Source organism: Labeo rohita, chromosome 25 (genome assembly GCF_022985175.1).
Source record: "Labeo rohita strain BAU-BD-2019 chromosome 25, IGBB_LRoh.1.0, whole genome shotgun sequence".
Taxonomy (NCBI): Eukaryota; Metazoa; Chordata; class Actinopteri; order Cypriniformes; family Cyprinidae; genus Labeo; species Labeo rohita.
Genome location: NC_066893.1, coordinates 23934580 through 23995416, shown reverse-complemented (window position 1 = coordinate 23995416; position 60837 = coordinate 23934580). Strand labels below are relative to the sequence as shown.

Genomic DNA, 60837 nt, shown 5'->3' with positions numbered 1-60837 from the left:
AGATTTGTACATACACTGCCAACACACATTAATGTTCAAACAGCATGTAAAAGTGAACTTGGCATCCGATGACCCCTTTAACATTTTAACATTTTTAAATATTATTACTTGTTTTTAGAACATTCAAAAGTAATGTTTGTATAATGTTTGTGGAATATTAAAATAGAGCATTCTCAGGCTGACGGGGAAACTTTTTTGAGCAATGTTGCTTGAGCATTTTTCCATTGAGAATAGGTAACAAATATCTATTTGGATAATTAGATCGGTCATGAGCCCTGTGTCTGGCCTGGTTGCCTGTTGACCGCAACATTGCTCGTAAAATTGCCCTGTGTATCATCAGCCTTGATGTTCACATAACCAGAAACATTTGAAAACTGTACATTTGGACATTTTACTTTACAAATCCTCGTTTTTAATTTCTAATTCGTGGCCGTTGTTATGTTTTGATCTCTCCACGGCGCATTCGCGTTCGTCACTTCTGCGCGGCGCAACACCAACATAGTACGTCATCCGGCTGGAGCTGCTTCTGGGTACAACCAGCTGGCACAAGCTAGATTAAAGTGATTCTTACGTTATAAATATGGATATTTTTCTTACAAAAATGCATCGATTCGCTATATTTACCGCCTTTATTTACCCCCAGAGCCATGTGAGGCACTTTTTTATTATGAATGGATGCACTTTATTGGACTTGTTTTGGACTGGTGAGGAGAAACACCCGTCTATGCAATGATAAAACTTGGACATGCCAGGATGATTATTAATATAACTAAGATTCGTCTGGAAGAAGGAAGTCATGTACACCTAGGATGCATGGAGGGTGAGCAAATTATGGGCTAATTTTCATTTTTGGGTGACTACTAACCCTTCAGTGGGAACGTTAGCAAAGTGTTCTTAGAATGTACTTTGTTAGCTAGTACGTGAACAAGTGAAATGAAAACAAGTGTTGCAGTTCACGTAAATCACCTGCAGTTTAGTTTACATTGTTAAGGAAGAAAAAGATCTAACTGTATTTTAAATAGCAGTTAATGTTAGCCTTCATATTATTTACGTATTTATATGAGCGTCAGATTTGTATTTTTATTGCTTAATATCTACAGGACTGCAAGTCACAGTTGACACCAAAAATTCAAAGTGTCATCAGTCCTGCGTTTCTATTTACTTGATCACTGTTGTTACTTTTATAAACTACACTGTTGTGCCAATAAGGAGTCCATGCTTTGTCATTTTATTTTTTGAGAAAATTATATACCTATCTATTAGTATTCTTGAACAGAAAGTAGTCAGCTTATGTAATAATGCCTTCATCGCGATATGATTGGATATGACTGGTTACGTTTAGCTGTGATTGTTTATTAAATCCCAAGTATAGGTCTCTGAAGGAAAGTAATAGAAGTTACCAGATTGGGGCTTTCTTAGACCATGCTGCCTGATTGGCTGACGTCATAGTGATGGTAGGGTTAGGGTTGTAGGGGTGGGGGGTAGGTAAAGAGGATCATTTTGATTGCATGATTTAGAAACACCCAGCAGTTTGAAAACACCCACAGATTAAGAAACTCCCACTTTTGCTCTGCAAAGAATCTCATAAATCCCGCCTCTTGTAGTCATGCGCATTCCGCATTTGGCGCAAATCAGTCTGAATACAATATGTACATCTACATCTACAATATGGCGTTAATGGGACAACTAATTAAAAAGTAAACAACTCACACACTTAGATATAACCACTTTGTTACGTCAAAATAAGACTTAAAAGGGCATGAAAACATGATCTGTGAGGTGAGTAATCAGCTTGGTGAAATTTAAAGTAAATCTCTGTGACCAATATTTACGGAGTTTTGATGACTGATGTTGTTTTGGAATAAATGTAAAATGCTTTTAATCATTATAATCAGCCATTATTAAATCACTCATCAGTGTTTCAGTCAGGGAATACATTCTTCTTGTTTGACTTCAGAAATATAAAATGATGTCTTGTATTAATTTTGTCTAATGTCATGTGTTTGCTCTATCTTTTGTCAAGTAAAATTTCAACTGGCCTTTGCTGCCGCGTCTGCTCTGGCGTTTCCTGTGGATATCCTGTGGATACAGGCTATCTTATCAGCCAGCAAAATGGCTTCTAGTAAAGCTGCCACAAGGGTCGCATGTAATATTGGGCGCCCATCTGACTTTAAAAATTTTCTGTGTTTCCACAGTGCTCCAAAATCATGCAAAACCCCAAATGCATAATGTGAGTCTGTGTAAATTGTGACACATTTTCCTGTCATAAGTTTACACACTTCTGTTGTAAGGCCACAAGCTCTGCTGCTTGTGCTAAATAGTTTTATGGCAGTGAGACAGAGGCCACAATTTCAAATTCTGTCGTCACAGCATAGCCCACTTTATTTTGGCCTGTTTGTGGATCTCTGAACGCTAAACCATCCACAAAGAGGATGTTTTCGCAATTTTCACGTGGTGTGTCCAAAAAAATCTGGACGTGGCGTACACACTTGATCGAGTGCGGTCAAACAACAGTGATGCTCCTCCCCATCCTCCTCCATCAGAAGGATTCAAGGTTGTGCAACGTTTAACAGTAACGTTCGGCATATCGAGCAAGATAGTGTGGTATCGTAACCAACGAGCCGTCAATAAGTGCGATGTTTTTTGTTCTTACAGAATCATGGACACTGCGTGTGGCACCATCAATGTCAGGTCAGAGTTCCTGACTCAGCAGACGCCACCACCCTCAGACAGCTTTGCAGACCTGCTGCTACTGGATCTAACTTGCTTGAAAAATAGGCCACAGGTCGCAGTCTGTCTCATGATGCTGCAAGAGAACAGAAGTCATAAACCCATTTTTCTCATCCACCATCTGAACAAAAGGCTTGGTTTGTACCGGTAGAACTAAAGTTGGCACCAGATACAATTGAACTTTCATGTTTAAAAATGCCTGCCCTGTCTCCTCTGTCCACTCAATTTTGTCACATGACTTCAACCCCTTCCCTAATGTTAGGGCTCTCAGAGGATGCTCGAGAATTGCATAATTGGTAATAAATGTCCTGCAATATGAACACATTCCTAAAAATGACAACGTCTGTTTCTTTGTAATTGGTTTTGGTACATCTTTTATGGCCTGAACTCTTTTGTCAGATAGGGACTTGCTGTTGGGTGTTATGACATGACCCAAAAATGTAACTTGTTGTTTTACAAACTGTAACTTGCCCCAAATGCTTCAAGAGAGAGACAGTGTCAGCCACACGTGTATTCATCTCTACTAATAAAAAAACTAATAAACCCTTCAACATATTGTAGCAAAGCAGTTCCAGCTGTCAGAGTCAAAGGTTCTAAGTTTCTTTGAAGCGCTTCGTTATCTATCGTAGGAGGTGTTTGAAAATCCCTGTCTCAAACCCATAAATTTATGTCCTTTTGCCGTTGATTTCAAATGCAAACTAGTAGCCACTGTCTTTGTCCAGTGGCATGCTAAAAAAATGCATTAGTCAAGTCTACCACTGAAAAGAATGTTGCATCTTACGGAATTTGTGACAAGATTGTGTATGCTTTTGGCCCTTTGTCTGACAGCTGCATTCACTGCTTGTAATCGTGGATAACACACCATTCTGTAGGTTGGCCCTTATCCCTTATCTTTTTCACATTAAATATTGGAGTGCGCACTGGAGAATCATTACATGGCACCATTATGCCGCAAATACTGGTTTTCTACCCAGTATTGCCTCTGTCTTTAGATGATACTGCTGTTGACACGGCCTGTAATCAGATTTTGGAGTGAATACAACTGGTTCCCATCCCTTGATCAAACCCACATCATATTTAGGAGTGTTGTGGCAAAATAAAATCGACTCTCACCAGAGTAAGAGACAAACTCAGTCAAATGTCTTTTATGATTTATTCTTTGCAAAGAAGGTCAGACAGTCATACAGAAACACAGGTTGCTGCAGAATGCGACCCAGAAGGGAGGGCTCACTCCAACTTATATCTCTTCCCTAGCCTTCAAGGTTACATCTCCTAACTGGTAACTTTCCACACATAGTAAGAGTCAGACAAATACATTCTGCTACGTCATACTCCCAAGATTCAAATCTTTATATTTAATGCCCTAACACCCTTCCTCTTATGTCATTCTTATAGCAGGTTTAAATAAAGCGGACCCTTACACAATATTCCATAAGCACATAGATGAGTAAAATGAATTTTTCTTTCACAGAGGAACCTCTGCCAAAGCATGGTGTATGTCTGAGGTGCAAATATTTGCCATGCAATGATTCTCTTTTGTGCTTTCATCAATAGGGGTCACATTTTTTTTTCTACTTTAATGTCATACCTGCATTTTGACATAAAAGCTCCTAACCTCTCTGCTTCACGCCAACACCTGTCTCACACCAGTCTGTTGCGTCAACAAATTTCTTTACAAATCTCCCTACTTCACACCATGACTGATCCCTGGCCTTGGAAACAGGTAAGTGAGACAGAATCTCCTGTCACTAGATAAAACGGAAGCTGTTTTCCTGTCAGGCTGACTGAAACCGCACACACATTTTCTGTCCAACACATTTGATCACAGCTCAAAGTTTCACTTTTTTTTTTTTTTTCCCTACGACATGTGACGTGCAATGTAAATTGTCAGGCAGCATAATTTCTGTGTTGAATGGCTTTGTTTGATTCTTACCCAATTCACACATTATCTGAGCCCAATCATTGTTTTATATGCGCCATTCATAAGCCCACTGAGGCTCAGCTCGCAGACAGCACAACTTCTCCTCCTGCTCTGTCACTCTGACACCGCAGCAGTCTGCGACCAGCACCAAATTTAGTTTACACATCAAATCTCGACCCATAAAGGGTACAGGGCATGCTGGTGAACACGTGAATGCATATTTCAGCACCCGGCCTTCCTCTGTTTCACAATTTAAGGGCACGGTGAACTTTTCAAAAATCTTATGACCTAATGCAAAAGTGGACTCATTTATTTCATTAGTTACTGACGGTTAACATGGCAAGTCTCATGGTCATAAACAAGATCTTATTACCCCAGAATCTGCTAGAAATTCAACTAATACCCCCTCCCCCATTAAAAGATGTTCACTTCTCTGCACTGTAGCTGACTGCTCCTCTCTGCTCTCCGTCTTTCTTGCTTCAGTCTGCTTGATTTTTTTTTTTTTTGTTTTCTGGTTCTCTGGACATTCTCGGGCCCAGTGACCATCGTTCTTGCACAGTCTGCACTTTCTGGTTACATGATCATCAGTCCCACAGATCGCACAGCCCCGTTGTTCTGGGTTTCTTTCAGTCCAGCTTAAGGGTCTTCCACCCTGTCCTTTTCTTCTCCCCCCTCTCATCTGTTGATATCCGGAAGCCGAATAATCCCTGAGTCTCGACACAGCCTGCACTAAGGCCAGCTGTAATTCTTTGCTTTAACCCTTTCCTTCTTCATCGTTTGTTGTTTTTTTTCAGTGTGCAGAACATGCGCTAAAATAGCGGTCAGCTGTCCATTCTTCCATTCGCTGTAGTTGCATCTCACTGCTTGCGCAATTTCTGGTCTCAGTCCATTTAGAAACTAGCTTCACAGAGGACACTCCCAGGTACCAGGTTGGTCTCCTCTGTCGTCGGGCTCTTCCAAGCCGCTGTGTTTGTTGAAGGTGTCATACAGTCGATGACAATAGTCCTGAATGGACCTCTTTCTGATCTGGCAGCAATTGCCAATCTTTGATGTGTCCACACACATGCTGGGAAAGCTTCTTTTATAGCCTCAGCCAGCTCCGCAACAGGTGTACAGTAGTTTGTGTTGGTTTCATCAGTCCAGCTACTGCTTACTCTACGATAATCTTCCCCTTGCAGTTTCCCATTCACAGTCCATTCACACCATCATCACCCCATCAGGCCCTGAAACTTTGACCATCGGGGCTGTTATGCTCACATTTTCTTCCTTTACGGTGTTTCTTGTCTTTCTTTTCCTTGATGGGGGAAGTCTGCGAGTCCTTTCCTCGTCGGCCTCTTCGTTGGGGGTTTCGGGAATCATTTCGGGGTCTTTTTCTTCTTCTTGCCCTCCAGCTGCCACTGCCTGTGGTTGCAGTGCTGTCAGTATTGCTCGCTGGCAGTGCTGGTGGTCTTGCCGGTGGTGCTGTTGGTCTTCTTGGTGGAGAGCAGTTGAGATCAGGGTCCACTTTTAGGGCTTGCAGCTCAGCCACGGGATAGTGATGATACGACGGTGGTACATATGGGAAAATAAACACATCAAAGGAGTTAGTCGATCTATGTGTTGCAGTTACTTTTTCTTCACATTCCTCATTTTTTCTTCCCTTCTCATTTCTACATGCCAGTTCTTTCTGCATCGCCCTCCTTTCTCTCTTATCCACCTCCCTTATTCAACAATCCACTGTCTGCTCACATTCCTCACACATATGCTTCACACAACTCTCTTTCTGCCTTCTGCTTCCTTCCTCAACTGACTCCTTTACTACCCTCGGTCTTGTAACACTCAGTGTACCTTCTTCCGTAAAATCATGATACTTGGTCTACTTTCCTATATCTTGCATGCATTTTTGGCCATATACTTTTTTCATTTCATTTCAAATACTGGTGCATCATTTTTGCAAGCTTGCTGTGGGATTTCCCCATAATGGCCCTCTCTCCCTGTGGGCTGTCTTGTTGGCGCCTACGTTCTCTGCCGGACGTCTCCAACAGAGCCGACCTATTATTCTAAAGTCATCAGGCTGGGTTTCCTCACACCCCGATTAATTACCCGCACAGCTTTTACTTCTTTCGAAATGTACTTCTTGTGTCCTACTTGCTCACGTAATCTCAATTTCTTGAAATATCCCAATCGCTCTGATTTCAATTTCTTTTCTAAATATTTTAACCACGCTTGCTTTCCTCACACAATTTTCTCTCTTTCTCAGAACGAATTGGCTGTGCTTTATTCCTGTGATTCTAATTTCCTTCCGAAATTATCTCTAATCACGTTGCCCAGCCACTATGGTTCGTCCCCTTTTTTGTTAATTCAAATTCTAATAATACCAATTCTAATTTTAAACCCAAATTCTAATTTCAAAAATCAAATTCTTTTATAATATCTTGATCTGTCTCTTACCGGAGAGTTCTGATGACACCTGGGTTCGTTTACTGATTCCAGTGGTGTCCCTCCTGGGCCCTGGCGATCGGTCCCTCATCCCTTAATCTAGTTGGGGTAGGGCTGTGATTTCTAAGTCCAGGATGATCAATCACCGTCCGCTCTCGGGTCCAAAAGGCACATCCAAGGAATCCCAACTTCTGATACCAAATTGCTGTGGCAAAATCAAACCGACTCTCACCAAAGTAAGAGACAAACTCGGACAAATGTCTTTATAAATTTATTCTTTGCAAAGAAGGTCAGACAGTCATACAGAAACACAGGTTGCTGCAGAGTGCGACCAAGAAGGGAGGGCTCACTCCAACTTATATCTCTTCCCCAGCTTTCAAGGTTACATCTCCTAACTGGTAGCTTTCCACACATAGTAAGAGTTAGATAAATACATTCTGCGACGTCATACACCCAAGAATAAAACCTTTATATTTAGGGCCCTGATACCCTTCTCTTACGTCATCCTCTTAGCAGGTTTAAATAAAGCAGACACTTACAAAATATGCCATAAGCACATAAAATAAGTAAAATTAATTTTTCTTCCACACCTGGTAAGGAATATAGCAGCTGCATTTTGGACTACCTGTAGCTTGTTAACTGAAGATGCAGGACAACCACCTAGTAGTGCATTACAAAAGTCCAGTCTAGAGGTCATGAATGCATGAACTAGCTTTTCTGCATCAGAAACAGGTAACATATTTCGTAGCTTGGCAATGTTTCTAAGATGGAAGAATGCTGTTTTGGTAACATGAGAAATATGGTTTTCATAAGACAAGTTGTAGAGGAAGTAACTGTATATCCGTCTAATTGCAAATTGTAATCAAAGAGATTCTGTGTACTGTACTGTGTACTGTCTCTGAATTTAAAAGGAGAAAATTATTAGTCATCCAATCTTTTACATTAACACACTCTGTTAATTTCGATATTTTAGAAGTTTCATCTGGTCTTGAGATATATAGTTGAGTATCATCAGCATAACAATGGAAACTAATCCTGTATTTTCTAATAATATTACCAAGGGGCAGCATGTATATTGAAAATAGCAGAGGACTTAGGACAGATCCTTGTGGCACTCCGTACTTTACTGGTAATAACTGAGATTGCGACTCCCTGTTTAAATAAGCAAAGTGGTTGCGATCGGATAGGTAGGATCTAAACCATCTTAAAACCTGTCCTTGAATACCCACATAGTTTTGTAGTCGATCTATGAGTATGTCATGATCTATAGTGTGGAACGCAGCACTAAGATCAAGTAAAACTAGCAATGAGATGCATTGGTCTGACGCAAGAAGCGAGTCGTTCGTAATTTTAACAAGTGCAGTTTCTGTGCTGTGATGGGGCCTAAAACCTGAAATTCCACATAGAGATCTTTTTTTGCAAGAAGGAGCACAATTGAGCAGACACAACTTTTTCTAAAATTTTCGACATAAACGGAAGATCAGAAATGGGTCTGTAATTTGCCAGTAGGGTGTGTCACTAGGGTGTAGTTGTGGTTTCTTAAGAAGACGCTTAATAACCTCCAGCTTGAATGGTTTTGGAACGTGACCTAAACAGTTGTAGCATCTACATTTGTTGTTGTATTTCTGATGTTATCTGTTTTATCAGTGAAGAAATTCATAAAGTCATTACTATTAAACTGTAAGGGAATATTTAGACCAGGTGATGTCTGATTATTTGTTAATCTAGTCACTGTCCTGAATAAGAACCTTGGATTGTTTTGGTTATTTTCTATGAGTTTGCATATATGCTCGGCCCTGTCTATATCTAGACATACTGTTTTTCCACGTAGTTCTAAAAACTATTAGTTAATCTCCATTTGCGCTCAAGATTATGAGTTTCTTTCTTAAGAGAATGGGTATTACTGTTGTACCATGGCGCAGTAGGTTTTTCTCTACCCTTTTTCAATTTGATGGGGGCAACAGCTTCTAATGTATTAGAGAAGATAGTGACCACGTTGCTAGTCATTTTGTCTAGTTCGTGTGTAGTTACGGGTACACCAAGGGGAGGGGCGACAGTGGTAGCGCCTGTAGCGTCTTCCTTACGTTTCATTAAGCAAACACCTGTGCTGCATTTCTGCATGTGGGGGATTTTTGTATGTGAGAGCTGCTGAGCTTCTTGCTGAGGCTACCATGCCGGGACGTGGGCTGGATGTTTTTCTGCGACATGTGCGACACAATTTAGTGGGGTTTCCCTAACTAAAGTTTGGCGGCCGCCGGTTGTTCTCTTGAACGCTGTACCCTATGTCTGGTAGTGGGTAAGAGGGCCAACAGTCCATTATCTGCCTCTATGGTTACTGACTCCTGTACTGTATCTATTAAGTGTTTTCTAATTAATGACTAATTATTATCGGTCCCCGGTGCTTGTATTTGTAAGTGCAGGGGGCATTAGGGCAGGTTATAATCATTCATGTGTCATTTTCATATTGTTTTATATTGACGATGGCTAAGTAGTTAGCCAGAGTGGTCTTGGCATATATTGAGTGATCTTCTGTGGTGTGTATAGATGTGTGTAATGTAACTGATGTACTTATAGATTTTTGTACCTCTGGTGTTTGCTGTGTAATGAAATTGGGTATAATTGGTGGGCACATGAACTAATTTAAAACTAAAGATGTTAAAGCCCTCTGCTGAATACCTTCCTGCTCGTTGATTGCATACTGGTTCTAGGTAATTTGTGATTTTACATTAGTAATTGAACTGTTCTTGTGACAACCACATTAACCTGCTGCTCTGCCCTCTTGAGGTTTTAATATCTGTATTATTGTATAAGAATAAAAGTGTCATAGCTGTATTTATTAAGGTTGTGTGATTGAGCCTCCCCAGCAATTAATGCCCAAATAAATGTATCTTGTCCAGTTAAGAACGTTTTGGTTTCTTTACTTTATTTCTTATTTTGGAGTGTTACAGCTTTTAGGTACATTATCTATATCAGTAAGGTCAATTCTATGCAGTATAATTAAATCTAAAGTATGATTAAATCAATGAGTGGGCCCGCTGAGATTTTGCTTGACTCTTGCTTTATTAAGTCAGTAAATGCAAGTCCTAATGCATCATTTGTATTATCAATGTGAATGTTAAAATCTCTGACAACTAGCGCTTTATCAAAATTAATCAATTGGACTGAAAGGAAATCTGGTGGTCTATACACTTTTAAGATGTTTATGATTTAATATGTACATAAAACTGACATCTGAAAGACGCCTGTCAGTCGTTTATACACAGCAGATACTTTCCAGATCAAGAGATCTTTAACAGACATCTTGCAAACGTACGTGTGGTATCTAGGTATATTTTGTCTTGTGGTGGATACTAGATAGCAGCCAATCACTATTATTTGTCACTTAGATTTTTTTTCTTTTCACAAAACCAATAAAACACCAAACTTGCGATGTATTTTACAGTCAAAGCTGTAAATGCTTGTAGTTTCGGAAGCAAACTAAGTGAAGACAGATCTGACAGGTTATTGATAGGTGTGGCTTTCTGGCAGAGTGAGATAAATCTTGGACTTATTCATGCTTATTCAAAATATAAACTGGTGGCTTCTGTTTACAGCTGTATGAATGAATCCAGTCATGACGTTACCACATGAAGCAACAGATGCTATTTACACTTTTGAGAGTATTTCAGGCCAGAATCGGCAGTTTATTTATAGAGACAGCGCCTATTTGAAAGTGTGCTTTGCCGACTTAGTAGATGTGAGCCCCAGGCGATCAACCATGGCAGCTTTTATACATAGTTCTGGGTTTTTTTTGTTGTTGTTGTTTTTTTTCTTTAGGTCATAAAAATATCCAGGTACAACAAAAACACAAACAACACCACAGTCCTATTTAGCTTTACTAGCCTCTCAGAATGATTTTCTCAGAATATTCTCCTACTGATGTAATTTCTAATGTGTTTATTTTGACATTTTAACACACTAAATCTTTCTTTAGCTTATCTTTCAAATTCTGTTTTTACGTTTGTGGTCCCAGATAATTATTTTAATATAATCATATATGTAGGCTATAATGTATGGACGCGGCAGACCAGCTGACAAGGTTTGATCCCTCCTGAAGGATATCAAAACAAGGTGTTGGGTGGACATAGGAGCAGCCTACTCGTAAAAGCTTTAGCTGTAATGTAAATATGAAGATATGAGACATTTTAAGCTCTGAAATGGGTCATACCATTAACATACCTGAGCAGTTTGATTAAATACGCTATAAAACTGCGCTCATTCAGAGCTAGACCTGGACGGAGAAAGAACATAATGTAGGTGCTTAAAATGCATACACGATAGACTTCTTTAATAATGGAACTGCTTGTCATTTGAGTAACACATCGCATAATTACAGTATATGGTGAAAAATCTCTTCCAAAAAAAAAAAAAAAAAAAAAAAAATACGCAGGGTGTTTTGGGTACTTCCAAACAGCCACATCCCTTTTCTAAAGTCGATCACTCCCTTCATTCACCTGCTGCTCTTGAACAGGTAACATTCTATGCAGTATTTTTAAGCATGGCTTTATTCTTATAAGCGTAATTTGAGTTTCAAAGCCTCATTTTGATGTAGATATAGACCGCCTAGGCTATTTAAAAAAATACACTGCATTTTTTTTTTTTAATCGCGACAGATTTAACCATGTACGGATACAGCAGAACTTCGTTGATCGTCATTCTTTTCGTGGGCTTCCTTTTCGCTTTATTTTATATTGACGGGAATTTTTGGAGTAAAACTACACCACGGATAATGAGGTAAGTGCCTCGTACATCAGTTAAAATGACTTTTGTTGTCGTGACCAAATTTATTTCGACTGATTCAGTCAAATAACATCGTATTTCTGACTTTGATGAATCCAGTGATGTTAACACATGAAGTACATTTTTAAATCATATTTTTTCATCGTCATTATCAGAATACTCATTGTCAATAATTTTAAAATAATGTTTTACATACAGTTTAACATTTCATATTCCTATAAAGCTAAAACGCAAATAAGACGTTATGTACAATGAAGGAAGTTTGATTATACAGACAATGGCAAAAAATTATTATCCGTTCCCTTGACAAGATTAAAAAATAACATATTTACATTTTTTAAAAAATATACATGCGTATTTGGCTTTTAATTCTTCCCAAACTGGAAATACCTGTTTTGCCTGCTTTTCCACATGAATGAACTACAGCCACCTTGTTAAAATGCTGTGTTATTTTTCAACCGCTGGGTTGAGCCCGTAGGGTAATTTTTGGTGTTATGTTTGTCAGTGTTGGGTTGTTTATGTGTTAGTTAGATGCTTGATCAGTCTCGTTGACAGCTGAAACCCTCTGACGTAATCCAGCCGTAATGAGGAGAGTAGCACTTAGCACCGTCAGTCTGGTGTTTTTTTTTTTTTTTGTTTTGTTTGTTTGTTTGTTTTGTTTTTTTCATGGGCAGGTTACGATGTCAATCACAGCATCTGTTGGGTTTTTAAGTAAACCCAAGCGGCAACCTTCCGGTTTCTCTCGAAACCAACACGGAAGTGACTCAAACTGCAATTCATCGACTGGCCGCTAGAGACTGGCTCCAAAAGGGAGTCATTCCCAATACACCCCATGTTAAAATTCCCAACTTTACAGCAGAAAAAAAATGTTTACAGGCTGGTACAAAAAGTGGTTTTGGTCTATATAGCTATTTTTGCCCTTCATGACAACTGTGAGGGGGTACATTTTTTTTATAACTCATCTGTTTAAATGATATTAAGCCTTAAAGTTCAGTATAAATAAGTGTGGCCACTAGAGTGACAGGTGGATTGCTGCCACTGTCACCACCGTCGAGCTAGACGGGCATTGTTTCAGCAATTAACTCCCCCCAAATCCTGCATTTTTGCCCATTTTCGATTATCTGGGAATGACGTGCTGCTAAGATGGCGATAGCCAGTTTCACTTACTTTGTGCTCCAATAATGCTTCTCAGAAACCTACGGCTTCGGACAAGCATAATGTGGAGTTACCTTATGTTAAACTTTAAAATATTAGACATTAAGTTTAAAAAATGACAGCTTAATTTTAGCTTTTCTGTGCCGGTTTGTGTATGTCTTTGTATATGTAAACTTTTTGGGTTAGCCCAACATGCATTCTGTATCACATTAACCCAGCCCTGTGGACTAAAAACAACCCAAATTGGGCAGTTTAAGGATTTTTAGGCTTTAGTATCCACCTTATTCTTCAGCATGAAAGTAAGCTATGGGCGAGATTTCCGGTTCATTAGCCACTATAGAGAAATAAAGAGAAGAATGATAATTCATTAAAATAATATAGTAAGACACCAATTTGCAATTTCAAGCTGTTTTGTACAACTGAAAATAGCTGGAGGTGGATGACACTGGAAGCCACACCCATAAATTTTTTGTTATGGAATATGCTTGTTGTTTCGCACTGAGTTCACAGTTTTAACACATTTTTGCTTTAATATAGTTTTAAGATCTGAGGTAAACAGTAATCTGTTGTTGCTTTCAGTATGGCTATTAGGCAGTGTTGGGGAGTAACTAGTTATATTTAACAAAATTACATAATTTAATTACAAAATAAATGTAATTGTAATTAGTTACAGTTACTGAGAAAAAATGTGTATGCTTTATTTCTTTAAGATTAATTTTTTTTTTCCAAGGCATTGTTAGATGCCAGTGTTTCCTGTCATGACTATACAAACATTTGATTTCAAAACCAGTATCATAGCTATTAAACTGTTTCTTATTATTTTAAATCTGTATTTAAATGATCTCAAAGTAAACAAGTCTGAATTTGTGGTGGCTGTTATTTATTTTTAATTATTACACAGCTCTGTGGAATGCTTGATTCTGATTGGTCAATCATGACATTCCAATGTCTGTTATTCCCCGATAACAACTGGTAAAAGCTAATAACACGGACTCATCCAGGCAACTTAAGTCGACGATATATGCTTGATAGTTTTTTTTGGTGGAAGCTTTGCGTTTGGTTAGTTAATGCAGTATTAAAACTCAATTCAATATTATGTGTACAGTTTCTTAATTCTGTCATCCTGGTATCATGGACTTGCTCTATTGTTTCATACAAACGCAGCTGCTGCCATTTTGTTTTGTACACTGTAATGGATTATAAAATAACTAACAGACTAGTACTGTAAGTACTAGTAGTTAATTATTTATGTGGTGAAATGTGCAATAAAAGTGGTATGACTGCACTGTATCCCTTAAATGTCTGTCTAGTTTGAACTTGCCACTTGCTAGCAACTGATTTCTTCATGGAAGCTTTGCGTTCAATTATTTCAACTCAGATCAGTGTTTCGTTTCTAATTATTTACTTTTATGGCAAGCAGCTGTGTAATAAGGGAGATAATGTACATCCAGCCAGTTGTTATCGCAAAATAAAGATGTATATTATCCCTTACTTATTATAATCTTAAATCAAGTGATAAAGGATTCTGAATGTCTGACAGCTATCAGTGTTGAGTGCTACTGTAAGGTTAACTCTGCCTGGTTTAAATGTTTCAAAATGATTAACAGTTAAAAATATTTGAAATTTTAAAAAGTATTCAAAAAGTAATTAAAAGTTGATTGGTGGAGAAAAGATGGCGGCGTGAGAAGTTGTAAAGTTTTCTGCTCTGCATACTTCTTATTACTTACGGCTTATTTAGCACTTTTCTGTTTGTTTCTGCAAGTTCTGTTTGCGAACTTTAGTAAAACAAGAGCTGATATTAGGATGCTGGCGATATGCAGAGCATGGACGGCGCCGTCTCGGACCAGGGAGATATCAGAGAACTCCTTGGCGGAATTAGATCTGAGGTAGCCGCGCTCAAAGTGGAGATGAACTTAAATCATCTATCTCTGTGGTAAAAAACTAAAAAATTGTTAGCGCAAGAACAGAAACTGAAAGATGTGCAAGAATCCCTTACCGACGTAGATTGCCATGTTACTGCCCTAGAGTATACATGCTTGGCACTGCCGAAAGACAACGAAAAACTGAAGGCCAAACTCGACGATTTGGAAAATCGGTCCAGGAGGAACAACATCCGTGTGATTGACATCCCCAAAGGCTCCAAGGGATCTCACCTTTCTGCATTTATTGAAACACTGTTACTCACTGTTACTTACAAAAAGCCTGACGTGGACAGGGCTCACCGCTCCCTAGCACCCCTGCCGAAACCTAATCAAGCCTCCAGAACCTTCATCGTGTGAATGCATCACTACCAGACGAGGAAACTGATTTTCCGTCTGGCAAGGGAAAAGGGACAGGTGTTATACAAAGGAGTGCGTATACACTTCTACCCGGATGTCAGCGCCGAGGTGACAAAGCAGAGAGCGGCTTTTTACCAGGTTAAGGCCCAACTCAGAGGAGCGGGCATTGAATTCGACTGGCTTTTCCCTGCACGCCTACAGATTAATCATTTTGGAACAAGACATTTTTTTGACTGTCTGCAACGGGCTCTGGAATTTGTGAAGGGAATTGCCCCCCCTTCAGCGAGTGAGTAGATGCACATCACAGCAGAGAATGTGTCTTTATTCTTGCTTTTTCTCTCTGCTGAGGTCGGGTGACCTTATGGTTCGAGAGGATGAAGAACTGAAGAGACTAATTTAGGTTTGGTCTAATCCATATTCTTCAATTTAAATCAATTTAAATGTCACTTGCTTCTGTTGGCAGTATTTAGTTCCAATGGAGCAGAAACACAAGCTGGTGAGTTATGGTTTGTTGTTTGACGTTATTAATGTCGTTTGTGACAAGGGTGGGGGAGTTGGGTACAATTACATGGCTTTTTTTCTTTCTTTCTTTTTTCTCTCTTTTCAGTTTTTATTATATATTGATCTGTTGATCGGATTCGGTCAAGGTGCTCATGTGGTTTGTCAGAGCGGAACAATTTTCGCTCATTTACGGCAATTAAACGCAGACAGTATTTTTCTGCAAGAAACCCACATTCTTACTCAGATGTAACTAAACTTAGGCGGAGTTGCAGGACAGGTTTTTCATTCGAGTTTCAATGCAAAAGGCTTGTCTCATCAGAAAAAAACATTTCTTTCAGTGACTCCTATGGTCGCTATGTGATTGTTGCCTGTTGGAACAAGTCCAGTCATGAAATTTCCTCGCTCCTAAATATTCCACAGTCAACTGTCAGCTGTATTATAAGAACGTGGAAGCGTCTATGAACGACAGCAACTCAGCCACGAAGTGGTAGGCCACGTAAACTGACGGAGCGGGGTCAGCGGATGCTGAGGCGTGTAGTGCGAAGAGGTCACCAATTTTCTGCAGAGTCAATCACTATAGGCCTCCAAACTTCATGTGGCCTTCAGATTAGCTCAAGAACAGTGCACAGAGAGCTTCATGGAATGGGTTTCCATGGCCGAGCAGCTGCATCCAAGCCATACATCACCAAGTGCAATGACGCCTTTTCTGGAGTGATGAATCGTGCTTCTCCATCTGGCAATCTGAGGGCAGTTGCCAGGAGAACGGTACTTGTCTGACTGCATTGTGTGTGACCTCACAAATGTGCTTCTGGAAGAATGGTCAAAAATTCCCATAAACACACTCCTAAACCTTGTGGACAGCCTTCCCAGAAGAGTTGAAGCTGTTATAGCTGCAAAAGGTGGACCAACGTCATATTGAACCCTATGGATTAGAAATGGGATGTCACTTAAGTTCATATGCGAGTCAAGGCAGGTGAGCGAATATTTTTGTCAATATAGTGTGTGTGTGTATATATATATATATATATATAGCCTATGCAGTCTATATCTACATCAGAATGAAGCTTTGAAGCTCAGATTACGCTTATAAGTGTCAGAATAAAGCCATGTGTAAGGATGCTACCTGTTGAAGAGCAGCAGGTGAATGAAGAGAGTGACTGTAATACTTGATATGTTTAATTTGCCATGTAGCATCTTCCCAATATCCTCGTGATATTTTGTTTTCCTCAGGAAGCAAGAACACGCAGGTCATTTTGACATTTTATCATGTCAGGCCTTTTAGGTTGGCTCTCAGAGAAACATTGGAAATATCAGAAGAATCACCTTTGCAGTGGAATTCACAATATATGCGAATAAACCACTTTATATGAATATATTATTATATACTGTTACTGATAATTAATAATAGTATGATAAGACCCCTTCATTGTCACTTTAGTTATGGAGAATAGTTATGGAGAGTATAATCATTAATCTTTTATCATGGTGTCAGTGATGATGGCATCTTTTTCCAGATCAACCGTGATTTTCTTTCCAACTAGTTTGAAGATGTTCTCTGGACTCACACCATGTGGTTCAGCCGCCTTTATCGTCATCATGTCTAGAGCAGCAATTTAGCATATTAGAATGATTTCTGAAGGATCGAGTGACACTAAAGACTGAAAATAATCCTGAAAATTCAGCTTTGCGGCACAGAAATAAATTACATTTATAAATATATTTGAATAAAAAACAGTTATTTTAAATTGCAATAATATTTAAATATCTTGCTGCTTTTACTGTATTTTTGACTAAATAAACGCAGCTTTGGTGAGAATAAGTGACTGCATTCAAAAACATGAAAAACTGGGTGTCTCTCTGTAACCTTCTAGAGATGCATTTGAGAAACCTGAGAACAATAGAAATCAAATAAAGGATCAACAGCTATCAAACTCACCAGGAATTAGCGTTTTATTCATGGGAGTCACTCTGAATCCACTCATTGGATACTAAAGCTGAAGAGCATAAGAGAATAAGAACATTTTCTTTCCCTGATCTAGAAAAAAGACACAAGCCATTTTTTTAAATCATTCATTCAGAGGTATAACTGAGTTTGTGCCACGCTGAAGTGATCAGAGGAATTGTGAGCAACCTGATCTGGTGTTGTCTGAACTTTTCTGCCTGGCGTTTCTGCAGGTCGTCCAGCTTATCTTTTGACACGTACATGTTTGCTGGCTTAGTGTTTTGGCAGGTACAGTGTGTTGGATTCTCATTGAAAAGACCCAATACTGAGACATGTAACAAACAACAAATGAAAATCAGAAACAAGGATGTTACCACTTCATGGCTGCTCATAAAAAAAAATTAACCTAGCTTGATTTGAATGGATTTCTGGGTCATGGTAGTAATTTGAGAATCTTGAGGAACTTGTGTGACTGGGGGGGAAAAAACTAATTTGACTACAGTTTTCATGGACTTGATTGTATGGTGTTGTTCCAGCCGCAATGTCTCAGAAATAAAACCTATTTCTAAAATAGAAATTTCGCCTGTTACCTTTTATTGCATGTCATGGCGTCACGTGTAGTTAGAACACAATGTAACACGTAAGGCTTCTTTAACTTATTACCACTAATGTGATTTAATTCAGGTGTGAGAAGATATTTCATACAATTCACTCCTGCTTCAACTTTATTTGGTTACAGACAATAAGTCCATGCAAATTGTATTCAAATTATTTTTTTTTTCCCACTCACACAAGTTATTCAAGATCCTCAAATTGCTACCGTGACCCAGAAATTCCAGATTTTCCCAAAACGTAGTAGGTTCATTTCTTTTTGATGAGCAACCATGATGTGGTAACATCCTTGTTTCTGATTTTCATCTATTGTTTGTTACACGTCTCAGTATCGGGTCTTTTCGCAATGAGAATCCAGCACCCTGTACCTGCCAAAACACTAAGCCAACAAACCTGTTTGTGTCAAAAGATGAGCTGGACGACCTGCAGAAACTCATTCATATGTCTGACTGAACTATTTAAAAAAATGTCTTTTTTCTAGATCAGGGAAAGAAAATTATGTTCTTATTCTTGTCCCCGCCAACAACCCCCTTCAATATCCGATGAGAGCTGGTTAAAAGTTTGGAATAATTAAGAATTTTTAATTAGGTTTGTTGGCTTAGTGTTTTGGCAGGTACAGGGTGATGGATTCTCATCGTGAAAGACCTGATACTGAGACGTTCCAGGTTTTGGGAAAATCTGGAATTTCTGGGTCACGGTAGCAATTTGAGGATCTTGAGAAACTTGTGTGAGTGGGAAAAAAATAATAATAATTTCAGTACAATTTGCATGGACTTATTGTCTGTAACCAAATAAAGTTGAAGCAGGAGTGAATTGTATCAAATATCTTCTCACACCTGAAATAAATCACATTTGTTGTGACACGCAATAAAAGGTAACAGGCGAAATTTCTATTTTAGAAATGGGTTTTATTTCCGTGACATTGCGGCTGGAATAACACCATACAGACAATAAGTCCATGCAAACTGTAGTCAGAGTTTTTAATGTTTTTGAATGCAGTCACTTATTCTCACCAAAGCTGTGTTTATTTAGTGAAAAATACAGTAAATGCTTAAAAATGTAATTTATTTCTGTGCCGCAAAGCTGAATTTTCAGGATCATTTTCAATCTTTAGTGTCACACGATCCTTCAGAAATCATTCTAATATGCTAAATTGCTGCTCTAGACATGCTGACGGTAAAAGTGGCTGAACCACATGGTGTGAGTCCAGAGAACATCTTCAAACTAGTTGGAAAGAAAATCACGGTTGATCTGGAAAAAGATGCCACCATCATTGACACCATGATAAAACGCTGATGATCATACTCTCCATAACTATTCTCCATAACTAAAGTGACAATGAAGCGGTCTTATCATACTATTATTGATTATCAGTAACAGTATATAATAATACATTCATATAAAGAGTTTTATTCGCATATATTGTGAGTTCCACTGCAGAGGTGCTTCTTCTGATGTTACTGATGGTTTCCAAAGTTTCTCTGAGAGCCTACCTAAAAGGCCTGACATGATAAAATGTCAAAACGTGTTCTTGCCTGTTGAGGAAAACAAGATATCACGAGGATATATACATATATATACACTGTGTGCAGAATTATTAGGCATGTTGATATTCTGGTCATATTTTTTTTCCAAACACATTTTACCAATTCCAAACCACATCAGTCTTAGTAACTACTGTTAATTTTGTATTTAATCATTTATATGTGATGTATAATTGTCCGTGAAGGCTGGAAGTGAAAAACTCCTTATATTCAGGTGTGCAGGATTATTAGGCATGTTTTCGTTTACAGCTAAAATGAGCCAAAAAAGATATTTAACCCAGACTGAAAAGTCCAAATTATTAAATGCCCATGAGAAGAATGCAATACTAATGCATTACAAGAATTTGCAAAGTTAAGGCTTGACCATTGGACAGAGAAATGCTTGTTGAGTCTGCATGGTCAGAAAAAACAGGTGGAGAAGAAAAGATGCATGTTAACTGCAAAAGAATTAGGAATTAAGGTGAAGAATTAGGTGTGACACCATCAGGAACCGTTTAGTCTCCAGCGCCACCATTTTCCAGAACTGCAACCTACCTGGAGTCTTCAGAAGTGCAATGTGTCAGGTTCTCAGAGACTTTGCTTGGTAAAAAATCCTAAAAAATGCCCCTTACTTAATAAGAATAACAAGCTGACGTGTTGTGAAATACATGAAGACAGTTTTTTTATATGCTTTAGAGACAGATAAGTTGAGAGTGACTCTTGAAGGACAAGCATCACATCCTCTTGTGCCTCTGATTCAAGAATTTATCTTCCAAAATCTGGCAGTAAGTTTTGGGAGTTCATGTTTAGTCTCTTATCCTGAAAAGTCTGACTTGCAGAGATGGACTAAAATGAACTCCCAAAACTTACTGCCAGATTTTAGAAGATAAATTCTTGAATCAGAGGTACAAGAGGATGTGATGCTTGTCCTTCAAGAGTCACTCTCAACTTATCTGTCTCTAAAGCATATAAAAAAACTGTCTTCATGTATTTCACAAGACGTCAGCTTGTTATTCTTATTAAGTCAGGGGCATTTTTTAGATTTTTTACCAAGCAAAGTCTCTGAGAACCTGACACATTGTACTTCTGAAGACTCCAGGTAGGTTGCAGTTCTGGAAAATGGTGGCGCTGGAGAACTGGAAACGGTTCCTGATGGTGTCACACCTAATTCTTCACCTTAATTCCTAATTCTTTTGCAGTTAACATGCATCTTTTCTTCTCCACCTGTTTTTTCTGACCATGCAGACTCAACAAGCATTTCACTGTCCAATGGTCAAGCCTTAACTTTGCAAATTCTTGTAATGCATTAGTATTGCATTCTTCTCATGGGCATTTAATAATTTGGACTTTTCAGTCTGGGTTAAATATCTTTTTTGGCTCATTTTAGCTGTAAACGAAAACATGCCTAATAATTCTGCACACCTGAATATAAGGAGTTTTTCACTTCCAGCCTTCACGGACAATTATATATCACATATAAATGATTAAACACAAAATTAACAGTAGTTATTAAGACTGATGTGGTTTGGAATTGGTAAAATGTGTTTGGAAAAAAAATATGACCAGAATATCAACATGCCTAATAATTCTGCACACAGTGTATATAACAAAATACATCCGTACATCATGTACGGATGCCGCAGAACTTTGTTCATCGTCATTCTTTTCATGGGCTTCCTTTGCGTGTTATTTTATATTGACGGCGATTTTTAATCGATTTATAATCAATGTAATATAGATTTCTGCATGGTGGAATTGAGTCTGAAACTAATTAATGGAAAGACCATTTTCTGTAAGCCCAAGGCTCAACAGAGAGACAGAGGAGACAAAATTTTAGTTAAAAAATAACATATACATAGCCCCTGCCCCTTTGAGGTCCGACGCTAAAGTGCCCTTGCGGTCCGGTCTACGTGACCCCGATCCACGATTGTGCCCTCGTAAAGCCGTTTCGCCCCTGACCCTTCGGAGGTCTGTGCACGCCACTGGCTGAAACAATCCTCAGACGTAATCCAGCGGTTGCCGGTTGAGCGCGGGTATATCCTTTCCAGGAAAGACCAGCACTTAGCACCGTCAGTTTGGTGTTTTTAGTTTGTTTGTTTGTTTGTTTGTTTTTTTTTTTGTTTTTTATGGGCAGGTTACGGTCACAGCATCTTTTAGTTTTGAGTAAAACCCAAGCAGCAACCTTCCGGTTTCTCTTGAAACTAACACAGAAGTGACTCAAACTGCAATTCATCGACGGGCCGCTAGAGACTGGCTCGAAAACGGAGTCAATCCCATAGACACCCCATGTTAAAAATCCCAACGTTACAGCAGAAAAACATGTTTACAGTCTGGTCCAAAAAGTGGTTTTGGTCTATATAGCTAATTTTGACCTTCGTGACAGCTGTGAGGGGATTGAATTTTTTTTCTATAACTCTTTTGTTTAAATGATATTAAGCCTTAAAGTTCAGTATAAATAAGAGTGTGGCCACTTGACTGACAGGTCGATTGCCGCCACTGTCACCACCGTCAAGCTAGATGGGTGTGGTTTCAGCAATTAACTCTCCCCCAGTTCCCCCTCTTTGCCCAATTTCGATTATCCAGGAATGACGCGCTGCTAAGATGGCAACGACCGGCTTCGGTCACTTTGGGCTTCAATAATGCTCTTCAGAAACCTATGGGTGAAGCCACAGACACTGTTTTTACAGTCTACACTGAAACCAAATGCCTTTTCTAGAAAAGTCTGTTTACTTGATAGCCATATTTGCAAAGCCTCAGTTAAGCCAACGCGCATGTGCAGTCCTTACCGCGTGTTCCAGAAACTCGAAATTAGGATTTTTCCCACCTCCTACTTGGAAATAACGTCTGGAACATCACTTTAAATTGGATGTCCAATCTGTGAACTCAGGGCAGATCGATCAACCCCAACTTCAGCGTGATACGTCATTTGACGTCACTGCTTCCAACGAGCATATGTGGAGTTACCCTATTTCAAACTTAAACATTTTAGATGTTACGTTTATAAAATGACACCTTAATTTGAGCTTTTTGGGCAGCAGTTTTCAAAATGAAAGGGAGCATTTTATTTTTTTCTTCTGTTTTTGTCATAACTGACAAAAATATGTTATGGTTATGTGTGAATGACTGGAACTCACTTAAGTTGGAAGTGGGACATTTCAACTCAGATGTTTCCTCTTCCGACCTTGTTCCGACATACTGCGCATTGCACTTTCTCCTATTCTTAGTAATATTTGTGTACCATCTTTGTATATGTAAACTCTTTAGATTAGCCCAACATGCGTTCTGTACAGGGGCGGATCTACCGGGGTGGCATGGGGTGGCAACTGCCACCCTAAGAAAAAGCTGTGCCACCCCAGGTGCCACCCCAGAATTATGACCAAATAAAAAATAAATGTAAGCAGTGTTTCATGTGCTATTTTTCAGCCGCAGCGATGACAGCGTAACGCAAAATAATGGGAAAAAGCACGTCTTTCAATAAACTGTTCACAATGGTTGCACGCGCACGCAGCGCGCCCAGTGTATTCGACTTCATTAACAAATTACTCTTATGACTCTTTCTTTCTGAGTCAAAAACACAAAGCGCGGCCCAGTTCACTAACTAATTATCAGTGTTGGGGAGTAACTAATTACATGTAATGGAATTACGTAATTTAATTACAAAATAAACGTAATTGTAATTAGTTACAGTTACTGAGAAAAAAAATATGTAATTAAATTACAGTTACTTTTGAAAAATGCCAGTGATCACGAAGGGGATTACTGAATTTATCTGAATTTTTTGACACCCCCACCCCCACTTACAGATTTAATTGACTTCTTTCTAAAATGAGACATCAATGTTTCAGGAGTTTAGGACACGTGCTTATTCGATAACTGTTTTATTTCCTATTTGGGTTTATGCATAAACTTATTTTTTAAGATTGTTTTTTTCCAAGGCATTGTTAGATGCTAGTGTTTTCTGTCATAACTATGCAAACATTTGATTTTGAACCCAGTATCACAGCTATTAAACTGTTTCTTGTTATGATGTTATTATCTTGTTATGACATATAGTGCGGTGACCCGAGTTCGATTCCCGTCTCGAGGTCCTTTGCCGGTCCCGCTCCCCTCTCTCCTCCCAGCTCTTTCTGGTCATCTCTCTACTGTCCTATCACAATAAAAGGCATAAAAAGCCCAAATAAGTAAAAAAAAAAAAAAAAAGTCTGAATTTGTGGTGGCTGTGCTTTAAATTAAATTAATACACAGCTCAGACTCATTAGGGGGGGACTTAAGTCAGTGCTATACACTGTAAAAAATAAAAAACACAATTTGTTGAGTCAGCTTAAAATAATTTGTTACACTGCTGCCTTAAAATCTTAAGTTCAGTCAACTAAAATAAGTTTATTCAACTTGAAATGTTAAGTTGTACTAAGTAACAACTTAGATATTTGTGTTTGCTAAACTTAACAGATGGGTAAGTAACTCAGCTGCCTTAAAATTTTAAGTTGATTCAACTCAAGTATCTAAGTTGTCACTTAGTATAATTTAACATTTCAAGTTGAATAAACTTTTTTTGAGTTGACTGAACTTAAAATTTTAAGGCAGCCAGGTTACAAATTATTTTAAGTTGACTCAACAAATTGTTTTTTACAGTGTATGCTTGATAATTTTTCTTGGCGGAAGCTTTGAGTTTGGTTAGCTAATAAAATATTAAAGCTTAATTCAATATTATGTGGACAATTTCTTAATTCTGTCATCCCGGTATTGTGGACTTGCTCTATTGTTTCATACAAACGCAGCTGCTGCCTTTTGTTTTTGTACACTGTAATTGATTATGAGAGAACTAACAAACTAGTACTGCTACTTAATTATTTATGTGGTGAAATGTTGTGTAAGAAAACTGGTATGACTGAAATGTCTAGTTTGAACTTGCCGTTTGCTAGCAACTGATTTCTTTGTGGAAGCTTTGCGTTTTCAAATATTTCAACTCAGATCAGTGTTTCGTGTCTAATAATTTTGACACGAAACATCTAAATAATCTATCAAGCAGCTGTGTAATAAGTGGGATAATGTACATTCAGCCAGTTGTTATCGCAAAATAAAGATGTATGTTATCCCTTACTTATTATAATCTTAATTATAAAGTTATAAAGGATTTTGAAAGTCTGACAGTATCAGTGTTGAGTGCTACTGTAAGGTTAACTCTGCCTGGTTTAAATGTTTCAAAATGATGAACAGTTGAAAATATTAGAAATTTAGAAAAGTAATCAAAAAGTAATTAAAAGTAATAAGTTACATTACTTTAATAAAGTAATTGAAAAGTTACACTACTTATTACATTTTAAATCAAGTAATTTGTAGTCTGTAACCTATTACATTTCCAAAGTAACCTTCCCAACACTGCTAATTATTTTACATTTGTTTGTGAATCAGATAATTACTGCTTCTCGGCTAACTCAGAAGTCCTCTGAGAAATCTAATCCCGTCTGGATATGTCTGAGATTCATTGCGCAATTGTTTGGTGATCCGATTCTCTGACCGCTCGCTCCACTTTCATCATGGATATACTGTAGGCCTTTTTGCCGTATCCGACGAAACAATAACATGAAATCAATAAGAAGATGGCAACGGATGATCACGGAAACTGATAGTAGAGTTAGGTAGAAATCTGGCCATATTGCAGTTTTCTCGATTGTTAACAAAATCGGCTCACTTTCCCAAACCCTTCATTCAGCGCTTAAAACAAAGACGCATTTCTCAAAAAGTTAAACATTAAGTAGCAAAACTGATGACACACCAATCAGAATCTCTGCATCCAACAACAGAGAGAAATGAACAAAACATCTACATGTTTTATACTTACACATACAGTATAATTAAACAGTGCAGTACCAGTATATTAGATGACGGAAAGTTCACTATTCTATATGTACAGTAAACTGTAGCACATGTTGTACACCTTCAAAAGTGTGACTGTCAAATTTTATTTGTAACCACTTTATACAGCCTACTGCACTTTTTTTAAAAAAATTGAGAAATTACTAGATATATAGTCTTGTGTCAGGAGACCAAGAAACTGCTATAGTTACATTTAAGAATACCTGTGATAACTAGATAGAAAAGTTTGAAAGACAAAGTCTTGTTTAAAAACAAATAGTTTGGTCAGATGTTCTAGATGTTTGCTAAGGTGTTGCTGTCAGGCGTCGTGCGCGGGAAGGAGGAGCAAGGGCGAGGAAATGATGAACACTTATTAGAATAATCCAAAACGGGAACAGGAACAAACTGGAACAGCAGGGAAAACACATACCAACACGACAAAAACTAACATAAATGACATTAGCAACAACATAAAAACAAACACTGAACAAGGAACTGAATCAAACTTATATAAGACAGCTAATTAGACAAGGACAGGTGGGAGTGATAAACCAATGACGACTTAACAAGCAACGGAACAGGAAAGACCAAATAAGGACACAAGAGGGACAAAACCAACAAAACAGTCTACAGGGGTGTGACAGTTGCCAGTTAGTTGCTAGAATATTCTGGGTGGTTGCTAAACTCTTGCTATGCAGTTGCTGGGGTGTTGCTAGATTATATGATTGATAGTGTGTTCTGGGTGATTACAGACATTCCCACCTCTGTTAATAACACATCAAACAGTGTTTCCAAAACGTATCCAGTTTCAGTGCTTTGAAATTATTGTCTTTCTTTCTAATGTTAGAAAATTAACATTAAATCATCAACATTAACATCTTAAGCTTGCACTAAAACGTGATTTATACCATCTTAGTAATTTAATAGAGCCACATGTCTTTTTGATGGGAATGCAATATTTGTAAACACAACTGTGTGACTATAAATCCCCAAAAACTATGCATGGGGGCTTGCTTTGGTGTTGCCACCCCTCATAGATCCCATGCCACCCCTGTGCCACCCTAAATTTTATTTTCTAGATCCGCCCCTGGTTCTGTATCACATTACCCAGCCCCGCAGGCTAAAAACAACCCAAATTGGGCAGTTTAAACCCAGAATATTTAGATTCCAGCTACAAGCAATTTGGGTGTCCAAGCCAGATGCGACGCGATACCACGGCGTGATAGAATCAATCAAATATCACAGCCAATCAAAAGCGTGTGTGGGCACTCTCTTTGTAGAAACGAACTGCAATCGCAACGAAATGTATACTTTTATAATCTAATTAATAAGAATTAAATCTTTTTAAGATTATTAAATGTACATACTGAGTGACAGATGCCATCTATGGAATATGCTTGATGGTTCGCATTGAGTTTGCAGTTTAAACGCACATCTTTGCTTTAATTTTTTTTCCAAATCCGAGGTAAACTGCTGTTGATTTCAGTATGGCTATTAGGTCACACAAAATGATATTCAAACTCACTTTAGAGACATTTAACTTTGTCATATAGTTTCTACTGTATGTTGTTGTTCCAGCCGCGACGTCGCGGAAATAGAAACCGTTTGTAAAATAGAAATTTCGCGTGTCTCGAAATTAGGACAAAAACTTTGATCAACATGGTAAAGATACCTTTTATTGCGTGTCTCGGCATCGCATGTAACGTTAGTTAGGACACGGTGCAGGTAAGGCTTAGCATCTTTAACTTACCACAAAAGTGTTTTAATTCTAGTGTAAGAAGATATTTGATACAGTTCACTCTTGCTTAAGTTTTATTTGGTTAAAGACAATAAGTTCATGCAAATTGTACTCAAATTAGTTGTTTTTTTTCTCTCCCCCCACTCACACAAGTCTCTCAACATTCTCAAATTGGTACCATGAACCAAAGATCCCAGATTTTCCCAAACCAAAGTAAGTAGGTTCATTTCCTTTTAATGAGCAACTCTGAAGTGGTAGCTTCCTTGTTTCTGATTTTCATCTATTGTTTGTTACACGTCTCAGTATCGGGCCTTTTCGCAATGAGAATCCAGCACCCTGCACCTGCCAAAAAACTAAGCCAGCAAACCAGTATGTGTCAAAAGATAAGCTGGATGACCTGGAGAAACGCCGGACAGAAGAGTTCAGACAACACCAGATCAGGTTGCTCACAATTCCTCTGATCTCTTCAGTGTGGCACAAACTCAGTCATACCTCTGAATGAAAGATTTAAAAATATGGTTTGTGTCTTTTTTCTAGATCAGGGAAAGAAAATGATGTTCTTATTCTCGTCCCCGCCAACACCCCGCTTCAGTATCCGATGAGAGGATTCAGAGTGACCCCAATGAATAAAACGCTCATTCCTGGTGAGTCTGATAGCTGTTGATTCTTTATTTGATTTCTAATGATCTCAGGTTTCTCAAATGCATCGCGTGCAGTGAGACATAAACTACTGGTAGAAATTTGAAATAATTAGGAATTTTTAATGTTTTTGAATGCAATCACTTATTCTCACCAAAGCTGCAGTTATTTGGTCCCACATACATACATAAAATAAAGTAAAAAACTAGTATAGTAAAATATTAACTAAAGCTGAATTTTCAGGATCATTACTCCAGGCTACAGTGTCACATGATCCTTCAGAAATCATTCTAAATTATGCTGATTTGCTGTCATTAAAATGTTTAGGGTAAGTGCAATTTAAAAAAAAGTACAAAGAACTCCATTCTTTTATTCAGCACGGGAGTAAAACTATATTAAAAGTGCAAGTAACAACAACTTTGCGTCACAGTATAAAATTGCATTTTAAAACATATATTCAAATATAGAAGTTTATTTTAACTGTATATTTAAAATATCTCACAATATTACTGTAGTTTTAATCAAATAAATGCAGCTTTGGTGAGAATAAGTGATTTAATGTCTTTAAATCCTAATTAGTCCAAACTTTTGACTGGTAGTATATAGGAATAAAAAGTAGTATTCATTTTAGTGTTGCTATTATTGTTTTTCAAATTCATTATGACATATTAATGCACATCTATCTATATTAATTAAAGAAATGTATCATTATTTAAGGTCTAGCACTGCAAACACAAAAGAGAGCGGTTTACAAGGTTTGTCCTGCTGAATATGGTTTTCTCACTAAAGGTGGCGGTTTTTATGTTATAGTGATCTCAGCTGATTTGTTTCAGACGGTCTCTGTATGGGGGTCTACTGTTCCTCCTGTTCCTTTCCTTCTTTTAATAGATGCTAATAATAATAATGTGATCTTTTGATCAAAAGTTCTTAATATGGGTGGTTTTTTAAAAGAGTCAACAAGTGTGAAGTGTATAAAATGAGCTCACAGGATATGAAACCTCTCCAGGTATCTCTAAGGGTGCAGAAAGGAGTGCTCTCAGTGCTGAATGTTCAGGAAGGAGAGAAGGTGGATGGCCAGAATGAGAAACATTTAAACATTTCATCCAACAGCCTCCAACAGCTTAATGACCTGCTGAGCAGACTGACCTACACCAGCACCATCTACCACATCAAGACTGAAGACCTTGGTATGTAACCTCTGACTTAAAGAACAGTTAACCTAAATTTGACCGTTTACTCTCACTTTTTTTGAAGGACATTTCGAAGGAACCACAAAAACGGTTTGCACTACAAACCAGTGTGTTATAATAGAAAGCAATTTGCAATATCAGGCAGCAAAACAAGCTGTTTTATACAGCTAAGAATAGCTGAATGCTTTTGAGACTGGAAGCCAGACTCATAAACTTTACAAATCCACATCCACTCTTATGGGAAGAAAAAGGTGGATACTTTGCATGCTAAATGTCTTTTCAGCAGTCTCTAGTAACTGATTAACATTTTTAAGACCTCTGACATTTTTGCGCACTTACTTCCTGTTGCGTGCACATGCTCTCAAACGGCCAAGACCACAAGTGTGGGTATTTGGTCAATATAGTCATATATTGAGTCATGAGTCATATTGATCATTTTTATGATACTTTTAGGTCAAAAGCATCATAAATCATATACTTTTAAAACATTAATCCGAATGTACTGACTTTATTTATGCGTTCATTTCCTCAGCTTATTTTACTTTTGAGAACCATGAGGTCATATTCCCGATCGAGATCAGACGTTTGTCGGTTCCTGTTCTGTTTGACCCGGGACAAGGTGAGCTCAAATACTCATACTTACACTGTAAAAAAATAAAATAAACAATAATAATACAAATACTTGTACATTGCAAATAAAATAAATAAATAATACTACCACAACCACTAATTCGTGAAATTTACGGTAAAAACCCAGTGGTTTGCCGTGGTTGCCAGAACTTTACCATAACAAATATGGCAGCAACATTTTTAGCTCTTCCAGTAAAATACAGTACATTTTATTAAAATCAGAATCAGAATTAGCTTTATTCGCCAAGTGTGCGCAAACACACGAGAAATTTGTTATGTTTTTTAAGGTGCTCCTGGTACATGCATGCATGCATACATACATACATATCTGACATGAGAGCAGAGAAAACATTTAAATATAAAAAAAAAAACTTAAAATAAATAATAATGTGTATGAATCTGGAACAGAAGATTTATGTACAGATTTGTGCATTGTTTACTCTATATACAGCTGTATAAATAAGAGATGTGCGTGTGTATTCACATAATAATATGGAGAAAGAGACAATAATTAGAAATGGAGAAAGAAATACAGAAATGAATTGTAGAACCTAGGTAATGATTCATGTTTTAGCTGTTTAAGCTGGAGATGGCATTTGGGAAAAAGCTGTTTTATGCCTAGATGTTTTAGTGCTCAGGGATCTGTAGCGTCTGCCTGAGGGGAGAAGTGCAAACAGGTTGTGTCCAGGGTGAGAAGGGTCTTGGATGATGTTTCCTGCTGATTCTTTACTGATAACAGCTGAGTAAAACTGTGTCATCAGTGCCTGTGGTAGATTGAACTTTTTCAGTTTGGGGTTTTTTCACAGTGGAGTCAATGTGAATGTCCCACTTCAGGTCCTGGGAGATGTTAGTTCCTAGGATTTTGAATGAGTCCACTGCAGCCACAGTGCTGTTCATGATGGTGAGAGGGGCGAATGCAGGGGGGTTTCTCCGGAAGTCCACTGTCATCTCTACAGTTTTAAGTGTGTTGAGCTCCAGGTTGTTGTGACTGCACCAGAGAGACAGCTGCTCAACCTCCTGTCTGTAAGCAGATTCGTCGCCATCCCGGATGAGACCGATGACTGTGGTGTCATCTGCAAACTTCTTTAGAGGTGCAGTCATTTGTGTAGAGGGAAAAGAGCAGTGGGGAGAGAACGCAGCCCTGGGGAGCTCCAGTGCTGATGGTGCGGGTGCCGGATGTGAGTTTTCCCAGCCTCACTAGCTGTTGCCTGTCTGTCAGGAAGCTGGTGATCCACTGACAGATGGAGGTGGGTACAGAGAGCTGTGACAGTTTATTCTAAAGGATATCTGGAATTATGGTGTTGAAAGCAGAGCTGAAGTCCACAAACAAAATCCTTGCATATGTCCCTGGTTTGTCTAGATGTTGAAGGATATAGTGCAATCCCGTATCAACATCATCAACAGACCTGTTTGCTCGGTAAGCAAACTGCAGGGGGTCCAACAAGGGTCCAGTAATGTCCTTCAAGTAGGCCAACACCAGTCTCTCGAATGACTTCATGACCACAGATGTTAAAGCAACAGGTCTGTAGTCAGTAAGTCCTGTTATTTTTGGTTTCTTGGGTACAGGGATGATGATGGAACATTTAAAGCAGGATGGGACTATACATAGCTCCAGAGATCTGTTGAAGATCAATGTGAAGATGGATGATAGCTGGACAGCACAGGCTTTAAGGCAGGCTGGAGAGACACTGTCTGGGCCTTTGGCTTTCCTTATCTTCAGCTTCCTGAAGACTTTGCAAACATCACCTTCACAGATCTTAAGGGCAGGTTGAGAAACAGTAGCGGGGAGGGAGGGGGAGGGTGTTGATGGCTGTGTTGTGGGACAGTCTGGGTGGGTCTAGGGTGTCAGACCAGTCTTTTGTTTTTCAAACCTGCAGTAAAACTCATTCAGGTCATCAGCCAGTTGTTGATTGGCCTCATTGCTGGGGGATGGGCTCTTGTAGCTGGTGATGGCTTTCAGGCCGTTCCACACTAATTTCGAGTAATTTCTTGAAAGCTGTTTTTTTTTTTAGCTTTATAGAGTAGTTTAACTTTGCCACTCTTATCTCTCTATTCAGTGTGTATTTTGCCTGTTTGTACAAGGCTTTGTTCCCACTCCCATAGGCGTCCTCTTTGGCCTGGCGAAGATGTTTGAGTTTTGCACTGAACAAAAAGGTTTGTCGTTGTTAAATGTTTAATAAGTCCTGGTGGGTACACACATGTCCTCACAGAAACTGATGTAGGATGTCACAGTGTCAGTGAGTTCATCCAGATCAGTAGCTGCAGCCTCAAAAACACTCCAGTCAGTAAGTTCGAAGCAGGCTTGTAAATCCCGCTCTGCTTCAACAGTCCATCTCTTTACAGTTCTTACTACAGGCTTAGCAGATTTAAGTTTCTGCCTGTAGGCTGGTAGAAGATGAACTAAACAGTGATCAGAGAGTCCCAGCGCTGCACAGGGGACAGAGTGGTATGCATCCTTTAAAACAGTGTAGCAATGGTCCAGTATATTGCTGTCTCTGGTGGGGCATGTGATGTGCTGTCTATATTTAGGCAGTTCGCGGGTGAGGTGAGCTTTATTAAAATCAACGAGAACGATAATGAAAGAGTCCGGGTAATGCTGCTCTGTGTGTGTGATCTGGCAGAACCTGATTTTACCAAGTACGACATGTTCCCGGATCAACATCTATGTTGACCCTGGAACAACATTGGGATTAACCAATCTGCTTTGAAAAAAGAGTTTATAGTTTTTGTGAAGTTTATGTTTACAATCAGTGTTTGGTGCTTGTACATCATTGTCATTCATCTATCATTTCCTCTGATTTTAGGGATTACTCATGGGTAAGGTTAGGTTTAGGTGTAGGGATGTGGTCAAGATTACATTTTTGGATTAAAATGTTGTTCCAGGGTCAACAAAATATGTTGACCCAGGAACACATCTAACAGGGATCATCTAGGACATCTAAAGCAAAACCAGGATGTGCGTGTGATCTGATCAGCCAACAGTTCTAGCGCCGTGCTTACATGCATGTCAGGAGGAATGTACACACTCACCAGAATAAACGAGGAAAGCTCCCACAGCAAATAAAAAGGCTTACAGTTAATAAAGACAGCTTCCAAGTTTAGGCAGCACACCTTCTTTAAAACGGTAACCTCTGTACACCAGCCTTCATTGATATAAAAACATAATCCATCACCTCTCGTTTTCCCCGAAAGCCTCTGTGACGCGGTCCGCTCTGATCAGCAGGAAGCGCGCTGTCTGGAATGGTTCCGTTTAGCCAGGTCTCCGTGAAGCAAAGCGCAGCAGAGTTTAAAAAGTCCTTGTTTGTGTGGGTGAGGAGTCGTAGTTCGTCTGATTTATTTGCAAGGGAGCGGAGATTCGCCAGATGAATACTCGGCAACGGAGCAGGGGCGGATATAGAAAAATTTTTTTAGGGTGGCAAAGGGGTGGCATGGGGTCTATAAGGGGTGGCAACACCAAAGCAAGCCCCCATGCATAGTTTTTGGGGATTTATAGTCACACAGTTGTGTTTACAAATATTGCATTCCCATCAAAAAGACATGTGGCTCTATTAAATTACTAAGATGGTATAAATCACATTTTAGTGCAAGCTTAAGATGTTAATGTTGATGATTTAATGTTAATTTTCTAACATTAGAAAGAAAGACAATAATTTCAAAGCACTGAAACTGGATACGTTTTGGAAACACTGTTTGATGTGTTATTAACAGAGGTGGGAATGTCTGTAATCACCCAGAACACACTATCAATCATATAATCTAGCAACACCCCAGCAACTGCATAGCAAGAGTTTAGCAACCACCCAGAATATTCTAGCAACTAACTGGCAACTGTCACACCCCTGTAGACTGTTTTGTTGGTTTTGTCCCTCTTGTGTCCTTATTTGGTCTTTCCTGTTCCGTTGCTTGTTAAGTCGTCATTGGTTTATCACTCCCACCTGTCCTTGTCTAATTAGCTGTCTTATATAAGTTTGATTCAGTTCCTTGTTCAGTGTCTGTTCTTATGGTGTCGCTAATGTCATTTATGTTAGTTTTCGTCATGTTGGTATGTGCTTTCCCTGCTGTTCCAGTTTGTTCCTTTTCCCGTTTTGGATTATTCTAATAAAATAAGTGTTCATCATTTCCTCGTCCTTGCTCCTCCTTCCCGCGCGCGACGCCTGACAGCAACACCTTAGCAAACATCTAGAACATCTGACCAAACTATTTGTTTTTAAACAAGACTTTGTCTTTCAAACTTTTCTATCTAGTTATTACAGGTATTCTTAAATGTAACTATAGCAGTTTCTTGGTCTCCTGACACAAGACTATATATCTAGTAATTTCTCAATTTTGCGAAAATGCAGTAGGCTGTATAAAGTGGTTACAAATAAAATTTGACAGTCACACCTTTGAAGGTGTACAACATGTGCTACAGTTTACTGTACATATAGAATAGTGAAATTTCTATCATCTAATATACTGGTACTGTACTGTGTAATTATACTGTATGTGTAAGTATAAATCTTGATCACAATATTATTACATAATATTATTAAGATATAAAGTGTACTAACCATAAAAACACAGGTGATATAAAGTCATATGAGGGGTCAAAGGTCATGCACATAAGTGCAAAACAGTCATAGTATGTACATGACATGAATATAATGCAAATATGAATTTAACAACACAAAACCTAAATGTATGCAACTTGTTTAAGAAACACTTGTTTAAATGAAAAATAGGAAATTCTAGGTGACACTTCCAAAAACTTTTTTTTTAAATAACATCCTATTTGATTTTTATTTAGTATTTAACTTTTTCAAACAGTTTCCAAAGGTGTTGTTAATTGCAATGTTTTTGCAAGTTTTGTTAAACGTAGCATTTTTACACACTTTTCTTAGAGTGCAATATACGCTTCTGAATGGTTATTTAGTGTTATTTATACACTATTATAGTATTTATTAATATTTTAAATAGCATTAATTTTCTTACTCTGTGCTCCAAATGATTATGCAAGTGACATTTCAGTATAGGATTTCAGTAAAATTAAAAATTCAGATTTTAGTTTTTCATTTTTTTATTTTAATTTGAGTAATTTTGTTATGCGCTTTTGTGATTTTGTTTAATCACAGTATCATGTGAACACAATCACCACACTGACCTGTTGCGGGCACACAATTTTCTTTCTCTCTCTCCATAGATGTAAACTCTCAGGTGACTGTACTAGTTAAAGCATTTTTGCGATACAAAGAGCTAAACGTCCTCATCAACAGTATCCGTTGGAACTACCCAAAAATAAAGATCATTGTTGCGGATGACAGTCTGAACCCAGAGAAGGTGGTCGGTGACAATATAGAGCACTACATAATGCCCCCGGCACAGGTACAAACATCTCGTTTTTAAAAATGAATATTAGTTTATTTTTCTTGAAGTGTAAAGCTTGTTTTCATTGTTTGGCTTTGCAGGGCTGGTTTGCAGGCAGAAATCTGGCGGTGTCGCAGGTCACCACTAAGTATTTTCTGTGGGTGGATGACGACTTTGTGTTTCTGAATGAGACGCGTATTGAGAGCTTTGTAAACATTATGGAAGCCGTTCCTGAACTAGATGTGGTAATGATGTCAATTCTATCATCATCTTTGCTGAATAGAAATAATAATTTCATTAAAAGCAACCTTACTGATTCCAAACTTTGGAACAGTAGAGTATTTACATATACATGTTGCAAAAAAGAAACATCTCAATTTCAACTGCTTTGATTTCCAGCAAAATTTGTGACATGGAAGTATTTGTATTAACAGAGACATTATAATTGTGAATTGCATACTGTCTGTAAACCTCTGAATTATGGAATGTTTCACAGGTGCATGTGCAATAATGTTTATAATTTATTAAAATAGGAATAACATTGTTCAAATCAATAGAGATCTGTACTGTGTCCAATAAAGACAAGATAAAGATCTCATTTTTATGTTTGCAACCTTGGCTGATTATGACCTTCTTTTTTATGTAGTTTATTCTTTCATTTTCTCCATCAGATTGGTGGTCAGGTAGAAAGTAATCAGTTTTCCTTTAAGTTGCAATACGAGGAAGGGAGCAGTGAGGAAGGCGGCTGTATCACACGTGTCAGTGGTACTCACGCGCCCCTACCGGGTTTCGACGGCTGCTTCTTTGCAGATGGAGTCGTCAACTACTTCCTGGGCCGGACGGAGGCTGTGCGGAGGGTCGGTTTTGACCCGTTCCTCAAAAGAGTGGGCCACACTGGTAAGTGGACCTTAAAACATTCAGAAGTCACTCGATTCATTTTGGATGAGGTCTGTTATTAAACTATCCTAGAAAGACCTGCTTGAAGTAAAACAATACGTTTTGACATACTATCTTCATCCACTATCATGTAATGGTATCCAGGCTTAGGTCACAGGTAATTTAAAGCATGGGCGTAGTAGAGACAATACAGTCTATCTTGTTTTTTTTTTTTGTTTTTTTTTGTCCAGGACAGTTTATGAGTCAGACACTGACATATGTAAATGAAGTGTATTCATGATCCATGGTCGACAATCCATGGAAATGTCATGGAGATAATAAGCGTTTGACCAACAAAAATAAGAATCCGTTTTTCTTTTTGTTTTCCCAACTATGTACAGAATTCTTCGTTGACGGACTTGGAGATTTATTAGTTGTCACCTGCAAAGGTCTCAGAATTGGTCACCAAAAGCGCAGTTCCACAAACAAGTACCGTTTCTTCAGGCATCCTCCAAAAAGTGATTCAGAGGCAAAAATGGCCCATCATTTTTTCAAGAACCATCTGAAATGCATGAAATACTAAGGAGAATTTCAGGTGAAATATGCCATTCTTCAAACCTTATAAATCATTGCATTTTTTTATTTACTCTATAAGTCAAAGGTTTGGATCTACTTATTCATTTCAAAGCTTTTGAAATGAAACCTCTACATTTGACCATTTTTATTTATTCATTTATTTTTGCACAAAATAAAAATGTCAATTTAAGGTTACAATTCTTACTTTTTGCAATTGCAGTTTTGTATTTCTCAATTCTGACTTCTTTTTCAATATTCAGAAACTACAAAACTACAAAAGAACACAAATGGAAGAATAAGAATTATATAGTGTACAAAACATGACAAAAGTGTAAGCTGCTAAATATCAAAGCTGAATGAAGGCAAACAGGTTATGCTGTGATTTAGCAGTGTATTCTTAGAACATACTTTGTTAGCTGGGATAGTACATAACCAAGTGAAATAAAAACAAGTGTTGCAGTTTGTGTAAATCACCTGCAGTTCAGTTTACATGCTTGAGGTAGATTATAGCTATATTATTAATACCAGTTAATGGTGTAGCCTGCATATTATTTATTTAAATGAGAGTTTGTAATTTATTGTTTGAAATCTACAGGACTGCAAAGTGTCTGTTGCTACCAAAACGTCAAAGTGTCATCAGTCCTTTACCTTTGTGTTTCTATTTACTTGTTCACTGTTGTCACTTTTATAAACTACACTGTTGTGCCAATAAAGAGTCAAAGCTCTACTGTCATTGTATTTTTTTTTAAATATAATATATATATATATATATCTTTACGTGATCAGTGAATTCTGACTCCTGCTTGCGCTTTACAGAGCAGAAGCTTTGGAGCGGTGCAGACCATGCACTGGCATAAATGCGACCACGTTAAATTTTAGCTAAATAAAACATATTTTCAGAAGGCATGAAGTTTTGGTGGGTGATTGGCATACTAGACAAATAAAAGTTTGATCATACATTGCTAGTGTTGATCAGGCAGGCTTTGGTTTACTTTTGTTCATTTTTGTTTATCCATGATTTCAATTAAGAATATTAAGGTTACAAATTACCGCACTCGCTTTTACCTTAAAAAACATATGGCGAATGTTTCCCTCTCTGTCAGTTGCAGCGTCCACGTGATATATGGCCTCACCCATGGATCGCGGAACCGGGGGGGCCGCCCGGGCCTGGGCCCGGGTAACTTTTGAGGTCTGGTGCAAATTATGACATACAAAAATACATAGGCTATAGACTCATATGGATTATTCATTAAAAGGTCGCGATGTCGATTCAAACACACGCAATCTTATTGCTATATGATGATGATTTCGCCACGTCTATAAAACCTTTGAAATCGCAATCACATCGGAATATTTAAACCTGCTTTTGCGCAACCGCTGATCCAGAGAGAGCTCCGGTCATGTAAGTTAAGATTTATGTTTAAACAAGCTTCACGACCAGGATACCCGGTATAGGTTACATTTCTGTGTTGCAAACACTGAATAATAATTAAAGTATTTGGATAAATGTTCATTAGAGCCCAGCACGGGCCTCGTATATATTTCCTAGCCCGGCCCTTGTCCGACAGTTTATCAGAATTATCGGCCCGAGCCCGTCTTTTTCTGTTTCATTTATTGAAATAGTTCAGTTTTGTAATGGCAAAATGATTTTATTTCGTTTCATTCTTTTGTTAAGTTAATTTAGAAAAACGTTTGGAGCATTTTTGTTCATTAAATATAGCCTAAAGTTTTTGTTGTTTAAAGTAAGGACTGTTTGATCAATTTTGCCTTCTCAAATCATCACGACTTGCTTAAAATAAAATCTATAGATATAGGCCCAAAAGAGTTCAAGTATAAAACAATGTTAGTTGCAACGTTAAACTTAGAGAAATGTGCGCTATTAGACGCCTACCCAAATTTGTGCGGAGAGGGGAAGCTAAAGGCGCATTGCAGGATATTGAGGCGCCAGCGCGATGACTTGCATTTTTTTTCCAGTGGAAACAATTTAAAATATTCCGTCATTTTTGCTCATAATACATCTTTCGCAACTGTTAAGGGTCAACTTTTATTTGTGTGCACTCACAACATCAACAAAACGTTGCAAAAGGTGCTTTTATTAAATAAAGAAAACAAACATGATGTGCTTTCTGTTGCCTCAACAGGAGCGCTTCACAAAAATGAACCGAAACTCAGCAAATACATACCTCACAGACATGATACATATATCTATAGAAAGCTTGAAATTATTAATTAACGAAATAAAACAAATACTCTGTCACAAAAACTCTTTCAATATGTAATCTGTAAAGATGCATTTCTCTAAAGGCGAGTCCAGAGAGGAGATGGTGAGTCAGGATCGGCAACTTCATCCTTGCGACACTGAAAACACTGGTTTATTAATAAATAATTCAAATATCTCCTTATTTCCCCCGACACATTCATTGTAATTACGTTTGGCGCTTGAACGCGGATCTCTTCCAGCTGCGCTGATTTGCTGCTGCTGGCGGCTTTCCGAGCCGGTCTCGAAAGTGAAAACAAAAGTGAAGTCTCGTGGTATTTCCACCAGCGCGGAAATTGTTTTCATCATCATAATTGCTGTATGTATAAAATATCAAAATAAGGAGAAGCCTAAAACAGACCCGAAGCCCGGACTCGTTTATAACATTTTAGACATTTATAAATGGACTCATTTATAAAATTAAATAAAACATTTTTAACTAATAACTATACTATTAATATTGTTTTTAATATTAAAATGTAGACTAGCATGTAAAATGTACAATCTTACAGACTTTATAAAACCCTCACACCTTCCCGGGCCCCCCCCTTCTTTTAGTATGTTCCGCGATCCATGGCCTCACCTACAATTCACGCTAAAAGTATCTGTGTTTTCATTTTTCAAGATCTGTTGACCATTGTAATGTGTCATTTTTAATATAGAAACAAATCAAAATGCAATAAAAACTAAATACGCTAAGTCTTTAAAACTAGCTTTTTTTTTTTTTTTGGTGCGGCACCAGGGTTTATTCGACTTCAGAGTTCAGTTCGTTTGGATAATGTGAACGCTGTTTTCTTAACTCTGGCACGCACCCACGAACCACACCCGAGTCCGTCTAAAAAGGGTGGTCTGTGACCGAGGTAAGTTACGCTTCTGATCACGAAAGTGAACCGCTATTATTAACTTATGAAGTGCTCAAATTGTATGTTTGTTTACTCACTTGCTTTCCTGACAAGTGTGACTGGCGTGCTTCAAGCAGGGAGAAAATATGTCTCATTTCTAAACCTTTGCATTAGAGTCTTGACAAATAGACGCGTGTCTTTCTGTGTTGGCGCTTTGGAAAATAATCTAAACTTTCAAAATCCGAAGTACAAAAATGAAGTGCGCAAACATGTATTAATTTTGCCGTGTGCTGCGTAGTCGTTATCTGGCAACAGGGGTAAACAGCTGCCACACTGATGGTTCAGAACCAAAACCTACCGTGTGAACAGAAATCAGGGTTGCCAAGTCCGGGGTTTTACCGCGAAACTGGGCTCATTTTAAACTCTTGATTTTTCCACGCGGGTTAATGGTTTGACATACTGCATTAAGTATATTTGACTGAAATGCTTGTACTGAATATTTTATATTCTACCAATAATAAAACTGCAGTAGATGTTGAGTTTGGTGAACTAGGGCAACTAAGAAACTACTTTTTAACTGTTGGAAGCAGGGGCTTTTTTTTCCCGTGGGTTAATGGTTTGACATACTGCATAAAGTATATTTGACTGAATGCTTGTACTGAATACATTTTATATTCTACCCATGATAAAAGTGCAGTATGTTAAGTTTTGTCAACAAGGGTGAGTGGTAAGGACCCCTTGAGCTGTGTTTATGATCACTACAACATATTAGATTTTAACAGTCACTGTGAAAAATCCATGTTAGGTATAGAAATAGCATATTTTGAGATATGATATTTAGGATATTGTCATTAGGCTACTTTTGGCCTACACTGTAAAAAACAATTTGTTGAGTCAACTTAAAATAATTTGTAACCTGGCTGCCTTAAATTTTTAAGTTTATTCAACTTGAAATGTTAAATTATACCAAGTGACAACTTAGATATTTTAGTTGAATCAACTTAAAATTTTAAGACAGCTGGGTTACATAACCATCTGTTAAGTTTAGCAAACACAAATATCTAAGTTGTTACTTAGTACAACTTAAGATTTCAAGTTGAATAAACTTATTTTAGTTGACTGAACTTAAAATTTTAAGGCAGCAGGGTAACAAATTATTTTAAGCTGACTCAACAAATTGTATTTTTTATTTTTTACAGTGTATATTTAATTGGCCATTGGTATAGTTTTGTTACACAGACCTGGCAATCCTGAACACAATCCAGTGAGGCCAGGGTGATGGAGGAAAATACACGACACATTCTGTTGGCAACTTTAGGTGTCTATACTCCATATTTTCCTAGAGTGGCCTTTTTGCCTCAGACGTTTGCATAAAAACAGCACATTTGCATTTAGTGTCCAAGTCCTGTGTTTGAGTATGATTTCTCTCTATTTCTGTTGCATCCAGCATTGCTTTAAGGTGGTTGTTTTCCCATCAGGAAACAGACCCCATACATGTCTTGTGATCTGGATCGAATTCAAAAGAGCTATAGGAATAAAAACATGTGCAAAGGTCTCATGCAAATGAACATAAAAGAACATCTCACTGCTCTGAAATTAGGAAGTAACCACATCTCTGAAATCTCGCCCAGGGACCTTTATTAAATGCCTTTCCTTTAAGGCAACACAGGTTAGCTCACAATGAATCAGCAGGAGACGTAGATATAAGAAATATACATTTTATTTATGATAAAAAGATTTTACAAAAACACAAAACCTGAGTAATAAAAGACAGTCATGGATCATGGTACAGGACCCGAGGCTTGGCAGTAGAGAATAAGGGAACAATAGGCCTCCACAGCAGAATACCCTTCCCTCGCACCTGTGCAGCCACCCCCACACACATATACACAACCGCTCAAACCAGCACTCATGAAAGAAACGCCATCACTAGGAATCCACCCCTGCCTTAGGCACTTAAAATACTGAAAAGCCAGTTCATAACCCCTTTAAGTCAAACACAATAGCTGTGCTGTGATTTCAGCTGTATTTACATGTAATATAATCACTAAAAGATCGTTTTACCATTTCACATATAAGCACATGCTCCACTCTTTTCCACAATGGTGGTCCTGTATAATATCAGTGGTAGGCTAATAATAATTACAGCATAATCCTAATTAAAGATTAAAAACAGTTCAACATCAAGTTTCACCCTTGCACAAAAACACAACACGTTTTTTTCAGCGTGTGGTAATGAAATCTTTGTTCAGTCTATAGGACCCAAGCGAACAGTCTCTTATTTACAGGGAGATCAGTTTTCCTTCACAACTTTGTTCTTATCAGACATAATGCCACGTACCTCACACATGCAGAACGTCAGCACTTCACTACATCATTTCCTTGTAATAAAACAATTGCTGATTATGGCTGCGTCCGAAAGCCTAGTCAGCTGACTTACTGCCTCGCTGCCTTATCAGGCAGTGACTTCAAAGGCTGCGAAGGAAACTATAGAAACAGTTTCGGACAGACTTCAGAGGCAGCAGAATGTGACATCGTTGCTAGGTTACCTAATGGTTAAGTTGTAGACTTTGTAGAAAAACAATCTTATACAGTTATATATAAATGCTTTAATAATACATAAAGACCTCAGTGTCATTACCCACCGGAGGTCTGTGCATCGGAGAAGACGACTGAGAATGGCAGCTACTTTTTAAAAAATAAAAACACTGATGCAAGTAATATTGCAGAACAGGTCATTGTTATTAGTGGCTGGTTCATTATTATTGGTAATATATTGTAAATATTATTCTTATTCACTACTCATTTCAACCCTTTTAACATTTTATTAAATACTACTATTACAAACAATATTATTTATTATGCTTTTTACACTATTACGATTCATAAAGTATATCATGGTCAAGAGCTCATCTATTATATAAAGTAACAAGTCTAATTTCACCAGAATATCTTTATTTATATAGCCCACAGTCATGTGAAAAAGTTCCGACACCCTATTGAATTTCATGGTTTTCTGTATCAGGACAAAATAAAACATTATCTGGTCCTTGGCAGGTCTTAAAATTTGGAAAATAAATCCTTAGATAAACATCATCACATGACATATCACACTGTGTCATTATTTAAAAAAAATACAACTGAGAGGGAAAGGCCGTGTGTGACAAAGTTAGGACACCCTATGAGTCAATTTCCTTGTAGCAGCAATAACTTGAAGCATTCATTTTCTATATGACTTTATCAGTCTCTCAGATCGTTCTGGAGGAATTTGGACCACTCTTCTTTTGCTCCAGTTTATTGAGGTTTGTGGGCATTTGCTTATGCACAGCTCTCACCACAGCATTTGAGTCAGGATAAGCTCTGGACTTTGACTGGGCTATTGCAACACCTTGATTCTTTTCTTTTCAGCCATTCTGTTGTAGATTTGATGGTGTGTTTGGGATCATTGTCCTGTTGCAAGACCCAATTTTGGCCCAACATTAGATGTCGGACAAATGCCTTCGCATTTGACTCTAAAATACTTTGATATACAGAGGAGTTCATGGCCAACTCAATGACTGTGAGGTGCCCAGGTCCTGTGGCTACAAAACAAGCCCAAAATGATCAGCCCTCATCCATCATGCCTGTCTTTTGGTATGAGGTGTTTGTGCTGATATGCTCTTTAGGTTTTCACCAAACTAGGCGCTGTGCATTATGGCCAAACATCTCCACTTTGGTCTCGTCTGTTCAAAGGACATTATTCTAGAAGACTTGTGTTTTGTTCAGATGTAACTTTGCAGACCTAAACTGTGCTGCATTGTTTTTTTTATATAGAAGATGCTTTCTTCTGCCAAGCCTTCCAAACATGCCATTTTTGTCCCATATTTTTCTAATGGTATTGTCATGAACTTTATCATTTAACATGTTAACTGAGGCCTGTAGAGTCTGAGGTGTAGTTCTTGGGTTGTCTGCCATTTCTCTGAGCTTTACATGGTCTGATCTTGGGGTGAATTTTCTGGGACGTCCACTCCTGGAAGGAGAGGTGTCTGTTTTCAATGTCTTCCACTTGTGAATAAACTTCAAATTGTTTGGAAATGGCCATATTACTCTTCTCAGATTGATGGCAGCAACAATTGCTTCTCTAAGATGTTTGCTAATGTCTTATCTCCTTGGCATTGTGTTAACACACACCTGAAGGCTCCAGATCAGCAAACTGCCAAAGCTTTTGCGTTTATAGAAGCGCTCAGACTTGCTGATGATCAGTTAATCAAAGGTATTTGATTAGCAGTGCTTGACTGTTATTTACCCTCTTAATTCCAGTAAAGGTGTCCTTACTTTGTCACACATGGCTTTTCCATTTTGGCTTTATTTTTGTTCAGTAAATAATGATTTTAAGAGCGGCCAAGGACCAGTTTTGTTTTAATGATGTCCTGATTCAGAAAACCATGGAATTCAGTAGGGTGTCCTAACTTTTTCACATGACTGTATATGACGCACACGCACAGGATTGTGGGAAATCGAAGGCAGCGAAGGATACATCTATGCTGCCTTCAAAATTCCATCAGAAGAAGGTACCTCCAGAGACAGGAAGTGAAGCAGAATTAGAATTCGGACGTGCCTTGATGCCTTCCTGCCTTTGAATGCTGCCTCCAAAGGCAGCATTTTAGAGCTTTTGGATGCAGCCTATACGTTACGTTATTACGCATTTCATCAGTTTGTTTTTTTTTTCTCATGTTTCGGAGAACACCTTAATGTTTCAGAGTACATCTTAAGGTTAGTCTTACAAAAGGTCATTTATAAATACACACACACACACGCACACATTTCTCTCATTCTCTCTCAGGAAAAGAGAGGCTGGGTTAAGGTTAAATGCTAATTAACATAGCCTACTGCCACTAATTGTCTTTAGAGAACATGTTATTGTTCTGTTGGTGTACAACATACATTTTATATTCTTACATTAACAATCTATTCAGTATTCTAATCATTAAAGCCAAGTATAAATTTCATCAAGTTAGTGTTTTTAAGCATTTTACATTTATTCAAAAAATAATAACTCAAGGCAGTAACAATTTAAATGTATAATTTTTAGTGAACTAAAGTTCAGCTATTCTTTTCACTAGTTAGCTTTTAACTATTTTTGATTTTTTTTTCATCACAGCTCTGTAAACATTGGTCACAGAGATGTACTTTCTGCTGTAATTATACTTGCTGTTGCTGTTAGACAAAGTTTCTTTAGAAAAACGAGTGATTAATACACCTTTTAATGTAACATTTTGTGATTCTGGCGTTGTTTTATTTTTGTACTGTGAATTTCCTCCAATATTTTAAGGAGACACCGCCTCGCCTCCTCGGAGGAAACGCCCCTGATCTTAATGTAGAGCTCTTTTGTTCCTACTAGCTGTAATCAGGCATAATGTCACCTACCTTACACATGCAGAGCATATGTCATCACTTTCCTACATCATTTCCTTGTGACAAAACAACCACTAATTATATGTTACATTATGAGGTGTTAGAATTGTTTATGTTTCAGACTACAGCTTACGGTTAGTTTTACAGAAGGTTTTATATATTTATATAATGAATGAATATCTGCTAATGAATTTCTATAAACAGTCTCCCAGTTGTTTTGCACTGGGATTTCTCTTGTTCCCTCTCAGGAAAAGATGGGCTGGGTTAAATGCTATTGCTGAGCAACATCGCCTGCTGTCAGTAATTGTTTTTAAAGAACGTTCTTGTTCCGTCTAAATGTACAACCAGTTTGAGAATACCTGTTTATTCTGTTGTTTATATAGATCTGAATATCATATTATAGCTAATCTAGATAACATTATAGTAGTACAGTACACTTATTGCAGGTTCAGTTACACAGAAGTGATTCGTATTAAAAATGTGAGGACAGTTAAAGGGCAGTCATTGTTAAATATTATATATTTAATATAAGATTAATTTATTCAGTATTTAAAAGGTAGGGCCATCTCTGTTATGCTCTATGCTTTAATATGTTACTGTAAAATAAATTAACTTTTAATAAAACAAAAGAAATAGCTTTGAGCAAGTGAACAAGAGGTTGTTTTGATTTTTGGTTTGTTCTTTTATTTGTTTTATATGGTTCATTGTACAGAAATTTGTCTTTTTTCCCAGATTTATTCTATGGCTACACTGAACATGTTTTATGCTTTTTCACAATTAAAAAAATGTACCTTGACATTGACTTTCGATCAAACTGTCTAGTCACGTGATTTCAAGAAACGAGTCGCATTTACACGCTTCCGACCAGCAGACATCACTAGCACATGCTGTTTCTAACGCGCTTCGGAACAGTGAATCATTTTGTGAAATAATTGACTCCATCGATTCAAAGCTTTTTTCGTTATCGACCACGTTGAATATTGAAACAACTTACATTTAGCGTCTGTTCTTCACGAAAGTACCAGTCTCTGTAAAGACCATCAAAAATTGCCAATGCCGACTATATTTCAAGTCGTTATGGCGGAGTATTGGGTAAAGTTTTCAATTAGCAATAATCGCGTCTCGGATAAATCTCATAGGCTACGATACTGCCACTGCGCAAAGCTAAAAAAATAAATACATAAAAAAATAAACTGTCAGTATTACCCCAAACACGCCTCACTTCACACGGACGGTAACCAAAATAATAGAACCTGTATTAACAATTTCTTTTGCCTTTTCTTTGTTTATGCAGCTACTGTGAAAACCTTTTTTTTTTTTTAATATCAAGTTTTTATTACTATTTCTATAATTATAATGTAATCACAGTGATCTTTTTTTTTTTTTTTAAATCATGGTACTATTTTCTTAAAAAAAAAGAGAGAGAGAGAGAGATGAAAAAGTCTTTAAAAGATCACTAGGATGTAAAATATATATATGTATATATATATATATATAGTGTGTGTGTGTAATGCATGCATGTGTGTTTATATGTAATTTAGGCTTTCTTCTCAACCTATATCGCAAAAGGTTTCAATACTCAAAGCTTTACGGTGTGCGGTGTGGCCATCTTGTGCTTATATCAATGTATAGCACGTGCTAAACGGATATGTTACGCTGGTTTCACCTTGGATTCCTTATTTAATTAAATTAAATTTTATTTTATTTTAAGAGACAAACTGAAATATATACATTGTCAAACTGATAATTTGACTTATAGTGTCAATAAAACACATGAATTAAATGAAACGTAAATGCATATGTATTAAATCCGGCATCTGTCTATTTTAACTATATTAAAGTTAATTTAGGTGTCATAAAAAAATGACATTTGAAAAACAAACAAAAAACAAATGTAGCCTATCATAAAATAGGAAAAGTCAGTTCGGATGTCATAGATCACATGCTTAGTAGTAATGGACGCTTTCGATCAAACTGTCTAGTCACGTGATTTCAAGAAACGAGTCGCATTTACACATTTTTGACCAGCAAACATCACTAGCACGTGCTGTTTCTAATGCGCATCGGAAAAGTGAATCATTTTGTAAAAAAATTGAATCAATCGATTCAAAGCTTTCGTAAGATTATGAAGCTTCTTCATTATCAACTACGTAACTAATTCACACTGAATTTCTATTTTTCACAAAAATATTAGTCTCCGCAAAGACCGTCAAAAATTGCCAATGCCGACTATATTTCAAGTCGTCATGGCGGGGTATTGGGTAAAGTTTTCAATTAGCAATAATCGCGCCTCGGATAAACCTCATCGGCTACGATACTGCCACTGCGCAAAGCTGAAGAGTGAACGTCTGACAGTCAGTATTACCCCAAACACGCCTCACTTCACACAGACGGTAACCAAAACAATAGCACCTGTTTTAACAATTTCGTTTGCCTTTTCTATACAGCTACTGTGAAAACGTTTATTTATTTATTTTTCTTCTAAATGTCAAGTTTTTATTTCTATTTATATAATTACAATGTGCCCCATCCTAGTGATCTTTTAAAAAAAAATAATGGTACTATTTTCTTAAAAAGAAAAAAAAGAGAGATAAAGAAAAGAAAAAGTCTTTAAAAGATCACTAGGATGTAAAAATATATATATAGTGTGTGTGTGTGTAATGCATGCATGTGTGTGTTTATATGTAATTTAGGCTTTCTTCTCAACCTATATCGCAAAAGGTTTCAATACTCAAAGCTTTACGGTGTGCGGTGTGGCCATCTTGTGCTTATATCAATGTATAGCACGTGCTAAACGGATATGTTACACCTGCTGTTTTCACCTATGGTTTTGCAGCTGATCTTCATTTTATTTTATTTTATTTTATTTAAGAGACTGACTGAAATATATAGATTGTCAAACTGATAATTTGACTTATTAGTGCCAATAAAAGACACGAATTAAATGTAACGTATATGTATTAAATCCGGCATGTCTATTTTAACTATATTAAAGTTAATTTGGATGTCATATAAAAATAATGACATTTGAAAAACACAAAAAACGGTGTAATGCAGCCTATCATAAAATAGGAGAAGTCAGTTCGGAGTCGCATTTACACACTTCCGACCAGCAGACATCACTAGCACGTGGTGTTTCAAACGCGCTTCGGGATAGTAAATCATTTTGTGAAACAATTGAATCAATCGATTCGAGGATTTCGTAAAATTTTAAAGCTTTTTCATTATCGATCACATTCACCATTTAATTAATTTACATTTAATTTCTATTTTTCACAAAACTATCAGTCTCCACAAAGACCGTCAAAAATTGCCAATGTCGACCAGGGGCTTTTCTAGGATTTTAAAACGTCCGGGGCTGGTGCCAAAACATCAGGGGCTAGTGGTAGCGGGTGGGAGCTCATATCATGCTCACGTAAGATTTTGTTAGACACAAGTGGTTGAACCTGGATCCTTCTAGGTGGGTCCGGGGGCATTAAACTGGGTGTTAAAGACCTTGTCACACTATTAACAATAGTAAATAGTAATCACTGCAAATAGCAAACATATCAAAGTATTATAACAAAATTATAACATTACAAAAATATGTATTTATTTAAAAAAAAAAATGTATTTATAACTGTAACAAATGTATAGTTGAATGCAGAAATAGGACCCTATTTTTTTTTTCCCCCAAATTCTGTTTTATTTTATTTTTTTCAAATTCTGTTTTCTGTTTTCATTTTTCTGGTCTTCTTTTTAATGGTTAAATTTAATGATCATGTATTTGATCATGTGTAATTAATTAAAACCATTAATCTTATACAATTTACCGTCAATTAATCAAAAGTTAAGAAAAATTACATGTTTAGGACCCTGTGAAATGTTCAATTTTTTTCTCACTTTACGTTTTATTGGTACCAAATATGATTTAGCATGTATGTTTATTTGAATGCATAAAAACAGCTTTTATTTATGTTTACAATAGCCTTATGAAAGTCTGTTTTGTGTGTTTTTCTGGTTATCAGATAAAGGTATAAAATATTGATTTAATTGATCTTTTAATGAAAATTATATATATATATTTTGGCAAATAAAGGTGATTTACAATGTAAAACATGGAAGAAATATTGTGTGAAAAAAAAATGTATACATTTTTATTAATTAATAGTAGTAGGCACGTACATTATACTGAATGATTAATAAAGTTAAACCGAACTTTTATTTTGACGGGTTGCCGACTTGCCGTTAATACTTTTAAATTTCTGTGTATATATTTGACACTTGTTTTACTCAATTAAAACTTATTTATGCCCTCCTTTAGTGAAACGGCAGACGCTGAAATCACTGCGCATGCCAGTATTACATGTGTAGAAAACGAAACCGCGCATCCGCGCCGTTCACTCATAAAAAGACACGCAGAACATGCAGGATTCATATTTAAATAGTCTTTAGCGGCATAATATTTACAGATACCAGACTTGATATAAGTTTAATGACCAACTTTTGATTAAATCATTCAAACATTGTCAAATTCCGTGGAAATCATAGAGCCATACACAAAAAAACATTCGGGGCTGGAGTAAAAACTTTCGGGGCTCGAGCCCCCAATGATTAGCCCTAGCGACGCCCCTGATGCTGACTATATTTCAAGTCGTCATGGCGGGGTATTGCAGCTGATCTTCATTTTATTTTATTTTATTTTATTTAAGAGAGTGACTGAAAGATATATGTCAAACTGATTATTTTACTTATTTTAGTGCCAATAAAAGATATGAATTAAATGAAACGTAAATTAATTAAATCCGGCATCTGTCTATTTTAACTATATTTACGTTGTGGGTGTCAATTAAAAATAATGACATTTGAAAAACAAACAAAAAAGATTGGTGTAATGTAGCCTGTCATAAAATAGAAAAGTCTGTTCAGGCGTCATAGCTCACGTGTTTTCTTACAGCGCTGTCATGTGAAATGTACAGTGCAGTTTCATTTGGTTAGAAGTGATGGACGCTTTCGATCAAACTGCCAAAAGTCACGTGATTTGAGTAAACTAGGCTTAGTTTTAAAAGCTGTTTTCATGTAGTGATGGGTCGTTCTTGAACGATTCGTTCATTTTGAACGAATCTTTAATGTGACTCGGGACGAAAGAGTAGCCTCGGGGAGTGATTCGTTCAGTCGCGCATGCGCAACATCCTATTAGGTTCTGTACCGGAATTAGTTCACCTGTTTTAGAGTCGTTCGTTCACCTTATGGGGCTGTCACGTGATGAACGAACGACTCAAACCCGAAGACTCAAAAGATGAACTAATCAATTCTCCTTCCGGCTCAGGCTGCATAGGTTAACATTACGGGGATGTCACGTGATGAACGAACGACTCAAACCCGAAGACTCATAAGATGAACTAATCATTCTCCTTCCGGCTCAGACTGCATAGGTTAACATTACGGGGATGTCACGTGATGAACGAACGACTCAAACCCGAGGACTCCAGAGATGAACTAATCAATTCTCTTTCCGGCTCAGACTGCATAGGTTAACATTACAGGGCTGTCACGTGATGAACGAACGACTCAAACCCGAAGACTCAAAAGATGAACTAATCAATTCTCTTTCCGGCTCAGGCTGCATAGGTTAACATTACGGGGATGTCACGTGATGAACGAACGACTCAAACCCGAGGACTCGAGAGATGAACTAATCAATTCTCTTTCCGGCTCAGACTGCGTTGGTTAGCTAATTGGGCTGTCACGTGATGAACAAACAACTCCAATCCGAAAACCTGTCAGATAAGAGGCGAGGTGAGCGAATCATAGACTAAAGACCCAGGTAAACAATGAATGAATCTTTTTTTGTTTCTTATAGCATTATAGTTTTGTTTTGTTTGTAGTGTGATCAACGTTTGTGTAAGCAGTAGATGTGTTAGGGAGGTAAAACGTAATATTTTAATTATATTTTCCTAAAATGAACGAAATGACTCGAAAAAAGATTCGTTCATTTTGCTGAACGAGACTCAAAGGACCGAGTCGGTAAAATGATCCGAACTTCCCATCACTATTTTCATGTACGTTCTTGTCGCACGTGGTGTTTCGCGCACTTAAAAACTGAATCATTTTGAAAAGCAATTGTCTTTATTGACTCTAAAAAATCTCAGAAAACTATTATGATTATGAGTTGTGGTACTCTCTAGAAAATGTATTCATAATTTCTGTTTTTCACCACGTTATCAGTCTCCGTAAAGACCGTCAAAAATTGCCAATGCCGACTATATTTCAAGTCGTCATGGCGGGGTATTGGGTAAAGTTTTCAATTAGCAATAATCGCGCCTCGGATAAACCTCATAGGCTACGATACTGCCACTGCGCAAAGCTGAAAAATGAACGTTAGACTGTCAGTATTACCCCAAACACGCCTCACTTTACACAGACGGTAACCAAAATGACGCTCACGACAAGCTGACCAATCGAAAAACGAAGACGACACGAGTATGCATATCTATCTGGTTCTGTGTTTAAAAATGTACAAATAAGCAAAAATGTGATTTAAAAAAATATATCTTCACCTTCTTTCGCGTTGCATCACGGGAACGTAGTGACGTAGGAGAAACGTAGGTGACGTGACAGCTACGTAAGAGTTACTCGGATGCAGTAACTGTAACCACCGCTAGATGTCAGCAACAGCTCAGTTATGAGATGTAACACGAAAAAAAGCACTACAAAAATCTTTTATACGTTTATATATGTAGAATTATTAAATAGCTATTTTACTGTTGTTATTTAAATGTATTTTAATTTTACTGTAATGTGCGTAGGTGTTAAAATATTAACTAGAGAAGGAAAATAAATGTTTTTTTCATTGTTTATTCTGCTCTTTTGTGCACCTCAATAAATATAAAACAGCATTACCAATTAAAACTGTAGTCCCAAGAAACATGTTTGACAAATTTTGACGAGAGCATTTATTTATTTATTTATTCATTTAATGAAGAAACATATGGAATATTTCTTAATAAACTGCCTTTTCATTGAGAAGTTAGCACAACACTTTGAGCAAATTATTATATATAAAATTATTTAAAATTCACATTTTTGATTATATACCAATGACATTTTGATTAAAGTAAATAAAAAAAATATGATTTCCATCTTTACAAATATTCAACATATTAACCCATATATGCATAATAATAATAATAATGAAATTAATAAATAATAATAATAGTTATTATTGTTGTTGTTGTTGTTATTATTATTATTAAGCATTACCCATAAGCACATTGACCTATACATTAATAATAATAATAATAATAATAATAATAATGGGATTAACAAATAATACTAATAATAATTATAATAATTTTTATTATTAAGCATAACCCACAAGCACATTAACATGCTCAATAATAATAATAATAATAATAATAATAACATCAGTAATAATAAGAAGAATTAATAAGTAATACTACTAATGATAATTATAATAATTCATAACTCATATGCACATTAACCCATACATGCTTAATAATAATAATAATAACAATAATGCTTATAATAATAATAATAATAATAATAATAATAATGAAATTAACCAATAATACTAATATTACTACTACTAATAGTAACATTAATAATATAAATAATATAATTAATAAATACTACTACTACTACTGCTAATAATAATAATTATTATTATTATCATGCAAAACCTATAAGCATATTAACTTTTGCATATTAGAGCAAAAGTTAATTAAAAGTTAAAGTTAATTAACATCATGTTATCAACATTATAATTGTTCATTAACAATTATCAGCACTTTTTCTTACAATTTAATATGATAAAATAAATATAAAATAAATATATAGTAATTATTATAAAATATATTTAAATAATATTAACCCTTTAACTGTCACTCCCATTTTTGAACACAGACATAAAAATGCACTATCCAGACTTAAATTATTATAATTCATGAATGAAAACATTTTGTAATATGATTTTGATGTACATTTTCCATGGTAATGCAATGTCTGATTTTAAAATGCCTTTCAAAGGATGAATTTTGAGATTTTAAGTTTTGAACTGACATATGATTTCTTATGATTTCTAAAACGTGAGAGGGAAAAAGGCAACAAAGAAAGTCTTTTGTGACAAAGATCAGAATTCATGTCATGATGTAGATTTTTTAAGTTGCACTCTTGACATATATTAATCTATTACTTTTCCTGCATAAATTGAAACAAAAATATGGTAAAATATATATCTAGGAGTCTTAGACCTTTGCAACAATGTATAGTTTGTCATGATTAGATTAGGATTTATTTGTAATATGGTGAAGTAAACTTACGCGTCCCACAGCGTGGACGGTGACAGTTAAAGGGTTAAATAGTTACTTTTAAATTGTATAAAGTTTTCATCATTATTAAGTTACACATTGATATTATAAAATTAATCTAAAATAAAATTATAATATATTACTAATATTAAATCATGTAATGTTAATATTATAAAAAATATAACTATATTTTATAGAATTATATAGAAGCATATTAACCCATAAATGCTTAATAATAATAATAATTATTATTATTATTATTAATAGATTTTGTTAAGCACAGCTGGAGTCTATTGTGTTGTGATTGTCCCAGCAGTCAGTGTGTCATTCTGATGTTTTCCATTGTGCTGATGCTGTTTCTACAATGACTGATCGCCGTGGTGATGTGATGTCAGCACTTTGACTGACAGGCTGAAGTCTTGACGATCAGCAGAACGGTCAGTCACGAGTAGGATGCGCAGCTCGTGAGTATTGCGCTCACGTTGACCCACATAACCTAAACGATTCGTCCTTCCATTCTTTAAACTCATAAATCATTCCGATAAGAGCATACTCAAAGCATTCTTTCCTCTTCTACCGAATGCATCCTATGGTTTCCGGGGCTGATAAATGTAGGACGCATCTGTCTTTGATTTATTGTTGAACGCTTTCTTTATCCACAATGTTTGTCATCGATGTCACCGCACACTTACTGTTCTGGAAATCTCTTTTTAGAGGAGGAAAAATGTGATGTCAGTGCTGTTTGGAGGTTCTGTTACTTATTCGGATATATTTTTGACCAATATTACCTCTGTTTGGGTGCAGGAGGAAGTTTGACGTGATAAAGCGCGCTGAAGTTCACAGCATATGAGAGGCGCCCGAGGGCCCTGTCAGCCCTGCTTTGATTTGGATCCGGATCTCAGGGCTGGAAATAGAGATTAACAGATGGCTGAGTGATGGCAGTGGATCAGGCTGCGCGGCCGGGCCGGGCCTCACCCACGCCGTACCCGCTGCACCGTGAAATCGCTGGGGGTTTCGCGCCGTGCCCACACGAGAGCTCGCGCTTTCTATATGAGAAAGAGCTGCAGGATTCGAGCTGAAAAATTCCTCATGTCATGTAAGGATTTCCACCGTTTCATAACTCCACAGCAAAATATCGAACTACTTGAAGCTATTAAGTTACCTGCTATTCCATGTTACTTACTTGTTAATACTGTAAAGAAATAAGAGAAAAATATAAATGTTATGAAGTTTTAATATTAATATTAAATATTATTAGCAGTAGTATTAGAAAGTTATACTTTAGCTAATAACGGTAGTATTATAAAACATTTTTTATTATTAATGAAGCAACCTAAATAGCTTATTAACACTGTTAATATAATAAACTGTTAATAATTGCAATGACTATTATATAGAATTTTTTATGCAACGTTGCAATACAGAGCAAAAGTTATATTGTTATAGTTATTATTATCAGCAAGTTACTGATATTGTAAAATAAATAAAAAAATAAAAGTATAATTATATTATAAGGTGTTATTATTATTATTAAGTCACTTATTAGTATTATAAACATAAAAAAATATATTTTATATAGCAATTATATTGCATTATAGAGCAAAAGTTAATTAACATCATATTATTATCAACATTATAATTGTTTATCAACAATTCTCAACATTTTTTCTTACTATTTAATATGATAAAACAGATATATAGGTATTTTTTATAAAACATTTAAATTATATTAAATATTATAACGTTTTTTTTAAAGTTAAGTTAAATTAAGTTACATATTGATATTGTAAAAATATAAAAATAATAATAATAAACTAAATAATAAAAATAAAACAATATTTTATAGAATAATTATATTGCATTAAAGCAAAAGTTAATTATTATCATTTTTATTCTCAATATTTAATATATTAAAATTATATAAAAGTATAAAATAAATTATTTATAATAATAATAATTATTATTATTAATTATTAATATAATTATAATATTATTATCAATAAGATATTTGGCGATATTGTAAAATAAATATGATTACATAATATATATTGTTATTATTATAAAATAAATATATTTTAATTAAGTTTCATTTTTATTATCATTATCATCATCAAGTTACATATTGATATTATAACATGAATCTAACATATATTTATAAGATATTAATATTAGTAGTAGTAGTAGTAGTAGTATCAATAAGATACTTGGTGATATTATAAAATAAATATAATTACAAAATACATGTTGTTGTTATTATTATAAAATATTTAATCAATATTAAATATTATTTAAATATAAAATAAATTAAGGTTTATTTATATTATTATTATTATTATTATAATTATCAAGTGATATTGATGTTATGAAAAATGACCTAAAATATAGTTATAAGATATTATTATTATTATAATAGTTACATAATAGTTATAGTTACATATTAATATTATAAATAAATAATAAATAAATATATAATAAATAAAAAAACTATATTTTATAGAACAATTATATACTATTAGTTAATTATTATATTATAAGTTAGTATATATTATTTTTATTCTTAATAATTAATATAATTAATTAATATAAAAGTATAAAATAACTTACTTATAATGATAATAATGATTATTATTAAGATGGTGATATTATAAAATAAATATAATTATAATAAAAATAATTTTACTGAAGTTACTTAATATTTTATTAAACTTTCAATATTTTTTTAGCCAAATATATTGCATTATAGAGCTAAATTAATTGTTATTATTATGTGTACTAATGAATATGTTAAATATTGTGAAAATATTTTAAAATAAATTTACAATAAGATATTAGAATTGTTTTTATTATCAATAAGTGACTTGATGATGTTCTAAAGGTATAATTACATGATCAATTATTATTATTTTTAGTTCACTGAAATGTTCCAAGAATGCATGAGAAACAACAGTAATCACAGAGGAGATCAAAGCAAACCCCCAGCGCAAGGCATTAGACTCTATACACAAATGAAGACTATGAATGATCAAAATGAAGATGCTTTTGTTGTCTTTGATCACAGTGATGACAACAGCCTAGTTATCTACGAGTGCGCTTGTCTGTCAATTCTGTGAACTTGAGATCATTACCAAGAAAGAACTCTGGCATTTCCGTTTCGGCTTCCCAAACACAGGTTATTTATGTATGAGTCGGCGTGATGTCTTGCATTAGTTCTGGGTGAATAAGGAAGCAGAATTGAATCAGGTTGAGTGGAGGAGTGAATATCTGTCTCATCATCTCTCACTCCACTGAGTCAGAAAGCGACACAACTCCACACCGCTCTCAAACACAAACGTGCGGCAGACAAAACCAACAGATGCAAGTCTGGACGCATGAATAGAGCTGATCTCAAAGCACACAGGTGGGCATACCTGCGCAACACAATTAGCACATGCAGCTGGTCAAAAACAGCATCTCAGTCTTCAAACACACACACACACAGTCTTCAGACTGTCTGCTGGGGATACGCTGTGGTTAGTCTAAACTGCCAGCCATCACGAGATTTGGTTATTCACTAACAAAAAGTAACTGTGTACTGTAAATCATCTGTGGGTTTGTAAATGCATGCTGTAAAAAAAAAAAAAAGTAAAAATAGGGCACAATGTACTTGTAATATGCATATTTTTATATTTTTATTTTTTTTAAAGGTGTTTCACATGTATTTTAAATTTCACACTTTATTGTGTTGTGTTTTTTTAGGGTTAACGAAAATGTCCTGGCAGAAAATTACCATTTTCCTTATTTATTTATAATTCAACTTTTTTTTATTGTTCAACAGTCAAAACTTCGTACATTGTCACAGTATTCAATATTCCCCTTCCCAATCAATTAGCCACTAGTCACCATCAATAAAACAAAACAAAACAAAAGTAAAAGTACATGGAAATTAAACAGTGGGGGTCCTGATCATCACACCATTTTTATACGCTGCCAAAAATGATCCCATGCTTTCTTAATTTCTCCCTAATTTTGCGGTCTTCCCAACATGCACTCATATGATGCAATTTCAATCATCCCATCAGTCCAATCTTTCAAATCAGGGGTTTTGGGGCATTTCCAATTGCATAAAATCATCCTGGCAGCTGTGATACAACCATTCTTAATAAGGGTAAATGTATTTTTTGCTACATTAGGTACAACTGATTTATCTCCAAGAAGGCATAATTGTGGTTCTACAGGTATATTAAAGCCCAAACACTCTTCAAGTATTCTCACAATTTTATGCCAGAATTGCTGAACAAAGGAGCATTCCCAAATCATATGTAAATAAGTGCCCTCTTCTTCCTTACATTTCCAACATAGACTGTTTCCAGCTATGCCCATCCTGTAAAGTCTAGATGGTGTATAATAATATCTATGTACTATTTTGTAATGGATGAATTTCCCCCTAGCTTCCCTTATGTTCTTACCCACATTAGATAGGATATCCAGCCAGTCATTATCATGAATATTGATCCCCAAATCCTTCTGCCATATTGTTTTCAAGTTATTACAAGTATCTGCATTTACATTGAGCATTAATTTATAACACATAGAAGTCCTTATTTATTTATTTAATGTATTTATTTAATGTATTTGTTTATTTATTTATTTTTGCAGTGTATTTTAATGTGTACATTTTTTTTTCAGCATCAAAGTTTTTTGGTATTGTAGATTTTCACACAAAACAACAACAACCTAAAATGTAAAACGTTTTATTGAAGTCAACTTAGTGGTATGAATTTTTCATGGGTTAAATCTTACATCTGGCAGAAAAAAAGAAAAAAGAAAGAAAAAAGGTAAACTTAAATGTAATCTATCTAAATGTACTGGTTTTATTGAAGTCAAAAATGTTTTTACTGTCGCTAAATCAACCTAAATAAATTAATTCATATCACCCAAACTAGTTTTTATAGGTTAAATCTGGTAGGAGAAAGAAAGAAAGAAAGAAAGAAAGAAAGAAAGAAAGAAAGAAAGAAAGAAAGGTAACCTAAAATTTAAAATGTAACATCTAAATTAACTGGTTTTACTGAATGAAAAATATTATTATTATTATTATTATTATTATTGAAAAATATTTTTAATGTCAGTATTTCAATTGAACTAAATACATTAATTTATACACTTAAAACTATTTTTATGGGTTAAATCTGTTAGAAAAAAAGAAAATAAATAAAGATAACCTAAAATGTATAAAGCACAACATCTAAATGAACTGGTTTTATTGAAGTCAAAAATATTTTTAATGTCAATAAATCAACCTAAATAAATTAATTCATACACCTAAAACCAGTTTTATGGGTTAAATCTGGTAGAAAAGAAAGAAAGAACGAAAGGTGACCTAAAATGTAAAATGTAACATCTAAATAAACTGGTTTTATTGAAGTCAAAATTATTTTTAATGTCAATAAACCAATCTAAATATATTAATCCATACACATAAAACTAGTTTTTATGGGCTAAATCTGGTAGAAATGGCTCTTGAAAGTAACATTTGCAGGTTATAATTACAAAGAGAAAGAATACTATACTATAATACTATAATATTGCATATCAAAATAATTTCAGTAGCCTACTTATCAACATGGTGATTCTTCTTTGTTCAATGAACCTAGTATTTTTTTTTAGATGTTATTTAATGTTTTTGTGTGCTGTTTGCATTTAATCATTTTTGGTTGAGTCTTAAGCAGCTAATTTGATTAATTCATGATAAAACAATGTTTTTGGACATGTATTTATGGCAATGCTGAAAAGTCTCGTTTAAACCAGCCTAACCTGATTCTGGTCTTAGTCTGGTCCAGCTGGTCTGGTTTCAAAAGAATTTTATGCACTTTCAGCTTGTCAGGCCCTTAAACCATGACCAGACAACCAGCTTAGGCTGGATAAAGAATTTTTCTTTTTTTAGCAGGGATATCATATTTGTAAATTTACCAGGGTAATATCATGGTATACTTTGGTATTCTGAAGTTTTTTGATGTGTTTTTACAAGAAGCGGTGCTCATGACATCAAATAGTTAAAAAAAACAAAAAACATCGAGAACCATCAACACGCCCATCACCCTGCTTAAACCATCTAAACAAAGTTTTAGACATGTATTTATGGCAAAACCTGCTGAAAACCACTGCTTAAACCAGTTTAACCTAGTCCAGCTGGTCTGGTCTCAGATGAATTTTGGACATTTTTCAACTCGTCAAGCCCTTTTACACCATGATCAGACAACCATCTTAGGCTGGATAAAGACATTTTTTAGCAGGGATATCATATATGTACATTTACCATGGCAATACCATGGTATACTGTGGTATTCTGAAGTTTTTTTATGTGTTTTTACAAGAAGTGGCGCTCATGACGTGAAATAGTTAAAAAAAATCAATCGAGAACCATCAACACGTCCGTCCAAACAAGACTTTTTATGATAAACAAAGTTTTAGACATGTATTTATGGCAAAACCTGCTGAAAACCCCTGTTTAAACCAGTTTAACCTGGTCCAGCTGGTCTGGTCTAAGATGAATTTTGGACATTTTTCAACCAGTCAAGCCCTTTTACACCATGATCAGACAACCAGCTTAGGCTGGATAAAGACATTTTTAGCAGGGGTATCATATATGTACATTTATCATGGTAATATCATGGTATACTTTGGTATTCTGAAGTTTTTTGATGTGTTTTTACAAGAAGTGGCACTCGTGACGTGAAATAGTTAAAGAAAAATAGATCGAGAACCATCAACACATCCGTCCACAAGACTTTTTATGATAAAGTTTTAGACATGTATTTATGGCAAAACCTGCTGAAAACCCCTGTTTAAACCAGTTTAACCTGGTCCAGCTGGTCCGGTCTAAGATGAATTTTGGACATTTTTCAACTCGTCAAGCCCTTTTACACCATGATCAGACAACCAGCTTAGGCTGGATAAAGACATTTTTAGCAGGGGTATCATATATGTACATTTATCATGGTAATATCATGGTATACTTTGGTATTCTGAAGTTTTTTGATGTGTTTTTACAAAAAGTGGCACTCGTGACGTGAAATAGTTAACAAAATCGAGCGACAACCGTCAAAACATCCATCCACACTAAGACTTTTTATGATAAACAAAATTTTGGACATTTATGGCAAAACCTGGTGAAAACCCCTGCTTAAACCATCTTAACTTGGTCCAGCTGGTTTGGTTTCAGATTAATTTTAGGCACTTTTCAGCTTGACAGTCCTTATTAAACCATGACCAGACAACCAGCTTAGGCATAAAGCATTTTTAGCATGGCTATTCTGAAGGTTTTTTTATGTGTTTTTACAAAAAGTGGCGC

At 36.2% G+C, this 60837-nt stretch overlaps 1 protein-coding gene and 3 non-coding genes across 7 annotated transcripts; 1 reads left to right on the top strand and 3 right to left on the bottom strand.

Annotated features, from left to right (window-relative positions):
* Positions 1-11470: 11470 nt before the first annotated feature.
* On the top strand, positions 11471-37433 carry LOC127156353 (beta-1,4 N-acetylgalactosaminyltransferase 2). 4 transcript variants are annotated; one of them, XM_051099138.1, is made up of 13 exons: positions 11718-11842; positions 14766-14936; positions 15029-16756; positions 27608-27667; positions 27758-27895; positions 27992-28098; positions 28811-28848; positions 29100-29280; positions 29816-29902; positions 35093-35274; positions 35358-35501; positions 35928-36153; positions 36534-37433. In XM_051099138.1, exons 3-13 carry the CDS (start codon positions 16719-16721, stop codon positions 36713-36715), a joined length of 1383 nt encoding a protein of 460 aa, XP_050955095.1. In that variant the 5' UTR covers positions 11718-11842; positions 14766-14936; positions 15029-16718; the 3' UTR covers positions 36716-37433. The 4 variants fall into 4 exon arrangements, with proteins under 4 accessions (XP_050955092.1, XP_050955093.1, XP_050955091.1 ...); XM_051099135.1 differs by lacking the exons at positions 14766-14936; positions 15029-16756 and adding an exon at positions 11471-11579 and having other exon boundaries at positions 11722-11842; XM_051099136.1 differs by lacking the exons at positions 14766-14936; positions 15029-16756 and having other exon boundaries at positions 11586-11842; positions 36534-36727; positions 36969-37433.
* An 8793-nt stretch (positions 37434-46226) lies between these two features.
* Positions 46227-46367, bottom strand: LOC127157161 (U4 spliceosomal RNA). The gene has a single exon (XR_007825843.1). It is a non-coding gene; the product is annotated as a U4 spliceosomal RNA (small nuclear RNA).
* Positions 46368-47395: 1028 nt separating this feature from the next.
* On the bottom strand, positions 47396-47536 carry LOC127157160 (U4 spliceosomal RNA). Its single transcript, XR_007825842.1, has one exon. It is a non-coding gene; the product is annotated as a U4 spliceosomal RNA (small nuclear RNA).
* Positions 47537-51408: 3872 nt separating this feature from the next.
* On the bottom strand, positions 51409-51549 carry LOC127157159 (U4 spliceosomal RNA). Its single transcript, XR_007825841.1, has one exon. It is a non-coding gene; the product is annotated as a U4 spliceosomal RNA (small nuclear RNA).
* Positions 51550-60837: the final 9288 nt, after the last annotated feature.

Excerpts from the sequence above, each read along its gene's own strand:
- LOC127156353 (XM_051099135.1), top strand. The coding sequence starts at position 11,730 with ATGTACGGATACAGCAGAACTTCGTTGATCGTCATTCTTTTCGTGGGC. Across the intron at positions 29,903-35,092 it reads TCTGTTTGACCCGGGACAAG|ATGTAAACTCTCAGGTGACT; the intron begins GTGAGCTCAAAT and ends CTCTCTCCATAG. Across the intron at positions 35,275-35,357 it reads ACATAATGCCCCCGGCACAG|GGCTGGTTTGCAGGCAGAAA; the intron begins GTACAAACATCT and ends TTGGCTTTGCAG.